At 32.4% G+C, this 72,089-nt stretch overlaps 2 protein-coding genes and 1 long non-coding RNA gene across 4 annotated transcripts; all 3 read left to right on the top strand.

Moving 5' to 3' along the window:
• Positions 1 to 9,091: 9,091 nt before the first annotated feature.
• Positions 9,092 to 11,457, top strand: LOC139502758 (uncharacterized). The gene is made up of 2 exons (XM_071292338.1): positions 9,092 to 9,845; positions 10,999 to 11,457. The coding sequence occupies exons 1-2, from the start codon at positions 9,158 to 9,160 to the stop codon at positions 11,358 to 11,360; spliced, it is 1,050 nt and encodes a 349-aa protein (XP_071148439.1). The 5' UTR covers positions 9,092 to 9,157; the 3' UTR covers positions 11,361 to 11,457.
• A 9,942-nt stretch (positions 11,458 to 21,399) lies between these two features.
• Positions 21,400 to 23,460, top strand: LOC139503810 (uncharacterized). Its single transcript, XM_071293738.1, has 2 exons — positions 21,400 to 21,518; positions 22,999 to 23,460. Exons 1-2 carry the CDS (start codon positions 21,422 to 21,424, stop codon positions 23,355 to 23,357), a joined length of 456 nt encoding a protein of 151 aa, XP_071149839.1. The 5' UTR covers positions 21,400 to 21,421; the 3' UTR covers positions 23,358 to 23,460.
• Positions 23,461 to 33,017: 9,557 nt separating this feature from the next.
• Positions 33,018 to 39,276, top strand: LOC139504506 (uncharacterized). 2 transcript variants are annotated; one of them, XR_011659242.1, is made up of 3 exons: positions 33,018 to 33,508; positions 36,856 to 37,013; positions 38,547 to 39,276. It is a non-coding gene; the product is annotated as an uncharacterized lncRNA (long non-coding RNA). The 2 variants fall into 2 exon arrangements; XR_011659243.1 differs by having other exon boundaries at positions 33,412 to 33,523; positions 38,547 to 39,272.
• Positions 39,277 to 72,089: the final 32,813 nt, after the last annotated feature.

Genomic DNA, 72,089 nt, shown 5'->3' on the forward strand with positions numbered 1-72,089 from the left:
GCAAATGCGTACGGCATGCCTAACGGTTTAGTTTGCTATTTAGTTTGTGTTATCTTTTAAATATGTTAGAGTTTATCATGTGGATGTTAGTGGATTTTTATAGTAAATTTATTTATGTACGTTAACATACTGGTTGAGATAAAAGAAAAATAAGGTACAGGATTGACATTGCAGCAAAAATGGTTTAACCTCGCCAAATTTTCATGTGGCTAACCTAAGTAAGTTAAATTGTTAATAGTAAATATATGCCATTTCTTTAAAAAAATCATAATTTTCATAATTTGCATTGGTGTTAATTGCAGAATGTGGACTTTCACTATGTTGACGATCTATGGGTTTAGAATCCGGTTATCCGTTCAATATTGCAAACTGTCGTGTCTATTGTTGCAGGGTTGGTTATTCTTGTCTTTAAGCTTTCATTTTTCACCCGAATGTATGTTGTTGCTGCAACGGTGTTTTTGGCCTCTGGAGTAGTATGTCAGCTTGTAAAGCCGTTTCGGATGTTAAGTTCAAAGTCGAGCTGTGTGGTGGTGTAGCATCCACGATGTCAAACCTCTCACCAAAATCCATCCTACTACGTTTGCGTCTTACTGTAGTCAAAACATAGTAAATAAGACGATGGCAAACTATTTAAGGGTGGCAGTGTTCGGTTTGAAGATAACTCCTACTGTTAAATCTGTATGTATACAAAAGAAGATGTGATATGATTGCTACTGTAATCGTCTTCAACAAGAGACCAAATGACACAGAAATACGTAGCGTAAGCGTAAGGCCTTTAACAATGAGCAAAGCCCATACCGCATAGTCTGCTAAAAAAATATTTATAATCCCCAAAATAAATGACAAATGTGAAACAATTGAAACGGGAAATCTAATAGTCTAACTCAGGTTAAAAATAAAAACAATATGTAGCATAGCAACAACGGACAACAGGCTGTAGACTAGGAACAAACACATACAGAATGTTTTTGAGTTGAACATTATAGCACCACCCAACCCCCTGGGAAAGTGGTGTAACAGTACAACATACGACCGGACCATACAAATCAATTAAAAAGGCTTAGTACTATTCAGATGGACTAAAATAGAAATACGTATAACAAGCTGTTGCGTCTCATAATTGATCAATGCAGATGGTGACTTGTTTTTCTTTTGCAGAAACGGCTTACATTTGTCACCTTGAATTTAAGAGCTTGACATATTGTACGGACACCTGTTTGCTAATGAAAACTATCTTTATCAATATAGAGAACTATCTATTTATATCTTTAAGTAGAATTCTCGTAGACGTATATTTCCCTTCACACATTAATCATTTTGAAGTTTAGTTATTATCTATGCATTTCGTGTGTCTGATTTGAAAACATTTTTTGCTAGAACCGGTTTATTTAGTTTCTAAGAAGTTTATTCTTAGAAGAAAAAAGTCAGGGGTTCCAAATAACTAAATTGGTATATTTGCTTATATAAGATTTTTTTCAGAATTATGCTTAAATATGACTGCTAATATGGGTGTTATTGTAAACGATAAATTGATAAAAAAAATTCGTGAAACAAAGAAAACAAATTGTTTTTATACATATTGTCAAATAAATCTATACTATTAAACGAGAAGACCTCATTTTGTGTGTCGCTTCTCTTCCTTCCACGATTTATTAATCACCATGCCTCTGTGTTCTATAGGTAACATGCAAAGTCGCATTTGTCATCCATTCTTATGATTATTCAGATTGAGTTATTTTTTGGAAAAAAACGACAAAAAAAGGAGTCCGGATATTGATTCTGTCATCAGACTGACTTTTAGTCATAGATAAGACTTCCTCCGGTTTAAAACAACCAATCGTATGATAGATAACAAAAATCGAAAAATAAATAAGCTAATCAGAGCGTTCTCTATATCATGGTGTTTAGATTGCAAGAACCACAACTATTATACCTCCTTAGAGAGAACAATTATTTTACGCGTTTTATCTACATGTAAACTACGATTATGCTACTTTAATATATAGATCCTCTCTGTATTCTGTCTACTTTTTTTCTGAAATGTTTACTATTTAAGGGGTCATACCAGTTGCATATATATTAAAATAAGTAAAACATGTGGAAACAAGAATGTGTCCATAGTACAATGATGCCACCTCGGCACGATATTTACTAAGTTTCGATTTGATTGGACTTCAACTTCATCAAAAACTACCTCGACCAAAAACTTAAACATGAAGCGGGTCAGACGGACGGACGGACGTCACGAACGAACGAACGAACGCACGGATGTACAGACTAGAAAACATAATGCACATAAATGAGCATTAAATTTTATTGTTGAAAGTGAAAGTAGTGATTTGGCGAAAATGAAAGTAGGATAGAGACTAGAGGGAGGCAAGACCTTTTTCGGTTGTTTTTAAGCTCGGGATCTGTGGATTGATCATTACGGGATCCGGGAATATATTTTTCGATTTCGGTATTTCGGGATATGAATTTCTTTTAATTCTGCATATCGGGATTTCATGTTTTTAAGACCCGGATTTCGGGATCAGGACCCCTCCGAATATCCCATAAATTAGTTTTAGTCGGCCTTAGTCATTTATACAAGATTCGTATCCTACCATTGGCATGTTAATATGGCTCTCAAAAGAAAAAGCACTGATAGAACTGATTGTCCTAGAAGCATATTTTATTAGACTAATAATGGTCTATATATAAGTAGTTACATTTATTTCATGTTTGAAGCGGTGCAAATTTTTAATTTGATTTGACTTTTACCAAAAGATGCATTGTAGCAAAGGAGAAAAATAATTGTGGTCTGAGGCCAGAAACACGAAAATAGTTGAATTTAAGGGAATACGATACAGTAGCAGGGGCAGATAATAACGTTTTCAAAACTGTCCGTGTTGTTTTCGCGACGTTGGTAACCAGAATGTTGTAATTTCGCGATGTTTCTAATAAGAACGTTAACATTTCGCGACGTCGCTTTAGAATAAGTCATATTTCGCGGAATATTCTCTGACGTCATTAATTTCGGTTGCGCGAATTTCAAAAAAGTACCTGCTAAAATAGTGGCCATGCCGTTTCTAAAAAAACAAGAAACCCACCGAAGAGCAGTTAGATTAAAGGAAATACTTGAGATGTACAAAAATAAATCAAATACAATTTTGCATGACGAAATTGATGAAATGGTGTTAGACACGGAAGAGAGTACTGACATGGAAAGACGGAAGAAGAATTGTGGAGCTTTTTAGTCTGGCACTGAATAACTGCCAAAACTGCACGGCCCAATAACACAATTCGGAACATAACGACCTGCAATAGCTAATTATGAGTATTGGTAGCTACTTAACGTCCAGCGGCAAATATTTAATTACACATTTATGACATCCAAATGTCATTTTAATGAAACTTATAGAAATGAGAAAACGTATGAACCCGTGATTAATGAGTAAAAATTTAACAAAATCTATTGTTATAGGGTGGCCGAATCGGTTCTGGTGTTGAAATCCATACACAAAAGTCATTACTACGGAGTGTTGTACAGCTGTGCAATATTTTTCATGACGAGAACAGTTATTTTCATTTATTGATAATGAATTCGAAGTAAATAATTCTATCTTGAACTGAAAAATATCAGAATCAAAATAGTTAAGTTTGTGTCTTTTTTTCTTTTCTTGTTTAGAATTTGGCAGCCTCCAAGTTTTACGGAACATTGTCATTGTACATTGTAAGGCCAAATTTAACAGACTATCAATGAAATAACAAAACCGACTGCATGTGTGAGACCCTCATTGGTGGACAAGGTCGTATAACATCCCTATTCGTAAATAAAATAATAAAAAAGAGATTGTCTCATCCTGCTCTGGACTTGAAATTGGTACATAAAAAAAATTGCCGATTTTAATTGATATTTTAAAAACATATTATATTGTATGTGTATGTAGAAAAACTGTCAATAAAAGTCCGTTAAAAAGATTTCAAAAAAAAAATATTGGTGCCGTTTTTGGTTTGAATTTAAGCAAAATATTACCAATAGATGCAGAATTGTCACACGTTAGTTTGTTTAATTGGATGTATTATTTTTGTATATGAAACTGGATGTAATAGACCAAAACAAGAAAACGCACGTTCACATGCTGTTAAAAGGGTTTGTAATTAAATGGTGTCTTTTGGTATTGGTCATCATATTTGTATTTTGTTCATTGTTTTGTACTTAAATCAGGCCGTAAGTTTCCCGTTTGAGTTGATTTGCATTTGTCATGTATAGGGGCCTTTTATAGCTTACTATGCGGTATGGGTTTTACTCATTGTTGAAGGCCGTCCGATGTCCTATAGTTGTTAAGCAATTTGGTCTCTGATTGAGATTTGCCTCATTTGTAATAATACCACGTCTTCTTATTTGCATGTATAAGCACGTCCCTATTATACTTCAATGTATTGAGAGATAAAAATTGAAGTATCGGCAAATTTACACTAATTGCAGACAGACAGATCAGAAAGTGTACACACGTTAAAACTCGTCGTATAATTAGACGATCAGACAGACGAACAAATTGTTTTCAATATAGCTCTACTTCTAGACAAACAAGTACGCCAATATTCATACGTATACGCCGTAAAAAAAAGGTTATGTAACTTATCTATTGATAAAGACATCTTTCAATATTATTCTCTTATACCGGCTGCTGCACTTCCTATGAAATATTATATTACAACTTCATTTTCGGTCGATTGAGGCAATTATGGCATGAGTTAAATTGCACAAAACAGCTCTTATTATAAAACAAGAAGTACTGCTTATAATTTAAATTTGAAAGATGATTATCTTTTGAATGTAAAAATAAAATAAAAATCAAAGTACGTCGAGACCTAAAGTTGACGATACGGTATCGGTTTTGTCATTGTTGAAGGTTATACTGTTGTCAATTTAAGGTATCGCCTCACTTAATTTATAGTTGGTTCACATTTTGTGATGTCAATAAAGTTGTCTATCCTCTTACAGTTCATGAAGCAATTTAGAACTAATCTCGGACGGAGATGCACCTTTATTTCAATCAGATTCTCTTTTTTGCCGTACATCTGCTAGAATTCTTTTTTATAGTCTTTTTTTTTATGAAAAGGTTCCTGTCCAAATTTCGTTTCGTAAATGTTTAGCACAAATGTTTTTTTCTTCATTTTATGATTTACCATCTTATAAATTTTTATGATAAGTATCAACGCTTTGAAAAACACCTGCAAACTCGTGTACGGCGGGAATGCTTACACGACGTTGTTGCGATTAAAACTAAATTTAACGTAATTGAGCGCCATACTGAAAGACGTCGTAAAAAATTAAGGTTTATGGCTTTTATTGAAAAAATAAGCACATGGACCCCAATTTTTTTCTTTTGCAATCAATCAAGTACTATTTCAAGAACACTCCGCCAAAATTTCAGGAAAAAATCAACGATCAAATTTTTTTCTGCACTGCCGAAAAGACGCAAAAATATGTTCAATTTCTTTATTTCGGATATAGCAATCTAAATCCGGAACATGATGATTTGATTTGACCTTAAACTTGTTTCAGCATGTTGATGCCATGGATCAAGGGAATATTTTACAAAAAACCCGGCTAAGTTATGACTTTTCATTCAAAAGTATTGTTACTTTCTTTAAAAGTCATAATTTATGAAATTTCAGGGATTTTCTTCCAAACATGCAAATTTCGAACCAAATTATCTCAAAAAGTAAGTCATGAAGGTACTGTTTTCTTTGCATTTTTGAAAAGTACACATTGAAATTGACCTTCTATCAAAATTTTAAGAAAAAATCAACGAGGGATCTCTACTGTATCGTATGCCCTTAACAGAAAGGAAACAAATATCGAACTTTGGAAAAAGGGAGAGGGCTTTTGATACCGGCTGTTCTGAAATTCTTCAGGATACATAATTATCTTTTACAAACATAATCTAACAACCGTTCACAAGCTGAATATGCCCGCGATTTCGCGGGTGTGTTCTAGTATTAAATTAAACGTAAAGCCCTTCACGTGAAACATATTGAAGATTTCTTTGAAAAACTTAACTGCGGATGAACCAATTTACAAAAATAAACCAAGACAAAGTTAGCTGTTATATTTTATACTTTAGATAAGTAGCCGATGATTGTATTATAAACAGAAAGTTGTGTAGGGTTGTATTGCAGCTTAAAATAAGTACATTTAACTTATTCAGAATATTAAATAAATATTGTTTCGACTTTCCAGGTGATGTTATGCCATGTCATTGATATATCATATATCCCAAACTAAGGATCAATATAAGCACAGGAAGACATTTAACAAGAATCTACGAGAAACATGATCCAATTTCCACCATCCCATGTATTAGCAGTAGCATTATCTCCATTGTATATTGCGTTTAAGTTTCTCATTTGATAAATTCTATATGTGCGTCTTCAAACGATACCATTTCAAGATCATTAACAAGAGTGTGCTTCATAAAACGAAATTTGCCCCATCTGAGGTATGACGTAGAACGACACTGATTTCAACACTATCAGATGTTTTTACAGTTCCCATCACGTCTTCCTCATTATTTATCAATGTACTGTTTTTACTGATCATGTCCTATTCCCGATTTTGACATTGAGTGGTGTGTGATGCACAATAAGCTAGTGACATTTACCCTTTTGATGTTCGTTTCTAATTTCTACCTAATTGCTTTACGATATTTAAACTTTGGTAGCTGCTGTTGCCTTAATTACACGTTGGTTCCAGTGAAATGATGACAGCAAATGTCCTATAAAATATAATATTGTTTTATCAATTCTGCACGTAAATGAAAACATACAAAATTAATACGCGAACAAACAGGGCCGGTCCTTATATTAATTGACCATTTATAACGCTAGAAGGATGTTTATTGATGTGTAAACATAAGCGATTAACTTGCAAACTGAACAAAATTACTTTTTGTGGAAAGTTTGTGATCCAGCGACCCAGTTTAAACATGAATAATCTCTAGAAAAATGTGTTTCATCCTTATAAATTTTAACCCAAACATTTGTTTTTTTTCAATTGAATTTGTTTTTATTCATTTTAACTATTTACCCCTCAAATAGAAAATTAACATGTCGTTTTTAACCATGAGTAAGCCACCATATTGACTTTCTGAAATCCAAAAATGTTCTACAGAAGCTTTACAATTTATATTCAGGTAACAACTACCTACAAAATCACTTTATATAAGATAGTATCCAAATTTTAACTAAATGAGTAACTTTGTTTTATCATACATGTTAAAATATACTGGCAAAATGATTCACGAATTTCGCGGAATTTTATCTCGTTTTGATTTGATACATATTCAAGCTTGAATGTATTATTCCTTTTCGTGATACCTTAGATAAGAAATAACATGTTATGTATTTGTTTTTTTTTCTATCTCAATTTGCTTGGTCTATCTGAATCAACAAAAGCAAACATTATCAACCATCGGCACAAGTAAAAGTACTTTAAATTTATATTCCCGTCTTGGAGTAGGCATTTTACAAAGAATGTTGTTTTTAAAAGCACACTAAACAGCATGTCAGATGTTAATGATTCTGTTATATTGACAAAATACATAAGCATTCCAAACATATTTTCTGTTCAGTTTGAGCCAAGGCTCCGTGTTGGAGACAGCAGTTTGACCTATTATGTCGTAATTTTACAAATTATGACTTGGATGGAGAGTTGTTTAATTGACGCTCATACCACATCTTCTAATATCTATATTAAAGGTAATTGTGGCAAAGATTGGGGTCCAGCAACCACAACTTTGTAAATATAAATCCCCGACATACAACACAACTGACTAAAACACTAAAACACAAACCAGATTAATTCTCCAAAAACACCAACAACAAAGAGTCTTTAGTTAGTACAAATTGTAAACTATTGTATACAATTTACCGGTTTGTAAATATTTAGTAACATATGAAAACTAGGGAAAAAAAGGGAAACTAACATTGTAATAACTTTCTGAATTGCAATTCAGGACACATTAGCATCAGAAACGCCAAAAGTGCAAAACCTGATAGCAGGATGCATAAACAGGTAATATCTCATTGGCACTCATACCAGATCTTTCTATTAAATGCAGAGTCAATGTAAAACATCATATGGTCAAAAGGAACATAAAAGCATACTAAGACAAATAAAAGGAACACTTAACAGTAAATAGTACACACAACTATAGAATATATGTTACTCAAGACAATCTTGCATCATGAGTGAAGTAGACAGTTAATATGTTTATATTAGTCATAAATCAATCAACCACTTCAAAGTTTCATACGTTGAAAGTTTTTTGGGAAAACAAGTTTTACTCCATCTTTCTCTTTAGTAGATAGGTTTTGTAGGATATTGAATTTGTTTTTGAAGTTTATGTAAAAGGGGGTATGGTTAATAGATGCCAAACAAATAGAATCTCAGCATTCAAAGACAACAAAACAATTGAAAAAGCATTGCTTGCTTTTTTTTAAATATATTTTTCTAATGAAAAATTAAAGAATGTGAATTTATAAAATACGTCAGTTGTCAGTATTGCACCTTAAACATGTTGAATACAGCAATTAGTTACCTTCCCCCATAGTTCTGTTTTTAAATAGTGAAAAATTGCATGCGCCACTCGTTATAAGTTATCAAATTTATTAGTGTTAAATGAATAACGGAACATATTCTGGAATTTGAAGTTAAAGAGCTTTAGATTAATTGTATTTTTTTTACATTTTGAAAGAAACAATTTAACTATCCTTCCTCACGTTTTTTGTTTGAAAGCAGTTTAGTTTTACTTATAACAAATACGCATTAAAAACGTTGTTCTGTTAACTTGTTTTGCAGTTAAGTGAATCGATAGTCAATGATTCTTGCCAATTCTTGTTTTCAAAGATTTTCTCTCATTAATCACGACGAATATCTTTGTATATTTTTATTGAAAGATATCAATTTAACAGCCATACGTTTCCCTTAATTTGTTGCATCATTACAGAAACTTTAAATAATGAATGTTTTTTTTTACTAATGTTTTACTCATATAAAAGTTACAATCTCAAAACTTTTCCACATTCAACCGTCTAACGACTCGTCACAATTATCTTTATCTATTGGAATACAAATAACGCATGTGCCTGTTGTATACAGTGAAACAGTATGTATTTCATACTAGTCCATATATTGTCAATTTTGTTTGCCATACAACACATAATAGTTGCTAGACCACCATGCACATCGAAAGACTGTTTGGAAGTTCGAATGCCGCTTTTGTCCAACAACTTAAAGGCTCCGTTGATTGCTGATTTAGACGTGTCATTCATAAACCAGCAATTGAAGGAATATATCGATGAAACCATTAACTATACATTCAGTAACAAAATCGAAGACATTGTCGATTCAAAGCAAGACCTGTTGAAGACGTCGATGTTGAGTCAATATGAACAAAATCTGAATGAGACAAAGAATATATATAGCGAACAATTGCATGACATTATCACAAGTATAGATCAAAAACAGGATGGATTGCAAATACAAATTAAAAATTACTCATTACAATTGAACAACAGTGAATATATTTTTAAAAAGGAAGTTAAACGTTCATTCGATAATGTAGACCAACAGCTAGCAAACTTGAAGTTAGCCATGTTTTCGGAATATGTTAGAGATCTTCAGATTACAAAAGCTGTTTATGAAAAGAAATATTCAGAGTTTGTAAGTGACTTGAAATCCCAATTCGCAGACTTTTCGAAAGGCCTTCGAGAAGAATTTGCAATGATAAAAACTAAAAGTGAAAACCAGTACCATGACATGATCGCATGGAAGGATAATATGACTGAACATAGGGGTAAAATTTTTGATAATGTAATAATAGAAAATATATATGATATTCTACACAATCAACCCCCTTGTTGGTCTCGGGAGAGCGTGGTCTCGTCGTGTGCGAGAGGTTGTAGATTTGAAACCCGGTAGGGTAAAAAATGAAGACGTTCAAATGGTATTTGTTGTTTCAACGCTAAGCACGCGGCATTTATTAGTAATTGTAAGGACTGGTCGGCTCGGAATGAGAATAATGTGTCTGGGTAAAGCGACTTTTCGTCTTGTTAATTATTACCTTGTGAACCAACACGTACATCAATTACGCCTCCTTGTGTCGGTCTAGTACAATGAAGTGTCGATATTCTCATCAAATTTAGATGTTCAAGTTCATAATATGCATTTATTGAACAAAAAAACCCAACAGTTATACAATATCTTCAAATGGACGAAACGGCCAAAATAAGTTGAATATTGAAACGGTTTGCTCTTAATAAGTAAACTCATCATAGATACTAGGATTACATTTACTATTAACACCAGATGCGCGTTTCGTCTACAAAAAATTCATCAGTGACGCTCGAATCCAAAACAGTAAAAAAGGCCAAATAAAGTACAAAGTTAAAGAGCATTGAGGGCTAAAACTCCGAAAAGCTTTGCAAAATACAGCTAAGGTAATCTATTCATGAGGTAGAAACGCCTTAGTATTTCAAAAATTCAAAAGTTTGTAAACAGTAAATTTATTAATATGATCCCATCAATGATACTGTTAAAACACCTTCTTATTCAGTTTAACCTTTATGGAAACTTTGCATACGAGTGGCGAAAGAGCAAACAAAGTAAGGAAATCTATTTGTCTCGATATGGTTTTAAATATATCTTTACTCTATCTGCACAATAATAGCAGCTTAATATCACGAAAACGACTTTTGTACTACTAGAAATGTTGTGTATATAATGTTATTATTTTGTTTAGAGTCACTTTCTTTAAACTGTTAAAGGAGTTATTCTTTTGGTTACAACCATGCTTTCTAGATTTTAAAACTAATATTGTGATTCTGTCATGCTTATTAGTTATTTTTGAATGCATATTACAATCCTTGTCATATAATTTCAATTAAAAAACCATCATCCTAATTATGCTGTATTTTTATAAGGTGAATATGTTTTTTTTTTATTTACAGTTGGTTTTACTGCTTGTAATGCATACTACACATCTGAAAACAAAATCAAGTTTACTGCAGTAAAAACAGCATATGGTCTTTCTCGATCCCCTCCGTATGGCGACGGAAATTTTATTGTTGAAAAGGCAGGATTTTATCTAGTCAGTGTTAATATACTATCAAAGGTTTCAAGCACATTTTATATTAGATTGAATGGACGTGATATATCAAGAATGTATTCCCGTGGATCCGCTGATGATAATGGACAATTCACAGGATCAACATCTTCTTTCATCAAAGCAAAAGTAAACGATATTATAGCTATTGCAGGATCTGGAGGTAATATATCAACTGGAAGTTGTCTTACAATAGTGAAGTTATAACCTGAACACTGGTGCTTTTAGAACACAATTGAATAATGTTTTATTTTTCAAAATCAAGAAGACATTATCTTCAGAATAAATGTATAGAAAAATATCATTTCCACTTTTATTAATCATTGTCCATTTGATTATACAAATTTGAACTTTAAACAAATTTAAAAAGTTTAAAGAGAAACGAGAGATACCAGAGGGACAGTCAAACTCATAGATTGAAAATAAACTGACAATGCCATGGTTAAAAATAAAAAGACAAAGAGACAAATGATAGTTCACAAGACACAACATAGACAACCAAAGACTATAAGCAACACGAATCCCAACAAAAGTTGCGAGTTCTCAAAACGTACTTCCTTGTTCATTTGACCTGTTTATACTATTTTTAATACCTTTTTGTTATTTAATGTTTACTTATTCGTGGTTATATCTGGTTATATACCAGTTTTGATAAGTGTTTGATATAACTATAAATTTTCACTTCTTCGTACTATGAACATCAAAACTTTTTTTATATAAATATTTCCTTTAACGAACTGTATACCTAAAAACAAAATTATTTTCATTTACCTGCGAATAAATGGCGGATTTTTGTTCAAGCTTATAATTGTTTTTTTTTTAATTGATGAACATATCACAGCGGTAAAATACTGTTACTTTAATTAGTCATCCCTTATCATGCGTTCTATTGTTCGTCTGTTTGTCTTTTCATTTTTAGCCAGGCATTGTCAGTTTATTTTCGATTTATTAGCTTGACTGTCCCTCTGGTATCTTTCGTTCCTCTTTTGAGGTATTCAATTGATATTTTATAGTGTATCTTTCTATGTTGTGATGTTACAATATTGTTTCTGATAAGGGTGAATGTTTGGTACTATCAAAACGTTAAAACTCGCTGCAATTGTTTGCACCTGTCCTAAGTCAGGAATCTGATGTTCAGTAGTTGTCGTTCGTTGATGTGCTTCATACGTGTTTTATCATTTCTCGTTTTTTTTTGTGTAGAATAGATCGTTGGTTTTCCCGTTTGAATGGGTTTACACTAGTATTCTTTTACTCTTTATAGCTTGCTGTTCGTTCTGAGCCAATGCTCCGTGTTGAAGACCATACTGTTATAAATTGTGACTTGGATGGAGAGTTGTCTTTTAGGCGCTCATACCACAACTACTTATATCTATCTGTAGATATGAAAACGAATTAGTATTTATCAATGCAAAGTGTGTGTGTGTGTGGGTTTTTTTTTGGGGGGGGGGGTGTCACAATAAATATTTTCCTAGCGTTTTCCTTAAAAACTATAAAATGTTTGTAAGACACACGTTTCAGATTCTCAGAGCCTTTAGTTATTCCAATCTTTATAATAGTAAAATCACAAAAAAAAACCGAGCACAGAACGCCAAGCAGAAATCCTGACTCTTTTCTAAAGAATACTTAGCAAGGGAGGAATGTAATGGAAGATGGAGCTTACCGTAGAAAAAAGTAAAATCACCAAATATACTGAGCTTCGAGGAAAATTTAAAACAGAGAGTCCCTAATCAAATGGCAAAATCGAAAGCTCAAACACATCAAACGAATAGATAAAAACTGTCATATCCTGACTTGGTACACGCATTTTCCTATGCAGAAAGTTGTGAATTTAACTTGGTTTTATATCTATCTGAACCTCTCACGTGTGTGACAGTTGCATAAAACGTCATTATATTGACAGCAATGTTTGAACAAAACAGGTAAATTTTTCAGAATTGAAGTACAGCAGTCAACATTGTGTTATAATCCTTATCACTATAAAAATAAAGAAATATGTAACAAAGAAGCACAAAAAAGCATATAGACGAAGTTCATAAGTAACATTGAAAGACAAGCATAATTTATCATAGGACATTTAAACAATGATTGAAAGGAAAAGTACAGAGCCTCGTCATGTAACATTGAAACTGAAAAAGACATACACACAAAAAAGGAAAAACAAGAATATAAATAAAGGCAACAAAAGTTAGCTCGTAAATGAACAGAACAAAAACAAATCCGGGTTACAAACTAAAACTGAGGGAAATGCATTAAATATAAGAGGAGAACAACGACACAACAATAAAATGTAGCACACACAGAAACGAACTAAGCATTAGACAAAATCCGATGAGAATAACAAATATAACAACAAAACTAAATACATGAATAAAGGATAGAAAAGTACCGTGACACGTCTTATAGTAATGTGAATTCACACTCAAATATAAGAGGAATCAAACGATACAACAAAAACACAACGTTTTAAAAAAATACCATAGCACAATAAAACAATAACGGGACGTATATATAAGTACAGAGCCACGTCGGATTTATAATTAAAACAGACTGAAAAGTAGATGTAATATACAGAAAGACAAATAAAAGAATAATATAACAAGTTATTAAGATGATAACAACATCAATACCCGGAACTTATAAATAAAGACTAATGTGTATTATTTTGTGAAGATGAGACGGAATATTTAAAAACAAGGTCTGGTTACCTTCCGATGAACTTTATTTTATAAAAAAGGACGAGACGTTCTTTGACATATCCCTAGCTCATTAACTTTTAACTCACAGACTGGTGACGTTTTACAAGGTCTAAGTTGGAAAATATTGAATAGCGAAGAAGTCGGGAAATATATATTACATATGCAGGCGAAGTTTTCATGTTGCTGCTAAGGTGCAGGGAAATTGATGATTGAAAAAAAAAATCTACTCTTTTGTCATAGATTCCGGAAGTCAAGTGAGATGACCGCATTTTTCAAATTCAATATATAAATCTAAAAATGAGATGGAGGAAGCCGTGTCTGTTGTTTGTTTGATTTCTAGTTCTGAAGGATTTATTAATGGAACTTAATAAGAAAAGTTTGGATTGTTAATGGAAGGGAAATCATCAATATATCTGAATGTGAAATTAAACGACGGAAGATAATGCCAATACTGGAATATCTATATAAAACAGTTGGATAATACAATAGAAACAAAACCCCAACCACTCGACTTAGAAAAAAATAGACATACAAAATATGACAGCAACTCATTTTCCAGATAGACGGATATGGTACAGGGACAACATGTTATTATTGAATTTCATTCTGTATCTGTAAATCATATGTTTTTTTAATAGAGCACATAGTACAAAACCTATGAGTTGCAGTTTTAATTGATTACAGTTTTAACAATTCTTTAACATCTACAATCAAAGTTATTCTATTTGACCTATGTTATATGGCGGAATTCGTTATCATTTTTGAAAAGTCGTGAACAGAAATACACGAGATCTTCTTTTGATTTATTTATGTTTTCAGAAGATTTCTGTTTTATGTATACAACAACGTAATGGTCTTGTTGTCACAGAGTTTTGTCGTAGTGTCCCTTTTTTAAATCAGCAGATGTGTAGCTAGGGTAAAATTAACAAATGACATAACAAACAAACACGTCAAAATCAACACACTCTTCTGCAGAAGACAGTTCGGTATTCTGTATGTAATATATAGTCCGGCTGATTGGTGCAGATAAAGAGCAGAATTGCTAACTTGATGAGGAAAGCATGAAACTTAACACAGTAGTTCTTGGTTGCATACCCTTTGATTTCAGCTATGGCCCCACTCAGAAAAAACGTTATAAATATCAAGATTGTCCTCATGGCAATCTATTATAATTTCGGACATTAAAGTTATGATTCTTTAAAAATGGTCTTCGTGTTCTTGAATGTGTTATCAATTAATTTTAAGATATAAATAAAATAGTTTTTTTTCTAGAATGCATAGATTTGCAAATATGGCTGCATATACATGCCGAGGGCACCTTGTCTCATGTCTCTTCAAAGCCACGTCTTACGTCACTTATCGGGTTTTCATCTGCTGTACCCACTATATTTTCAAATTATTCTATGTAACCAATAGGTGCACCTTTCTTCAGGCGGATGTGACAATTGCCATCATTTAAAATGATTAAGAGACAGCTATTTTATTTACCAACTACGTGCAAAACCAATGCGCAACTAGTCAGCGGGCATGATTCCAAAATGAACTCCTGGTCAGCACTTTTACTAGCTGTAATGGTAACAGTCATTCCAGAGTTTTGTCATGAGGTGATGTTTCATGGCCAATAGATAAGGGAGTCGATCATTGGCCTACTGGCCCGCCCGTTGCTGTTTAAAGACTCCGTTTTTGGGGTTGAGCTTTGGTTTCTTTTGTATTCTATTGAAGATGATCGTTGCCTGAAATAGCCGGGATTTCTGGGGTTTGTCTGTGGAGATGCTGATCGTTGTCCTTCGTGACTATAGGATCTCTGTCTTGGTAGGGGTGTCGCTGGTCGATAGGCATTACACTTGAATGTATTTGTATCTGGCGATCTACCGCGATTATATTGATCAGGGGATCTTCCATGTGTATATTGATCAGGTGATATTCCATTGATCTGGTGATCTTCCAGGATTTTATTGATCAGAAGGTCCATAGTTATATTGATCGGCTTATCCACGGTTACACTGATTAGTTGAAATAATATCATCAGCTTTTTTTGTGACAAATAGAGTGAGGTTACGCGCCTAATTTACCAAAGGACTGCTCATATTCCCTTTATCGGTCGGTGATACTACGCCATCAGCATATATAGAAGACGATGGCCATAATTGGTACTTTTTGATCCACATATCGCCATCGGGTTGGCTACAGAGATTTATAATTATTTTAACGCCTTGATCGTTTCTGGATTCCTCTCCGTTAATGTCTTGATGGATTATTGTCTTTACATCCTCGGAGGAATGCTTCGGCTCAATCTGGTCTGAGCGTCTTTCTTGCTGATGCACTTCTTCAATGTTTTTCTTAAGGCCTTGGAATCATCATCTGTGTTTACCGTGCGAGCGTACTCCAATACAACATCGGCCAGGCAATTAAGGAGCCTAGACACTTTTTCCCTGTTTTCCAATTGTCTTTTACTGGCAGTCTGTTCACATTGGTAATTGAACGCCTCCCAAGTCATCGATCCTCTTCCATTGATTGTTGCATTTTTGAGAGCTGTGGGCTTCGGCACCCGAATTTTCTTGCCATCGGATATATTCTCTCTCCAGAGAGATGTTGCCACACTCTTTTGGTTTCCTTTGCCCTTTCCTGGATCGGTCAGTGGAGTCAGCTTGCTGTTGTTGCAAGCCTGTTAGAACTCCAGGAACTGACGAGGTTGTCATAATTGAAGTATTAAATGTGGGAGGAGGATTTGCCATTGACTGGACAGGGATGGTACTGTTAGTAGGCACTGTAGTCAGCATGGGAGAAACTTGATAGGATCCACTTGCAGCCAATTGTTTCTGTAATGGTGTGCTGCTTTGAACCAAATAAGCTGACAACAACCGAGGAAGGAGACACAGTTCAATTTTAAAGTGCGTCTGAACACCGTCGGTGCGTCTACCGTTATGAGACAAACACATTTTTTATCAATTCGCGCTTCGCTCTGTTTTATATTGCGGTCAATCTGAGTTGTTCTTTGAGCATAAGATTTCCTATCTGCAAAAAATTCTTGGTACAATTGTTGAATAGTCATTTATGAGTTGTCCTCTGTTAAAATATCTTCAGCTGTAGGTTTCTCCATATTCCCAAGTGATTCAGTTTCTGCCATTTCAATGCTCTTGTCCTTGTTGTCCTCAATTCCTGCCGTTTCACTGATATGTGTTTATACAATTCTCAAATCACAGTATTATATCTCAAATTGAAAAATATTGCAACCCAAGAAATAAGATAGGCACTGAATAATATCTTAAGGCAGATAAATCTAAAATCACAACTTTTATGTGTGACCCAAGACAAAAAATATTGCAGCTTTTAAAATTAATTGATAAAACATTCAAGAACACGAAGACCATTTGTAAAGAATCATACTCTACTTGCCGACTTGTTTCTTTATTATTATAAGGCTGACGTCATGCAGGAACTTCTTAGGAAGAAAGACAAGAAGTTAGCAATATCCGTTAACCCTACTTTCCGCTATATAGATGATGTTCTTTCACTAAATAATTCAAAATTTGGTGACTATGTGGAACACATCTATCCCATCGAACTAGAGATAAAGGATACTACAGATAAAGTTAAGTAGGCCTCATATCTTGACTTACATCTAGAAATTGCCAATGAGGGTCGGTTGAAAACAAAACTTTACGACAAAAGAGATGATTTCAGCTTTCCAATTGTGAACTTTCCATTTCTAAGTAGCAACATTCAAGCAGCACCTGCATACGGGTTATATATCTCACAATTGATACGATATTCCTGTGCTTGCATTTTCTTGATAGAGGGTTGCTGCTCAGAAGGAAGCTATTAAACCAAGAGTTCCAAATGGTGAAGTTGAAATCATCCCTTCGTAAATTTTACGGACGCCATCATGAGTTGGTTGACCGTTATGGATAACCGTTTCAAAAATAATATCGGATATGTCCCTTACGTCGTAACTACAATCCCATTCCCTTTCATGGATGTGACCTACCGAATTAGACTATTTACCGGATTTGTTATCATATAAGCAACATGACGGGTGCAACATGTGGAGCAGGATCTTCTCACCCGTCCGGGCACCTGAGATCACCCCTAGTTTTTGGTGGGGTTCGTGTTGTTTATTCTTTAGTTTTCTATGTTGTGTCATGTGTACTTTTGTTTGTCTGTTTGTCTTTTTCATTTTTAGCCATGGCGTTGTCAGTTTATTTTATATTTATGAGTTTGACTGTCCCTTTGGTATCTTTCGTCCCTCTTTTAATGAAAGCTACAACTGCAGCTTTTTATGATAGCTACTACTTTTTATATATGAAATGACAAGCCAGGCAAAAGCAAAAGGACATAAACTTGAACAGTGGCTAAATGACATATAATAAAATGCTTAAATTCAGGTCAATTCTCAATGATGAATATTTGCTTATTTTCAAGGCAGCCATTTTGAAAATAGCCGATATTTTCAATTTCAAGTACACCAAGTCATTCAAATGTGTTGAATTCTGTGCTTCCAGCATCAAATCCACTGTGATTTGTGCAATTCTGGAAAATATTAAAGAATGAATGGCGACTATCTTGAAAAAAGCCGCCATATTTAATGTTGAGGGTGGGTCCCTAGCTAGTATTGCTCAGTTCAAAACAATGTGCCATCATGCAAAATTTGGTGCTTTCCTCATTATTTGAGCAATTTTTACACCGATCGGCCGGACTTAAGGTTAGATATACTAGTAATAGGGTTTTAAGGGGCATCTGTCTTAAATGTTTGATGTCTTTTATACTTTAACTGAACCTTTTTCGTTTGTTTTTCTATTGACTATAGTCAATTGTGCTTTTTCGCTCAACATTTTCTTACAACTCAGGAGATATCAGGCTCGAATCACAACAGTCGGAGGGAAAATCAAATATGAAGATGAAAGGATTTATGTTTTAGAAATTTGCTCGTTGGATTGTTTGATTATGGATATACAGATAACAAATCTATTTATTCAGATATATTAAATAATGATATAAATACTTATCCGTGATGCATGAATTGACTATGACAGGTAATTGGGGGGATTTTTATCAAATAATTATTCCGAGAATGATATATCATTATAGAAAAAAACCTTTATTAAAACTCGGATCTAAAATTAAGAGCGTCTAAGACAATGAAAAATAATTGCAATTGAAACTTAACTCTTCGAAGAAGTTTTCAGGAATAGTAAACCAATTTTATAACAACTTTTGAGCTAGAAAAATACACGATAAAAGATAATTTAAGTATTAAACAATACTGGTTAGTATGCTGATTTAAATATATATGTTTGTTTAAAAACACTTGGCTTTTTAACTTCATGTCTTGTTTTCAACGTGTAATTAATACAAGTTGATAACAGCGCTAGTAGAACATGAAGTTTGATTTAAAATCTTTGAGGGCAGCTCTCTGTTGATCAAAGCTATATTTAAAATATTTATAATTGTTCAAAGCCAGCTTAGTGTTCTCCTTAAATTACTTTACTTGATCTTATTATTGACGTTGTTATTTCAAAATATGATTAAGTATAATGAGTCTGCATGTGATATTAACCATATTGTTAAAGATTAAGTAAAAAAGTAGGTGCAATCAAAAGTCACACTTCGTTATTCATTCAAAAATAAAATTGTTACAGTTTTGATACACATGTATTACATTATATATTTATTCAGGATATCCAAAATCTATTTAAATGTTATTATTATGTGTACATTGTATTAGCTTTAAATCAAGTTATCTTATCACTGCACATAGACACAGATAACTAAACAAGGAAAATATCTAGTCATTAATGAGGACTGAAATTATTATTTAATAATTCGAGAAACCTATATAAAATGTTAATCTCTTGGGTGACCAAAATATTAGCCGTATCGTTCATTCTTCATGGCGGATGTTCATTCCTGATTGATAGTAGTACCCTCAGACCTAGTGATGGAGGTCAGTTCCTCACTACAAGGCATTATATGCAATTAATGGATTTACTGTTTGAAGAAAAGCAGTCACGACGTCGACTAGAGCAGATTGTCACAACGCTTCAGACAAAAGTAGATGCCATGAGTAAAAATGAAGGACAACACGAGGTAAACATAACAACGTATCTTCAACCATACGTTACCCGCATAGCAAATCAAGAGAAAGAGCTAACGACCTTACGACATACATATGATAGTATTCTTCAGACCAAGGAATCCGAGATAGACAAACTATGCACTGCAGTAACGGTTTTAGAACAGAATCACACAAGCTTGCTGCGGGATTATACAGTAACTCAGGCAAACTACCGCACACTTAGGCTAGAACTGGAAGGTTTAAAACAAATTAAAAATTTAAATGTGGCTTATGGTTTGCAACAAACTAACAACGACATAAACAAGTTAAAAGCAAGTAATCAAGCTAGAAGTCAGGATTTTCTTGCTCTTTACAATTTAACAATATCATTTAAAAAGGACATTAGTATCGCAAAAAAGGAACTAGATAACGTTTATAATGGTAAGTAAAATAAGTAGTTCAAAATTAGACAAAACAGAAATCAAATGTAAATCTATTTAGAATCCCCATAATTGAAGAAAAAAAAACAACGTAGTGAGCAATAGTTGTGTCTTCATAAATTGTACTCTGCAGTTAAGAACAAATCAAACTTTATAAAATCTGCTCTTCTTTGTATAAATATTAAAATATCATTCTAACTTGTATTTCCTAAAAAGGAGTTCCAGTTTTTAAGTCAACATAGAAAGCGGGCATACTAGTTATTGCGATTTCGATGACAATTTTGTGACTTGTATATTTACATTTTAGGGACATGTTTTTCTTTGTCGATTTAAAAAAAAACCTATCCGCAATGGTACGTATTTTTTTTGTTGGGTGCTAAATGGAGATTGATCAAGTAACTGCATGTAGGAAATAAAAAGCTACCATTCTCATTATACATAATAGTTTAGTTGTATTTTAGTTTATTGCATTTACTCCACTTTTCATTAAATTACACATTAGTGCCAGATTGCTCTTAACATGAATGCATATTCTTTAATTCACAAATAGATCAATATCATTTTTTTTATGTACCTTTTTGAACAAAAGCAAAAGAACAGAGCTTTTATTGATGTTCTGAATTTCAAAGTCACAGTGAGGCCTACAACAGGGTACAAAGCACGATCACATTTTTGATTGACTTTGTTAGATGTAACACCACCTAATCGGGCCCGGTCAAAAAAGAACATCATTGCTTTTCAAAAAAAATAATGATGAGAGAAAAACACTTTTGTAACTGAAATATCTTTAATTTTGAAATTTTGAATTTTGAGATAAGTGAACTTCGAAATTTGAGATGCAGCAGCAAACATAATTACAAAATATATTAATATATAAAATACAGGCAACAGCAAACTCTTGGATAGAGAGTTGTCTCGTTTGCACCATTAACACATCACCTTATTTATAATAAATGATAAACAAAATGGAAATGCACCACAATAGTCCGTATGATTACAACAAAAAAATCTGTGCAGCAGTCTTTTGCTATTTCAATATGCAATTTGAATTATATAGGATCACTTATTGACACAAAGATGAAAGAATTGAAGGACAAGATGTCTCGTTTAGAAATGTTACAGAATTTGACCTCTATGCAAGTTAATGCGACCATTCAAGCTTTTTCTGAAAAGGGTAAGTGATTCGCCTTTCCGATGAATTCAAAACGGAAAGTCCCTAATCAAATGACAAAAGCCCAAACACATCAAACGAATGATAACACAACTGTTATATTCCTGACTTGGTACAGGAATTTTCTTATGTAGAAAATGGTGGATTGAACATGGTTTTATAGATAGCTTAACCTCTTACTTGTATGACAGTCTCATCCAATTCCATTATATTGACAACGATGCGTGAACAAAACAAACAGACATAATAGGTAAAAAAGTCAAATATACAGTAGTCAACATTGTTTTATAATCTTAATCACTAAAAAAAACCTAGACAAATATGTAACAAAGAAGCACGAAATGGCATACATTCGCCATAGTACAATAACACAATGACGGAATGTTTAAGTACAGAGCTACGTCATATATGTAACGAAGAGACATTAAAAGGCATATAGACAAAGAACAAAGCAACAACAAAAAAGACAAGCAACAAACAAGTTTTACAAAATGTATGTAAAGACCGGGTTTGAGTACTCATCTTTTCGAAACACTTGGCAGACCAATATATTGCCATATATTTTTGTCATCTCTATTAACCGACTCCTAGCAACAATCTAAATTGAAATTGGATATTCACATCGAGATGTGCAACGGGAAGATTAAACTGTAAAATTTATATCAATTTGTTTTTCCTATCATATGCCCGTTAATACAAAGATTAAATTCTAGAAATAAAGAGTAGAAAATGCAACAACATTTAACTGTTATGTCTTTATTATATAGAAATAGTAAAATAATCAAAGATAGATTTTTGCTTATCATTTGTAAGTTTTCACAAACATTTTTATCGTATTTATTTTAGTGACTAATTCAATGGCATTTAGACTTTGTGTTTCAACCCTAAACATGCGAACACCAAACAGTAATATCTAAATAAGTATATCACGAAGGTTATTCTTCTGGGCATATTTCAAAAGTGCATTGCTGAAATGTTCTGTATTGTATACACATGAAACATGTACTTTTGTCTAAACAAATATCAAACATATAAGACAACGAAGGTCTTATATGACCCTAGAAGTTTGATACATCAAATTGTGAGCAAACAAATCTAATTATGATTATAATCATACATGTTAAGATATATATTTAAATATTCATTTTTCTCCATGCTGTTTATTTGAAACATTTGGACAACAATTGAATTTTAACACTATTTTAGTCAGACATGTTTTTATGCATATGTATGGAATATTCCCGTAAAAACAGCATTGGTCAAAATTAATTAGCAAACAATTTTAGTCAAAGTTATGATTTTCTTAAAAAGAGTGCACATTTTAATTGTTTATTACGCCATCAAAACATTTTAACTGTCTGATTTTGATAGTTATAAATTAGTCAGATTATTCAACACATTATAGCATAGTTGTTTCCTTTTATGATTAAATTTAAATATTGCAGTAACTGCATAACTGATGATACCTTTATTTCTATTTTAGTTGGTTTTACAGTATGTGAAGGATATATGGTATCAGCTGGTAGAATAAAGTTTACATCTGTTAAATCATCTAATGGTATTTATATGGCTTCTTCGTATCGTGATGGAAAGTTTATTGCTCCAAAAGCAGGATTTTATCTAGTGTTATCGAATATACTTTCAAATAGCCAAACTGGTTTTTACATTCGAAAGAATGGCAAAGAAATAGCAAGGGCGTGGTCCCTGTATAAAGATTCAAACATAGATTCATTTTATTCAGCTCCGTTATCAGCCTTTTTGGAATTATCTGTAAATGATGTGATTACTATTGAAGGCGAAAGTTTAAATCCTGCAAGCTGTCTCTCAATTGTTCAACTTTAACATTACGTACATGAGTGCCTTTAGTTCAGTTATTATATCCCATAACATTATTTGAAAACATATTTTTATTCAGAAAACGGGGTTTAGAAAAGGAGTTCGGAAACGCTTATTAATCATAGATCAGTAGTTGATGTATGCTATTTTTTTTTACGTTTTTGTAATTTGCGTAAATGGGTGTTAACGGCCTACTGTTGCTGTTCACACTTTAAAAGGATTTTCGCTCTTCATGTTTGTGATTTCTTGAAAGAAAACGGTGTCAATGAAAAGTCTAGATAGAAGTATATCCCGCCAAATTTTCCATTGCTTATATCTTAAAAACAAGCACACGGACACTTAATTTGTTTTTGCTTGTTAAGTTTCTTTATTTATTTACTATCAATGTATAATAGTTTATTTAAAAGCTTGTTATTTTGAAACGAAATAGCGCACATCCTTAAGGTTTTTTTTATATTTTACTATTATAGACTCGAAACGATTAAGAGCTTGACATAATGTAAAGGCACCTGTCTGTTATTAAAGACTGTTTGTCGTCATGGTATAGTCTTCTGATTTTTTTGCACATCCTATTTGGTTTAGTCATTTGCGCATTTCATATGTCCGTTAAGCATAGGTTTATATGGCTTTTGAACCTTTTTTTTCCCTAAAATTAGAAATGTAAATATGTTATGAATGAATATCAACTGTTATATTCCAGATTTGGTACAGGAATTTTCTAATTAAACCTGGTTAAAAAAAACAAGAGCTAAACCTCTCACCTGTATCACAGTCGCATCAAATTTCATTATATGCTAAAAATCAATGATCATTATTAGCATAGCAAGACGACTTCAAACAAGAATGAACGAGAAACGTGATCCAATTTCAAACATTCCATTTATTAGCACTACTATCATATCCATCTCTTGGCGTTTAAATGTCTTTTTTGATTACACTTGTGCGTGTTCACACTTTACCAAACTCATTAACATAGATGTGTTTCGTACACTACCAATAATTTACCCACACTTTTTTGGTACATTTCTACCCTCGTACATATCAGTACTGTTAGGAAAGACTGAAAACTTATAATGTTATACTTTCAATGAAATCAGTACTGATTTTGTCAGTACTATTTCAGTACTGATTTTTTCAGTACTGTTTCAGTACTGATTTTGTCAGTACTGTGTCAGTACTGATTTTTTCAGTACTGTTTCAGTACTGATTTTGTCAGTACTGTTTCAGTACTGATTTTAACAGTACTGTTTCAGTACTGATTTTGTCAGTACTATTTCAGTACTGATTTTTTCAGTACTGTTTCAGTACTGATTTTTTCAGTACTATTTCAGTACTGATTTTGTCAGTACTGTTTCAGTACTGATTTTGTCAGTACTGTTTCAGTACTGATTTTGTCAGTACTATTTCGGTATTGTTATTTTCAGTACTGTTTCAGTAGATTTGGTGTTGTTAATCTTTTTAACTTGAAGGTGTATTGTTTCAAAAAATATTTGGAACTGAAAACTTTTAAACTAGGTAAGTATAGTATGCTATATAATAACTGTGGCATATTTTGTATCTTTTGTAGATATCTCTGATTAAGTGTTTATCATTAGAGAAGTTTTTACAATGTGCATCTCAGTACAATTGGTATCCAAATATAGGTTAGATAATTCTGTGACAATATTATTATTATCCTTTTTTAGCTGGTTACGTTTTTCTCTTTGACTATATCACCCCGCTGCGCAGATTTTTTTTAGCGACGTGAACATGACCAAGGAAAATTATCAAGCTTACTCTCGTCTATCGAAAAACTATTGAAGCGAAGGAGAAAACTACAGAAATGAAGCCAGATAAGCAGTTTATCGGATTTTACCCATTAGGAGCACCTGAATTCACTCCCGGTTTTTAATGGAGTTCGTGTTGTTTTTATATATGTATTTTTCAAAGTGTTGTTGTAAAAGCCCTTTCGTTTTGTGATTCTTTGCTTACTTCTTGATTTTGATTGTGACTGTCTTTCAGTGTTTATAAAAATAATACGCACTCGACATCAGGGAGATTCACACTGTGGTTCGAGGCTGATATTTTACAGTATCAATGTGTATAATAGCGCATAATTTATTATAGGATTAAACACATTTTTTCTAGAGGTTATTGATGTGTAAACCGGGGCGATTAGCTCACAAACTGAATAAAAGTCCGAAGGACTTTTATGTTAAGTTTGTGAGTAAGAGACCCGGTTTACACATCAATAACCTCTAGAAAAAATGTGTTTAATCCTTATAATTCTTCAGCGAAACATACGCGATTATTAATTTACATTATTTGTTTGATGGCTGTTATATTTGCCATCAAAAGTACAATGGCATGTCGTAACTAAAGAGTACGCCGCCATCTTTTTAAAAACCATAAATGTCCGATAAATGCATCAGAATCTAAAATGAAATATAGCACCTTCCTCAAAAACTTCATTTTAATTAAATATTATCCGAATTTGAAGGGTACATGTAACAAATAATCTTTCCCTTGAAAAATTCCACCCGTATGACGTCGTGTTATGCCAAGACGTAAATTCGGCAAATCCTTCATGAAATTTCGCGGAATTTTATTTAAATTTTATTTTTATACACTTTCGAAGCTTTAGTGCATTTGTTTTATTTCTTTTTGTTTGTTTGTTATATATGCATTAGAATAGAAACAACTGTTATGCAATTGTTTTATAATCGCAATTTTCTGAAAATCTTAGTATCCCCGCAAGAATGTGTATCGCGCATGAATAGATTACGAAAGTAGTTTCGGAAACATGGTTTATCGAAGTGTAAACCAAGAGAAAAATTCGAATTGACCAATCCAATTCAAGTATTTATAGATATGCAAATGATATAAGAATTATATTTATATCAAACAAGATTAGAATCTTCAATACTGTTCATTTTTTGGTATTTTGCTATTGCTTAAAATATGTTGTAATTAATGCAGTCATATTTTACTATGTTAGGCAATGCATTATAATCAACACAAAACAATGTCTCGATTACCTTATTATTAATCATAACTGGAATTTCTTTTATTTATCATAACCATTTTTTAATATATAATAAAACATTCAACGTCATACCAACATGTGAAGTTTGTGGCAAAAATCTCTGTCATTTTCATGCCCCTTGGTTATTTTATGACCCTTTAAAGCTCATAAATAAAACAATCAAAGAAACAATTAATTTTGCATGTATCATGTTTCATTGCTCTACCCCTATGCCATCTTTTCTTTGGAATGCTTTGTTGAATGTCAGTTTCCTGGCTCTTTTCCTCAATTCAGTCCCGGATATGATGTGTCTTTTTACATGTACAGTGGTAATTCAAGAGGACACTTTAGTTCTAATATGAGCTCATTTTAAGCATCCACCTTTAATGTTTTGGTACTTGTACGAAACTCAGGATTCAATGGTTCATGATTAAATGTTGGGTTTTTTTTTCTGATGAGTGCCATATTGATACATCATTGTGTTTATAGGTCTTCAATTTTCACATTGAACATTCCCATGTCTGCTCCTGTGTCCATTGCTGTTTATCATTCTGAGGAAAGAAAATGTAATGAATTTATGAAGGCTACTATAAATTTTCTTATGTTAAAACTTTCCTCATTTCTGTGTTATGTAAAAATAAAAAGAATGCACAATTATGGAAGGGAATGGTCTGACATCAAAATTTACTTATTACTTTATATACTACCAGAAGTCCAGTAATGGACTGGACTTCTGATACTACATGTATATATTATAATCAATCAAAGTTGAAATTTGTTTCTAAATAAAAAAATAGGAAAATATGATAATTTAATTCATCATCATCAAAGTATTGGTGTTTGCCAGTGGCAAGTATTTCATACACGTGTAGCTTTAACCATCGGTCTATTTATGTGCTCTTTATAATAAGATCCGTGAAACAACGACAAAAGACATTTAAATATATACTAACTACTTTAGTTTATACAAAAGTACATTAATGTTTAATAGATTGAAGTGGGAATTCAATTTAATTGAAAATTTATCGTACACAGTCATATATGTAGCACCAGAGATGTTATACATCTATCTATGGTACAGTTGGAAAGCAGGTCACGGTTTGACCCCAAGTTTATCAGCAACAATAGAGTCACGTGACCGTGAAAATTCAGTAAAAAAACGGATAAGACAAACCTTATTTTAACTCACTAAATACTATTGTCGTAATAAAAACTTATTGACCTAACTAATCTTGAGTATCCATAGTTTATTCTCGTCAAGGCTCACACATCAAATCAAAGTCCTTTATTCTTTATTTTATCTGCAAACTTGGAGTTTGGGTGAAAATTGTCAAGTCTCCTGAACGAAAAATCTAAATATTTACGAGGAAACTAAAAATGATGGGCTGAATTTAAATTTAATAAAGCATCTCATTAAGACAAACACTCGATATGAATATCTCGGCAATAGAATGTTGGATACGCAAACGTCAAATTGATTTCAAACCGAAGCGGTGGTTTTTATGCCGATTTGTGCAAGTGGTTATCTCCCCTTAATATCACCAGTCAAAAAATAAAAACCCAGCAAAATGCATATAAAAATTAAAAAAGGAGTTTACCTTACAAAAATTAGAAAGAAAATAAACGAAACTCGATTTATAACTATGTTATGATAATATAAAGAAGAGATACTTCCCCCTATTTTTCAGAGAAGGACTAAATGTAAATATTAAAAGACAAAATATTACTGCAGTAAAAAAAAAAAACAATTCAGAAATGTGGATAATGACACCTACATGTAAAATTAATAACCTAGCTATATTGAAAGAAATTAGATCTGGCGGATGAAATATACTACATGCAGAATTATTTTAAACACTTCTGATTATATTTAATGCAATAAAACATAGTTTATACAATTTCAATAATCTTTCTGAAATTGATATAATTATTAAATAAATAGTACTGATCATATATATTTTATATTCTATAAAGTGTGACCAAGAGTCTCAACAAATTTCTTCAAATTAAGAGAGTCTTTAAACTCAAGCCTGTTTCTTAGTTGAACAGTAAAATACAAAAAAGGGATTTATAAGTTTTATACCAAAAATATTGACAGAAACTTTGTAAAAAAAATATATGCTTTAAATTATAAGTGAAAGTGACACAATTTTGAATTTCAGAATCATTATTTTTGTAAAAATAAACTATTAGATTAGCTTGCACAGTAGCCCTTTGTCTTATTTCTCAGGGTATTTTATAGATTATGAAAGTAAACTTTTTGGAAAAAATGGGGCTTCTTCTCTTGAACAGGTTGCTGTATCAGCTTCTTTAAATAATTACATATTTATAAACAAAGTATTGTATATATACTTTATCTGAATACTAGTAATAGGAAATGAAATGAAACTGGTGGGACAAATTTTGTGCATTTTACTTCAATAATGATCAAAGATGCTTAAATTTGACAAGAATTTGCCATTTGAATAAATTCAATTTTGTAAGAACACATAGATCTCTGAATAAACTTCTTGTTTGGCTGACTTGGCTTGATAAGATCTGATAAGCTAGTTTTTGCTCTTATTACTATAAAATTGAGAATGGAAATATAGCTTACTAAGTAAAGAGATAATAATATAAGCAAGATTTTATTAACTGACCTTCATTTTCTTTTTTCATATGTTTTTTTTCCTACAGAATTTTCTTTGCAATGCATTTTCTATTGCTATGTTTGTGCTTTTGTCCATCCATACAGTAGGCTATCAATAGTTTGTCAGATCTGTCAGAATTTTCCCAGACGTTTAGCTATAAACGCAATAAAGAAGATCTTTGTTTGTTGTTTCACTTTTCCAATGTGTAATTTTTTTACTATGCACATGACCCGGACACATATTTTGTTATAAACGTTACATGACGTATGTTGAAAAAAGAAAACAATGTCACCGTCAATTTGTGTAGGGGATCAAAAGGGGTTTTAGTTACTTTAAAATACAAGTATCGTATGGAATTGTGAAAATCCACAATTTTTAATCAAAATTTCATTCATGTCTTTAATAAAATCAGTATGTTAGAGCACTTTGAAACAGGTACAATGAAAAGAAGCTAAACTTCACTGTTTTGAAGTTGAAACGTAGCTAAAACCAGATACAAATTGACATTGCTGGTGGTCACTAAAATTGATGTATAAAAGTAAAAAATGATGGCTGCAAAAAAGTGTATAAATTTGAAATAGGTTTCCCGGTTTCATTTAAGATTATAACCGTTCTTTTCTGTATTTGGATACGCAAACGTCAAATTAGGAAAAATCGATTTTTTTTGGCGAACAAAAAAGATGGCTATTTTTTTTAGAACGGACAGGAAAAAGGAATAGCAATAACAAGCTATTTTTTGTAACGTTTGTATGTCGTAAATAAATTATATTGGTCACAAAACCTACAAATTTTAAATTTTAATATAATAAAAGCATGACAAGTTGCAAAAAATACTTTAAACGTCAATCTTTTAGCCGATAGATTTGGCGGACTTTTTGACGTTACGGACGACTGTAGCGCCACCTAATTAATTCCCCCTGCTATTGTTGCTGATAGAGCTTGACGACAACGGCCGTATCGAAGGACTTGCTTTCCAACTGGGTAGCACACAGAATCGTGTCCGATTCCTCCAAAACGCGTCAATGTGACGTCAATGATTTGATAAACATGTCAAATTGCATTGGCGAAACCACTTCTGCGGGAAGCCGGTCGAGCAGTACCCTCATAGACATACATTTTGTAAAAAGACATTTAGGCATCACCGGATAATATTAAAACAATAGAATTTACTTACTATTAAACGATGATTTAAACTTTACAAAACGTATTAAATGAAATGTTAATGGGTTTTTTTCTAAATACGCATGACATATTTGCCACTGGACATTAAGTAATCAATAGTTAATTATGTGTTGTAAACTTAGCCTGCAGTTATGCTTGTTATGAATTACCTATGCTGAACAAACTAATGCTTATCAATGACATACAGTAAACTTGGTCAAGCACCGGGAAAAAAATACAATATAAAATGTACATGATGTATTAGTTTTCTAAATTGTGAAGTACCTCTGTCTGAACTTTATTATAATAATAATCATATTGATAAAGAAAATCATAAATTAAAGCGCTTCAAATAAAAATAACTTTTTATCGTGCAATTTTTTTTTAAACCAGACCTATAGTCTGTGTCTGCAAGCAGAAGAAAGAGTGCACAGTGTAGCATACCTTGGACATTTGTCTGTACGGATTACTAAACCTTTCCTCCAGATTTTTTTTGGCACCTGCTTCGACTTTTTTTTCTAATCATTTATAATCCAACCGAACAATACGGGTTCTATCGTATCCCACACCATTAATATTGAATTGCGTTTTTACTTTACAGAGTATCATTGGGGGTATATGAGTTTTGAAATATTCTGGCGTTGTTAACCGGACACATTCTTAAATTATCGGACACGTTTTTGAGATTGTAACAATACAAAAAAAGTTATTGTCTTTAGTCAGGAGTTTGGTATTCAGTAGTTGGTTTTCCCGCTTGAATGGTTTTACACTAGTAAATTTTATTGAGAACCTTCAATGGTTGTCGTCTGTTTATGTGGTTTATAAGTGTTTCTCGTTTCTCGTTTTTGTAAAGATTAGACCGTTGGTTTTGCCGTTTGAATAGTTTACCGTGGCACTAATAATTTTTGGAGCCCTTTACAGCTTGCTGTTAGGTGTGAGCCAAGGCTCCGTGTTGAATTGCCGTACCTTGACCATAACTGTTTACTTTTATAAATTGTCACTTGGATGGAGAGTTGTCTCATTGGCACTCATATCACATTTTCCTATATCTATAGACCATTGGTTTTCCAGTTTGAATGGTTTTACACTAGTCACTTTTGGGGCCCTTTATAGCTTGCTGTTCGGTGAGAGCCCATGCAGGCACGGTGTTGAAGACCGTACTTTGACCTATAATGGTTTACTTCTACAAATTACGACTTATATGAACAGGAGACTTTTCTCATTGGCAGTTATACCACATCTTCCTATATATTAATACAACACTGAGCCACCCAACCCATCCACCCCAATTACTCGTTTGTGAGGGCTGCCTAGAGTCAGAGGTGGATTTAGGGGAGGCAGGGAACCCGCTCCCCCCTTTTTGGGAAAAAATTTGGATGCTTATATAGGGGAATCATTGAAGCGTGACTGGAGCCGGCCCCCTCTTAGGTCAGTCAGTGGGCCCCCACTTATGGAAATTTCTGGATCCGCCACTGAGAGTGGTTACACCGGGCCAAAAATGCATCAGACTGAAACAACATACTGGTTGTGTGTACACTGACAATCCAATTAAAATTAAAAAAAATGTATAAAATATGGTAAAAAATAATTTTTCATTTGAGTGCATTTACGTAACAATAACACAATGTAACCGTAGACATAAATATCATTGTTACACTCGTAAGTATTCATGCAGTTCCTTAGTCAACCCTAGGCCTGCATTCCGGCGATATAGCCTAAACTTCATTGTAACAATAACTTTTTTATGACTGTTACATTTTAATGTAACCATAGCCAGTACCAAAATAAAATAGAAATTTAAATATTTCACAGACATCTTTCTTTACAATATAAAAATAGGAAGACTGTTGGATGATTTTTACCACATCAAATGCCCAATGAGCAAACCCATATATCGCATTGCCCAGATCGCATAGCATGCTAAAAAAAATATTTAAAAAAACCCGAAGTAACAGAAATGTTGTTGTAAAACCATTTCAAACGAGATCACTTATATATAAATATATATATATATGCAGCAACAACTGAACAGCTAGTCCAAATAATTATGACGTCTTGAAAGGCTATTATAATTTTTTTCTTTGACGGCTGATAATTATGACGTCTTGAAAGGCTATTATAATTTTTTTCTTTGACGCCTGCGTCAAAGAAAAAAATTATAATAGCCTTTCAAGACGTCATAATTATTTGGACTACTGAACAGCAACAAACACAGCAGTCAATGTGGCGAGATAGAATAATTTTGTAGGCACCTAGGACTTATGTATTAAAATGTTTCCCAAATTAAATGAAGCATTGGTATAAAAAAAATCCAGTCAAAATAGGAAACATATTTTTAAAAGGGGGTTCCAAATCTGGAGATAGGGTTTCCAAATAGATTTCCCTTTTCAAATTTATGCATTTATCGTTAAAAAGGGGGTCCAACCTTCGGACCCCTCCCCCTTCTTACGCCGAGGGGTGTACCGCACCTCCCTTTATCCAATCATATGTTTAGAAAGTCAGGCTGGTCATTTCTCAAATATGAATTTGACAAATATTAATACTATAATCTATTTAATAAGGTTTGGCAAAGAAGTAATAATATGTATATCCAAAACAACCCGCGATTTTATACCTATTTTGACATTTACAGAAAGTTCTGTAACCAGAGGCGGATCCACTCATTGTTTTAAAAGAGGGTTCCAAACACTCGGGATAAAAGGAAAAAGGGGGGTTCCAACTATATGTCCCAACACAGTCGCCTACAGATTTCATAATTATAGAGAAAAAATGGGGGAAATAAAATATTTTAAGTAGTATTATATAGAATATTCAATAATGTATTGAACGTCCAAAATAATTTGGTGTTCCAACCCCCGGAACCCCCGGGGTCCGCCACTGTGTAACGCGTATTCTCCTTCTTTAACTAACGTAATATGTTTTGAATTAGCTATGCTACACTTTTCTCAGTTTTAAATTATTCAATGTACTACTATACCTTGATCTACCTTCAATCCCATTGTGGTATTCAATCCAGAAGAAGTTTGAACTGTTGAACTGTTGAAATGTCAGTGCGAGTGCAAAAATAACGTTTGTAAACAATGAATGACGTCATGTGTAAATCCAATCACATAAACGTTTTACAATAGGCAATTGTATGTTCCATATTGACGCGCTTTTGTGATTACGATAATAACATCAACGGCAAAATTTGAGACAACAGCAGATCAGCCGGGAAGGATAGGATACAGAAATACAGCAGAGAAAATATCGGTTTACCAGCCACTTGCAGAAAGTCTTAAAGTTACAGAAAGAGACGATTGTTACGACAAGTCAGAGATGGCGGATCCTTTTCGAATCATCTACGGATTGCTATTGTTCATGTATGTTTTACAAATGTATGTCTTCTTCCATAACAAGTTTTATTCCGTGAGCATCCTGTCAGATCATATTTTTTGCCGGAATCAACATTCTGTATACTGTGTCAACAGAATACAGAATGTTGATTCTGTATTTTGTTGACACAACATTCTGTATTCTGTTGACATTTATGCAAAAACAATGTCTTTCCCTTCAAGAATTTAGTTCAAATGTGGTTCATAAGGGAAAACAGAACATTCGATTTACGTTTATAAAAAAAGATGCCGTATTATTGCCAACGACACAACAACAACAGCAACAACATATATTTTATTTGCCAATCATGGCACCCAAAATGAGTGGAATAATCACAACTCTCCACAACAGATCAGATGACCAGAAATTAACAAATATAGGTCACCATACGGCCATCAATAATGAGCAAAGCCATATCGCATAGTCAGCTAAAAAAGGCACCAAAATGACAAATGTCAACGAATTTAAACAAGAAAACTAACGTTCTTATTTACGTACAAAAATGAACGAACAATGAATATGTAACACACCAACAAACAACAACCACTGAATTACAGGCTCCTGACTTCGGACAGGAACATATATACAGAATGTGGTGAGGTTAAACATGCTAGGGTCTTCCCCCCTAAACCTGGAACAGAGTTGTAACAGTTCTACATAACAACAAACTATAAAATTCAGTTGAAAAAGGCTTATTTAACTTTAAGTAACATGAATGCAAATAGAAATACATCTCAGTAACAAAAACATAATGAACGTTACCGTTACCCAACAAAAAAAGTCACTAAATACAGATCTGAGAGTACTTGCAGTTACTGACAGCTAGTTCAAAGCCACTAACAACTAATAACAACAAGAGTGCACACACTGAAATGTCTCGCCCTCTTTACTAATCCTTGATACTATCTTGATAGACCTAAATATAAAGCTTTATTACAACTGTCACATAAACTCAACATTAACCAAGAAAATTAAAACATTGATCAATGAACCATGGAAATGAGGTCAAGGTCAGATAAACCATGCCAGGCAGACATGTACAGCTAACAATTCTTCAATATTACAAATATAGTTGACTTATTGCTTATAAATAAAGAAAAACAGACCAAAACACAAACACTTAAAACTTAGCAATGGACCTTGAAAATGAGGTCAAGGTCAAATAAAACCTGCGTAACCGACATATAGATCATAAAATATTTCCATACACCAAATATAGTTGACCTAATGCATAAAGTATTAGAAAAATAGACCATTACTAAAAAACTTAACTTTGACCACTGAACCATGAAAATGAGGTCAAGGTCAGATGACACCTGTCAGCTAGACATGTACACATTACAATCATTCCATACACCAATTATAGTAGACATATTGCATATAGAATAAGAAAAACAGACCAAAACACAAAAAACTTAACTATAACCACTGAACCATGAAAATGAGGTCAAGGTCAGATGACACCTGCCAGTTGGACATGTACACCGTACAGTCCTTCCATACATCGAATATACTAGACCTATTGCTTATAGTATCTGAGATATGGACGACCACGAAAACTTAACCTTGTTCACTGATCCATGAAATGAGGTCGAGGTCAAGTGAAAACTGTCTGACAGGCATGAGGACCTTGCAAGGTACGCACATACCGAATATAGTTATCCAATTACTTATAATAAGAGAGAATTTAACATTACAAAAAATCTTAACTTTTTTTTCAAGTAGTCACTGAACCATGAAAATGAGGTCAAGGACATTGGACATGTGACTGACAGAAAGTTCGTAACATGAGGCATCTATATACAAAGTATGAAGCATCCAGGTCTTCTACCTTCCAAAATATAATGCTTTTAAGAAGTGAGCTAACACCGCCGCCGCCGGATAACTATCCCTATGTCGAGCTTTCTGCAACAAAAGTTGCAGGCTCGACAAAAATCATGCATCTAACTTCAAAGACTTAGTTCATAGTTTTTTTCATACTTCTGTTGATTATATTTAATCTTAGTTTTTTCCTTCTGTTAAAAAGAGATTAAATAACAGACGCAATGTTCAACATATTTGTTTTAAGATGGCAAATTTGTGTTACATTCGTTTAATTTATAATAATACACACAAACTAAAGAGACAGAAAGACAAAAGTTTGCCTCCAAAGACAAGCAAGAATAAACCAAGAAACAGAAAACAGACAATTTTCCAATGTCCTATTTTGCTGGCTTTCATATTATTCCCATTGTTGTTATAAAGTAGACAAAAGCAATGAAGAATCGATAATAATGTCGTGCTTGAATATGAAGAAAAGAGAATAACAGGCAAAATTAATAATAAAAAGTGACAAATGGTATAGAATATTACAGAATACAGAAATGAAGAAACCACTTCCAGACCAGACCCTTTTATAAGTTGCACATTTTTTTTATTTTTTTTGGCCTTTTAAATCTTTCTGTTCGGACACCATATTGGTCCGACACCCCAATAACCTGACGCCCTATTAGTCCGACGACCCATTGGACCGACACACGAATATTAGTAATCCGACACATAATTATTGAGCAATACTTTGTATGAATAATATTTATATTTCAAGAAGATAATCCTAATAGTTTAAAATGATCCTACTGAGATTCCTCAAAATAATAACATATTGGAGTACATGTGTTAAAAATTTGCTTAATGTCCAGTGGCAAATATTACATGCATTTTCAAAACAATTGTTAAATAAGTACAATAGGTAAGTCCTGTAAAAGATGTCGTCTGGGGTGAAAGAAGGTCAATGAAACTTGGACTGCCACTGGACAACGAAAGCATATTGAAGGTGGACAGGAATTTGCCCTCCTGCATATTCAGACAAAAGGCCACCCATGGCCTCTAAAAGAGTTGTTGCAATAGTTATTAACCTGCAGAGATCATGGCACTCTCTTTCTATACATGCTATATGAGGCATCCGATTAAAGGTGACCAATCCTACATTTGTTGAAAATTAAACATCCCGCACTATTTTACTACCAATGTTTTTACTGTTTTTACTGTATCACATAAACATTATCCGTTGTGATGACAGACTTGCACTTCTGGTGACATTTTCTTAGTGAGAATGTGTTCACATATGGAACAAATCTTGTCCTTATGTCCCACGTAAGTGTCATCAATTACTCCTGAACCACTTTACAGAATTTTGTAAATCATCGATACAATCTTTATCTCATGATGTATTTTTTCAAAGGACAATTTACAAAGTATTACGTCCATAATTAATACCATAACATGCATGTTGGGAAAAACAACTTTTTTATAAATGCATGCAAAGTATTTGATGCAGTATGATCTATTGTTATAGGTATCTAAAAATGGATCCCACCAGAACACAAAGACTTAGTCTATGAGGAAAATAAAGTTTTAGATCAACGACTAAAAATTGTCATGAACAGATAAAATATGAGATAGAGATAGAACTGGTATGAAAGGTGACAGTAGAACATTGACATAATTTGAAAGGTAGGTATATATATATATAGTTTTACACTCAATTATGATTTTTTTAAAGTAAGTATTTGCAATTATTCCTATAATTTTATTTCAATATCATGAAATGTTGTAGTGTGTTCATATGACAACAAACCAACAACGAGCAAATTCAAAAGAATAAAGAGTAGAAATACAATTCTTCAACAATTGAAAGATATCATTAAAGTTAACAAAAAAGTCTACGGGAAGTACATATTCGTACACACAACTTCTCATTTAACTGTTTCACAGATTGCATTGATATTGTGCTCGAATAATCAGATTATATTAATACATATGTGTTTTGGTGCCGATCCAAAGATGTCAGAGTGTTACAGCAGGACATAGTTGAACTTAGAAACCTAAAGGAAATATAAACAAACATCTCCTTCTCTGTAACCGAATAACAGATTTAAAAAATAGTAATATATTATAATCATTAATGAGAATTTCCACTGGTACTAATAATGAAAAAATTCACAAAAAGAATACTTTTATTATTTTTTTAAACGATTGCATAGTGTATAAAATAATAAAAAGTTGTAGGATTGTCACTGAGACAACTATCCACCAAATTTGAGACGATGTGAATGTGAACAATAATATACAACTGTGCAGACTTCAACAATGAGAAAACCCATACCGTATTGTCGGCTACAAAAGACCATGACATAAACAATATATGAAACAATTTAATTTAGAAAAATTAACGACCTAATTTATAACAAAACAAATTAAAAATGTTAAAAGTGCAGCCCGTATTGAAAACATGGAGATTTGCCATGAACCCAGACTTGGGACGCTAAAATTCTTCTCCAAATCGTATAAGATCAGGCCCTGAAGTCATAAAAATTTTTCTCAGTGCCCGGAGAAAAAAAATCGTGGTCGAAAATTGAAATCCAGCATTTTGATTGGTTGATTTGTTGATTTTGGAGTTTGAGTAAATAACTGACTCGAAAGTTTAATGACTTCAAGGCCAGTTTTCAAGTAGGTAAATCAAACATTGTTCCATTTTTATGCCCCACCTACGATAGTAGAGGGGCATTATGTTTTCTGGTCTGTGCGTCCGTTCGTTCGTTCGTCCGTCCGTTCGTTCGTTCGTCCGTTCGTTCGTTCGTCCGTCCGTTCGTTCGTTCGTCCGTCTGTCCCGCTTCAGGTTAAAGTTTTTGGTCGAGGTAGTTTTTGATGAAGTTGAAGTCCAATCGACTTCAAACTTGGTACACATGTTCCCTATGATATGATCTTTCTAATTTTAATGCCAAATTAGAGATTTTACCCCAATTTCACGGTCCACTGAACATAGAAAATGATAGTGCGAGTGGGGCATTCGTGTACTGAGGACACATTCTTGTTTTTCTTTCATTTTTCTCCCTGTATAATATAAACCTTGTATAAGTTAACGTTATACCACCTTTAGCAATGCATGTACACTGATCCACATTATGTCATGGTTGACCTATGATTAATCTTATTATTGGACTTTAACAAAATGATAAATGTTATAATCCACTTTTTCCTTTCCAGAAACAAGTTGGCAAAAATATATATCACATGCATAGGAAGAGCAGTGGAAAATAACATTGAAGCAGAATTATGAAACAGTTATTTTAAAAAACATTAAATTGAGAGAGAGAAAAACACATTTTTTAGTTTTTAATGCTGTTCATTCTTAAGATTACTGTTTATTGTATTTGCAATGGAAGTTATTGCAGTTGATAAGAAGATAGAACTAAAAATTTGAGTTCTTCAGCTTGTTTTTATTCCGTCAATAAAAATCAATTTTGAAAAGCAAACCATATATGTTCAAAAATCAAAAAGGTTAATTATGTACCAAATGACCTCCGTCAGACATTAATCAGTCTGTTGGAAATCTTTCTTTAAATTTTTATACTTATTTTACAAAATGTACCTCTGTTTGTATGTCTGTAAGATTCAAATCCATCAGAGATTTCTGAGGAACTACAAACCAAGAGTTTCTGAAAGTCATCAGTCCTCATGTGAACATGCTATACTGAGTAACGTAGTTCTCACCCTTTCAACTCCCTGTTAACGGGATGCCTAAATATTGTAACACCAAATTTCATATATTCTTTTCGTAAAATACGCTCTGTAGTTTTATAGGAAAGAGTACAAGAGTTATGCATACATGTATTTAAGTTACTATTCACAATACACTCATTACAAGTGAATGAAATTGCAGCATGATTAATGTATACAAAAAAAAAGAAACGGTCAATAAATGTATTTAACCATTAAAAATCTTACAATAAGCATATGATTGGAAATTTATTTATGAGAAATTAGACTATTAAAGTGGTCGTATTCTGAATATTCGCTCAGCTCACAGTAAAAGGAGAAAAACATACACTGTTCAGCCTGAAGGTACCTGTTCATGTAGGGGGACATGTCTTATAGCAGATTCTCTCCTTGTGGTGAACTAGCATGTTAAAAAGGAGCTCAGTGCGTTATTGGTCTAGTTCTGTACAAAGTATGTTAATTACATTGTATTTATATCTGAGTATCATGTCCTCTTCCTGCACTTAACTTGCCACTGGATCACATAACATCAATCCATCCACCCATCTTCTCAAAAGTAATATACCGAGTTCCAATGTTCAATATGTTCTGATTTGACTCAAGCAAGATATAAATACATGTAATATGGTATTGTCAAATAGAAGTATTAATAAGTATTAAAAACATAAACCTTATAGACCACACAAGATGCAATTCAGACAATAAATATGACATAAAGCCAGAATATTTAAAAAAAAGAAGGCTAAAGTAACTGTCGAAGAGCTGGATCTAAAGCAAAACCACTTCAGGACAACAAAAATCAGAGAAATAAAAAAAAACATAACGAAAACATTAACATGTCACGATATAGAAAATGAATGGAAATGGGGTTAGTGTCAAAGAGATCAATTAACCCACCCCAAATATACAAAACAACTAGGCATCACTATACAGATACAGTCTGATTTAAAAAGTGTTATAATGAAACAGTACTGAAGAAATCTGTAACGAAACACTACTTACGAAATCAGTACTGAATCATTACTGACGAAATCAGTACTGAAACAGTACTGTCCACATCAGTACTGAAACAGTACTGACAAAATCAGTACTGAAACAGTACTGTCAAAATCAGTACTAAAACAGTACTGTCAAAATCAGTACTGAAACAGTACTGACAAAATCAGTACTGAAACAGTACTGTCAAAATCAGTACTAAAACAGTACTATCAAAATCAGTACTGAAACAGTACTATCAAAATCAGTACTAAAACAGTGCTGTCAAAATCAGTACTGAAACAGTACTGACAAAATCAGTACTGATTTCATTGAAAGTATAACATTATAAGTTTTCAGTCTTTCCTTACAGTACTGATATGCACGAGGGTAGAAATGTACCAAAAAAGTGTGGGTAAATTATTGGTAGTGTAGACGAAATTTGCTCCCTCTGATGTATGAAGTAGAACGACTGATTTCAACAATATAGAATTGTTTACAGTCACCGTCACGTACTTTTAAATTGACCAATACGAACCGTTGTTGCTTCAGTTCACACACAAAAAAAATGGTTCATTAGCGACATGTTTCCGCGATCCTACTCATTGGATACCAATATGATCGTCTGATCTGTGAATATGGATTATGTTCGTTTCTCTATTTTTATATTTTTACTGAATGAGACATTGAATGGTGATTGATGTACGCAAAGCTGGCGACACTTACCCTATCGATGCTCGTTTTCGTGAGATTCCATAAGTTTCTGATTTCTACCTTGATCACGGTAGGTAAAGTGTCCGGCTATGATTGTGGTTTTTCGAGTGATTTGATCGGGCTTTCTATCAGTAAATTGATTTCTACCTTGATTGTCTAATTGGTTAACGATATTTAAACATTTGTAGCTATTGTTGCCTTGTTTAAAAGATGGTTCCTGTGAAATGATGAGCGTAACATATAATAAGAAAAATGACCAGTGTTTTTACATGTATTTAAACCGTTTAACATATTTGACGACGCAATATATCCTCTTTCATTTTACCTTTTTCTTCAAAAGCCTTAACCATTATCTCTCCACTTTATGCAGTGTATAACAATACCTTTTAACATTTCGATTTTTTTTAATCAGTAAATGAACTGTTTGGATTGTTACCAAATTTTTTATACCAAAGTTATAAAAACCGGTTATCTCTTTCTTAAATTAAATAAGAAGTGACATGTAGTAAAATTTAAAGTGAAAATATTTTTTTAATTGGCAACACAATTATTGCATAATAAATCACGATACTAGGAGGAGAATAATATGGTACTAGCTCATCATATATTAAAGTGCAGATTTAACTCTTTCCACATTTAACTATTAAATGTATTTTCTTTGCAATTAATGTAATGGAAAGTTTAAGACATTGCCAAGTAAATGTCTAAGTTGTCAACGTTTTCAACAGATTTTAAAATTAGAAAAATCTGCGTTGAATATTTTAAATTAAGAAATCAGTTATAGAATATGTTCTTACTATAAATCATAACTACAAAAGCTATAAATAGTTATTTATTGTAGAGAGTTAAGTGTTACGTTCACTTGATATAAAAGTAACAAACCTAAATATTCTCCACATTTAATCGGCTAACAAACAGTCAAAGTGAACGAAAGTTACAGAAAGCAACAGAAAATTTGTATTTGCAATATGTGGTGAAACATGTTTTCACAGTTTGGGTATACAGTTTCGCTGTTGTTAACAATACAACATATGATAGTTGGTCCTTGTAACACTTATCGATTCAAAGTTTTGAAAAGTTTTGAAATTTTAGATTTTTGGAAATTTGATCAAAGTTTTAAAATATCAAAATTACAAATTGTGTAAAAGTTTTGAAATTTTCAAAGGAGTAGGTCCGGTAAGGACCGATTTTGGCCTCAAATTTCAAGTTTATCTTACGAAAGATTTTGACCACTTTTTAAACACTTAAGTGTCTATTTCATTTGAATCCATTAATTTATGTGAAAGATTTTAACTGATATAGTCATTAAAAACAACCCGATTCAAGCTCAAATATAAAAAATATACCAAATATGCCGAAAAATGACACTTTTCAGATGATTTTTGTCAAAAATGAAAGTGGCCGCATCCATGTTCATCCTCAACCTTTATATATGTTATGTATTATCATAAAATACAACTTACATTTCAATATTAAGGATGAACACGAATGCACACGAAAACTGTCTAAAATTTAACTAAAATGCTAGAATTGTGAAGATTTCAGTAATTTAGCATGACTTAATGGTGCTAGTACCCGATATAATGATATATGTGCATTGTATTGTCAAAAACAGCCCATATTTATGCAGCAGAAGCATTCTACTGTCCAATAAATAACTAAAAGTTTACATTTTAACAATTTTGTAAAACTGCTATATTTTGGGTCCAAAAAGGGGTCTTACTGAATCTACTCCTTTGAACGAAAACATTGAAATATTAAGATTCTAGATATCGTTTTTAAATTTGATAGTTTAGAAATTTGATCAAACTTTAAACATATTAAACCTAACTTGCATTTTTGATTATTTCACTTTTTGAAAGTGTGATCTTTTAAATTTTTGATAAAATTATTAAAAATAGAAAAGGTGCGAAAAGAGGGATACCTGTAAACACGGCGCTGATTATAATCATTCTTAGTTGGGAATAAATAGCAAGAAATATATCAAATCATTTTTATTTATACAAAATAAATAATTAAAAGAAGTCGTTTTTTTTTTATAAAAAAACATATTAGACACCACATGGGATGAAAGTGTCCAGAAATTTTAAGGTTGTACATCTATTAAAAAAATATTTAAACCTATCTAAACTGGCATCAAATAAGTTGATTTAAATATAAAAATAAATATAAGGTTATAGTTTGAGATAAATAATTCAGAGCTATTTGGTGTCCCCTGTGCCAAACATTTAGAATTAAGCTAATTGAAAGATTACGTTTTCATCATATGAATAACAAGCACAATCCTTTCCTGAACATTCCTGAAATATTTGTCACTGGCAACTACAAACCGATAATTTAAAATAGGTTGTTTACATACAAAGAAACTTAGGATTCAACTTCCTCGGGCAAAGTAGCCCTTATAGATGGATTTTGATATGGCCAAACACCTCTTCAATTGTTTCGGTTCCAATATTTACCTGACTTTTAAATATCCAGTTTTAGCGTTCCATAGGTGAATGATTTACTTAAAATTGCGGGAAAATCTGGATTCAGAATATTTTTTCTGTCCTCTGCTTGCACAGAATATTTTCTCTCGTCAAATTGGGGATCACAATTTTTATGTACCATAATTGAAGCCCAAGTGGAAGTATCCAAGTAAAAAAAGTGTCACCTTAGTGACAATATTTATATATCAGATTAGCAAAAAGATTACTATTTATCGCTTATATAAACTTTTGAGAATAATATTAAAAATGCCGACACCTACAAATGGATAGATGGGCGCTTAATGAACTGCGGCAACTATTATTTAGGTCTTTTGTAGACAAAACGCGAGTCTAGCGCAAATACAAAATTAAAATCCTGTTACCTATCTATGATGAGTTTATGTACCTTATAACAATATCCTGGCTCCACGCTACTAATATTTGATGTTACTCTTAATTTCAGCGTGAAAAAGATAACAAAAGCCTCCCACATTCCAAACTAGCACAACGTGCATTGCGACATCATGAATTTAGTAATCCTACCGTACCAATACTTAGTACTAAAATCATTGAAACAAGGCAATATATGATCGTCATACAATCGATAAAAAATGAAAACAAAACGTTTAAAAATACGACCGAAGCACTGTTCTGCATGGATCTACCTTTTTCAGGAACGATCAAAGCTGAATATTCAGGGATAACAATATACAATGAACAGAAATAGTTGATTAAAACGTTGAAGATGAGATCCTTCAAAATGTACATGGAAGGATATATTCATCTGCCGACATGATAGCAGAAAGTAATCAAAGTACTGAACATCGGATGACCGCAAGTTCTAGTGGATGGTCAAAAGCACTTGTCTCAGAAAAAAATCACATCTCTATACCTGAAACTGAGGTTCATTTACAGAGATATATATTTTTCTGAGACAAGTTCGTGCACGGATGATGAATAAATGACAGGAAATTCAACTTCACCGTAATAATTATTATATTGTAGTGATACAAATCAGTACACACTGATTTGTTGTTTTATTATTTATATAATTTATATTAAAATAACAGTTACATGTATATATGATTTCCATCCATTTGTATATCATTCGATTCTACTATTCTTATAATAGTGCATTTGCAAGTGCATGGTGGACACTTTTCTGTTAAAAAGAGATTTTTCGAAAAGATTGGATACGAGTAGGCCTTCATATTTTCCCGCAAAAACAATTACAGAGTTACCGTTCCTTGTCGGTATTGTCGCAAACGTTCTTTTAGATATTCTTCCGCATGCTTTAACACAATCTTTCGGTACGTGTGAATTAATATCATTAATGATTTTCTACTTATAAATATATAACTAACTACAAAACATTTACATAATTTCAATTTATGTTGTAAACAAAATATTTTTATCATTATTCATTGAAGCGATGTATTTATATCAAACGATAAGGGATGTTATTTTGCCATCGTTTATGTGCGCGTATCATGTTTATAGATCGGTTACAAACTCAAAGCTGATTTACATAATGGAAGTCTAGGCGATAGCAATACATCGGAATGACCTCAAGGTCATCGCGAAGTAAAAAGTCGTAGAGAAAAACAGAAAAAAATGAAATAAAATAAAATAATGAAACGTATATTGAGCCATTTTATTGCTTAAAGTTCAGTAGAAAATACATAAACACATACTCAACCTGACCATGCTATTTGATCTACAGCGAGTTGATCAGTTTTTTTTTTTACTGTTACTCCTAAAATATTGTAGCTGGGAAAACCAGCAAGTAAAATGGTCATTATCAGAGCCGTTGTCTTGTTTTAAAATGAAATCTCTTTTTTTTTTTGAGAAATATTTATTTTGCCATCCAATTTTTCTTTGTGTACAACTGTCTGCCTGTGATTTTATCTTAAACATTAACTTTCAAGTATCAGTATGTTTTCATTTCATTTTGTTTCATTTCGTTCCGTTTTTATTTCGTTTTGCAGTTTACAGGTACCCCTCCTTACACCCCTTTTCAATTTTTGATATCTTAATCAAAAATTTAGAAAATCAAAATTTCAAAAAGTTAAATTTTCAAAATTGCACGTTAGGTTTAGTATTTTTAAAGTTTGATAAAATTTCTTAACTTTCTAATTTAAAAGCGATATTTAGAAATTTAATATATTAAATATTTGTTTTATATTTCAAAATGTCAAAACTTTTACACAATTTGGAAAGGAGTAGGTCCGGTAAGGGCCGATTTTGGCCTCAAATGTCAGGTTCATTTAACGAAAGATTTTTGACACTTTTTAAACACTTGAGTGTCTATTTCAATTGATTCAATACGTTTATGTGAAAGGTTTTAACTGATTTAGTCCTTATAAACGCTCCGATTCAAGCTTAAAGATGAAAAATCTATCAAATATGCAAAAAAAGTTCTTTTTTCAGATGGGTTTTTGTCAAAAATGAAAGTGGCCGCATGCGTGTTCATCTTCAACCCTTATATGTATTATCAGCAAATACAACTTTCATTTCAATATTATGAATGAACACGAATGCGGCCACTTTCGTTTAAGACGAAACCCGTCTAAAATTTCACTAAAATACTAAAATTGTGAAGATTTCAGTAACTTAGCATGATTATTGATTTTAGTACCCGATATATGTGCATTGTATTGTAAAAAAACAGCGCATATTTGTGTAGCAGAAGCATTCTACTTTCCAATAAATAGCTAAATGGTTACATTTTAAAATTTTTGTAAAACTGCTATATTTTGGGGCCAAAAAAGGGGTCTTACCTAATCTACTCCTTTGATATTTTAAAAATTTGATCAAAATTCCAAAAATCTAAAAATTCAAAACTTTTTAAAACTTTGAATTGATAAGTGTTACACGGACCATAGTTGCTAAACCTTGTTCTTCTAAAGGCTGTTTAGAAGTCCAAATGCCGTTATTGTCTGAAAACTTGAAGGCCCCATTGACAGCCGAGCTAGACGTTTTATCGTTTAACCAGCAACTGAAGGAATATATCGATGACAACATTAACTATACGTTCAATCATAACATCGATGACGTTTCAAATTTAAGAACGGTAATGTTGAATCAATATGAAAAAAGTATCAATGAAACGAAAAGTATTTATGATGAACAAATGAATCATTTAATAAGTGGCATTGTACAAAAACAAGACTGAGTGAGTCTAGATATACAAAGTTACTCGTTAAGATTAAACAACACCAAGGTTCTGCTTGAAAAGGAAATTCAGAGTCTATTCGACAATGTAGATCTGAAATTAGAAAACTTGAAAATAGCAATGCTTTCGGATTATTTCAAAAATGTTCAGAACTCTATCATGTCTAGCGCGCGACCTATAACATCATCAGACAAAAATTCTCAAACTTTGAAAGTGAACTGCAATGACAGTTCTCTGATTTTTCCAAAAAGGTGTTCGGGAGGACATGATCAAAGTGGAAACAACAAATGAAAACCAAATGGAGGGGATGCTCAATTTGAAGGATAATATTACCACATACATGGGTCTCATATGATTGTATGTTTACCATGTTTACGCAGCGAATACTGTAAACCAACTTATTTTCGCGAGCGATTTATTTTCGCGACTTTCGCGAATAGAAAAATAACGCGAATATAAATCGTCGCAAATATGTAAACCTTGGATTTTTCCTTATTAAACTTCATCAAGTAAATCAGAAAATCGCGAAATTAAACAGCCGCGAAGTGGTCAAAAAAGGGTAAAACGCGAAATAAAGAGTCCGCGAAAATAAGTTGGTTTACAGTAATGTATTTAATTAAAACCAGTTTAGTTCGACTTGACACATATTAAGCAGCTATCTAATGTTTTTTTTCTTTTAGATTGACATTTTGAATTTAAGTCATAAAAAACTGTAAATTAAAGAATTTGACGTTTTGCTTTTAATTTTGGAAATGAAAGCCAGTGATCATTACATTTTGAACATCTGCATGGTACGCTTGACTTTAGCTATCTAAATATAAAAAGTTCATTTTTCTTGAATTATTTTTATTTAGCCATTGTAAATAAACTCATCATAGAAAATCTGCTTGAAATTCAGACGCACGTTTCGTCTTTAAAAGACTCATCAGTGGCTCTTGAATAAAAAGAAGTTCAAAGGGCGAAATAAAGTACGAAGAAACGGATTGCATTTCTGTAGTTCTGTATTTATATCAACACGATTGTTTCCCTGTCTTAAACATAAAAAAAACGTTAGAAATTAGTGTTATATAGCTAAACAGTTGCAAATAAAAATATATTTCTTTTCTTTGTTGGCAATTTCAACCCTTCCTGGTCCAATTGTTCACAAACATTTCATTATATAGCACGTTCGTTCTATTTTATATCACAATGATGACTGCTGTTCCCTTGTTTTTGTTTACAGTTTTACCTATTATGTATGTTTGTTTTTTTTGTAAAAATCGTTGTCTGTATAATGGAATTATATGCAACTGTCATACAAGTGAGATAATTGGCTAGCTATAAAACCAGGTTAAATCCACCATTTTCGACATAATAGAATGCGTGTCCTAATTCAGGAAAATAACAGTTGTTTGGTTTGTTGGAGATTTTGATTTTATCATTTGCTAATGGACTTTCCGTTTAGAATTTTCGGTATTTCTGTTATTTCAATCTTTAATCTTTAAACGTTTGGGTTTTGATGATCTCTTTACAGGATTGGCTAAGTTACATTAACATTACTTGAATAAGATATCTGAATGAATCGAAATGTACTTTTTTAATTACATATGCATATTTATTTCATTAAATCCAGTGTTGTTGATTTAAATGGTCTTTAATTTACAAATGTGTGCTTCAATAAACTGACTGACTCCTGAGAGCGAAATGATATTCAATATTTGTTATTGTATATGTTTGAAATAATAATATCATTCTTTGCAACTTAAAATATTGTACTCATGACTTATATCCCTTTGAAATCAAAGTAAATGATACATTCATTTGTTATTTCAGATTCAGTGGTTGAAGTGAAATTGACAAACATGGACAAAGAATAAGTGAGCTTCAAAATCATTGATGTTAATATCTGAAAATTAGAAGACGGTAGTTGTTGAACAGTCACAGAGAGGTAAATTGTTGAATTAATGCAATTGCAAAAGGCTTAGACATCTAAATGTAACAATTTGTGAAATAACAAAAGAACTGAACTCCCAGAAAAAAATATCTGATTCGTTGGTTTACATGGGGTAACAGTCCTTTAGATTCTTGCTTTGCATTCTCAATCTGGTGAGACATTTTTGTTAAGTTATCATGTAAAATCGACAGAAATCTTAAAAACAATGTATGCATAGTTTTGGTCCGTCAAATATAGCCGTATATTTCAAATGTTTAGTTTAACATGTTCACATGTCGGTCTGGAATGTCTAATACAAACTGTACGTCTTGAATGTCTCATATTGCATGTATTGTATGTCGCAATTTTTTGATTTTCCTAACAGTTGATAGCGAATATTACTTCATAAACGTTGTGATACAACAGTACCGTGATGGACGCAATTGATCCCTCATCATTCCGAATTCCTATGATTTTAAAGTTGAATGCTTCTTTTTGTAAACTTATATGGGTGTAAAAACGTTGACCGAATTACATTTTGGATGAAGTGCGATCAACGCTTTGACAACTCATAAAATTACTAAAAGAAGCATTCAATGCTTATAGTTACGTTTCTTTACTAGGGTCATGTAAATAATGTTTTCTAACAAGTTTTTCTTTTATTTACTTATGCTTTGTTGTAAAATCTAGTGTCATTATGAAAGTTATATTTCATTGTTATATAGTAAGCACCTGATTTCTCAATTCGTCTGTTATCTTAACCCCAAGTATTGTCCTTATCATATTAACTCCTATTCTAATCCTGCGTCAAGGTGTTTTTCGTCGTTGTTGTTTTATTGTTTTTATCCTTTCTTCATGTTCTTATTTTAAGTATTTTATTTTTGAAAAAAAAAGACAATAGAAATGATACAAATGTTCGTTATTTTTTGTAATTGAAATTATTATTTTTATCTTACCTAAGATTCATGTTTTCCTGAAGGAACATACGGTATTGGTTTTGTTAATTGTTGAAGTTAAAATTGTGACCTCAATTGCCTATATCTGCTTCATTTGAACTCTGTTGAGTCGTAGTCTGAACAATCATAACACATCTCATAATTTAATGAAAGAGAAATATTGAAGTAAATTGTATGATAAAATATCTAGAAAGCACATGAAAATAATGCAGAATTTGGACAGACTTTTGCATTGCAACAGGTCTCTTAATGAACATCGAAGGCTCGTGATCGATTGCACAAATTATTCATCTTGCAAAAATTTCAACACTTGAATTTAATAAAACATTGGATTTAATGTCCCGATTCTGACAGAAGGTTGTGTATTTTAACGTCCGACAAAGCAAACCAGATGTCATCTATTGCACAGTTTTATTTTACGCAGAGTTAAAAATTTGTCCCTGCTTGAGTGTGAACAACAAATTCAAAATGAAATATCGGAACACCGTTGCATTATATCCCATTAAAGTATTCACATAAACGTGTTTTATACACATGTAATAAATGTACCTCTGTACCTTTTGCTGCATTACTAATGCAATGAAATTGAAATATGATTTTTTATATTATAGCTGGATTTACGGCTTGTACTGTATCGTATACATCTGATAATCGGAATCGAGTGTACACAAAGTAGTATCAGCTCACGGTCTGTCTAATCCTCCTCCTTATAATAGCGGCGTTTTTAGTATTGAAAAAGCTTGATTTTATCTCGTTCTCGTTAAAAAAAGAGGGACGAAAGATACCAAAGGGACAGTCAAACTCATAAATCGAAAATAAACTGACAACGCCATGGCTAAAAATGAAAAAGACAAACAGACCAACAATAGTACTCATGACACAAGATAGAAAACTAAAGAATAAACAACACGAACCACACCAAAACCTAGGGGTGATCTCAGGTGCTCTGGAAGGGTAAGCAGATCTTGCTCCACATGTGGCTCCCGTCGTGTTGCTTATATGATAACAAATTCGGTAAATAGTCTAATTCGGTAGGTCACATTCATGAAAGGGAAGGAGATTGTAGTTTCGACGTAAAGAACATATCCGATATCATTTGTGAAACGGTTATTCCATAACGGTCAACCAACTCGTGACGGCGTCCGTAAAATTTACGAAGGGAAGATTTCAACTTCACCATTTGGAACCCTTGGTTTAATAGATTCCTTGTGAGCCTCTATCAAGAAAACCATTATAGGACATGCAAGCACGGGAATATCGTATAAATTGGGAGATATATACCCCGTTTGTAGGTGCTGCTTGAATGTTGCTACTTAGAAATGGAAATTTCACAATTGGAAAGCTGAATCATCTCTTTTGTCGTAAATATAAAAAAGAAGATGTGGTATGATTGCAAATGAGACAACTATCCACAAAAAACCAAAATGACCAAGACATTAACAATATGTCACAGTACGGCCTTCAACAATGAGCAAAGCCCATACCGCATAGTCAGCTATAAAAGGCCCGGATAAGACAATGTAAAACAATTCAAACGAGAAAACTATCGGCCTTATTTATGTTGAAAAAAATGAACGAAAAACAAATATGTAAAGTTCTGTTTTCAACCGTACTCCATTGTCAATTTCTAGATGAAGGTCAAGATATGAGGCCGGCTAATCTGCATCTGTAGTAACCTTTATATCTAGTTCGATGGGATAAATGCGTTCCACATAGTCACCAAATTTAGAATTATTTAGTGGAAGAAGATCATCTATATAGCGGAAAGTAGAGTTAAAGGATATCGCTAACTTCTTATCTTTCTGTCTAAGACGTTCCTGCATGAAGTCTAGCCTCATAATAATAAAGAAACAAGTCGGCAAGTAGAGGTGCACAATTTGTTCCCATTTGAATGCCGACAGTCTGTAGTAAAACACGTCCTCCGAACGTAACAAAAAATGTTGTCAATCAAGAAAATATACTATCGAAAGATATGAAAACATTTAATATTAAATTAAATGGACGTCATTTGTCACGAACTTACTCTCACTGGAGCTATATAATGATAATGACGGGAAATTCACAGGCTCTACATCAGTATTCATCAAAGCTGCATTAAAAGATGTTATAACAGTTGAAGGATCCAGTGGAAATTTACAATAGGGAAGCTGTTTTACAGTATTAAAACTTTAATCATCGAAATACCAAACGATTCAAAGCCAGATTTTTGATGGGGTTGTTGTTTTTGAAATGCCAAATGGAAACTGTTTATTGTTTTACATAAAACATTGTATACATTATTTGCAAAAGCATAAAATCACAGACATTTGTTTTTGTATAGAGTTGACAGAGGATCACAGATTAATAAGAGCACAATCTTTTTTGACAGCTGATCAATACTCCGATTTATGTGTGAAACATACTCTTATAGATATAGGAAGATGTTGTGTGAGTGCCAATGAGACAACTCTCCATCCAAATAACAGTTTATATCTGTTTTAGCCGTATTTGGTACAACGTTTTGAATTTTGGGTCCTCAATGCTCTTCAACTTCATGCTTGTTTGACTTTTTAACTACTTTGATCTGGGCGTCACTGATGAGTCGTATGTAGACGAAACGCTCAACTGGCGTATCAAATTATTTACTACATTAACAGACACTAATAAATAATGACAAAATGTAAAAAAAATTATGCTCCGTTGACATTGATGAGATATCTGTGTTTTAGAAGAAAAAAAACCCGAATATGTTCAACTTGTTGTAACCGTACTGTACCGTAAATTTACCGTTTAAAGATTGTTTCACTAGTCGAAAGGTAAATGTCTCTCTAAAACCTGGTATAAATTTGCTTCACACGTTTTATTGTCACAAATTATCTGTTTTTTTATGATCTTCAACTTATTTTGTTTGTTCTGCGAAGCGTTTGAATACGAAAGCAACTGACGAGACTCACGAAGATGTCATGTTCGTCTGTCGTTTCAAACCATTATACTGGTTTGTTTTGCAACAATATAACTTATACCAATGTTACTGCATTAGATGCGTATTTCGAAATGATGGTTGAAAAGCATTGTGGATTTCCCCTCATTTTTTAAAGATTTTTTAGAATCCTCACGTTTTTCATACCTATACGCGATTCTCTTTCACTACGGATATATTTTTTGCTTATTAAAAAACTTTAGCATACTACAAAGGCAAGATGAGTCCTCTAATTTGCTGTTCAATGTGAAGTTCATTGTAACCATGAAGTTCTTATGATTTGCAAACATTTTATTTCTGTTGCTTGTAATTTTTCTTATTCTTTTTACAAGATATACATTTCATGCATCTGAAGCACTTTGCAGTAGTGACATTCATTAGGAACTGAATGTGCTTACGTAACATTCAAAACCTAATATCGTATTGTATTTATACAACTCGAACCATTAAGAGGACATCAATATTTAGCATGGGTTTTATTGAATGACAGAAACAGAAGGATAACTTTATTTATATATAACCTTTATTTCCTACATACTTTTGAAAAAAATAAGTACATCAAAACAACGTGTAATATGGTCAATTGACAAGTAAGCATTTATCGGGTATTTCTATGCCATGTTTGCTTTTAACGTCTTACTATACAATAAAACAAATAACATGTTCCCTATTACTCATGTTTCTCATTTATAGAGTACAATTGAAATCGATCATTATTGATATGGGCGTTAGTAGATCTGATTATCATTGAATGATAAAGATCCAGGTCTGACGGAAATGATGACAATACGTAAATTTTGGAGTCGCCCGCCGTTAAAGACGGTCGATCCGAAATTGCTTTTTTCCCGATTTCAACACCCAAATACCCCCCAAAAGATCGTGAAATAAACAAATAATAAACTACGCTGGTCATTAGCCCTATGTGGTATAAAATAGTATTCGTGGATTTTATGTGAAAGAAGAAAACGCGACACCCAATTCAAACTCTATTCATTTAGTAATATATGTACTTTGCAATTTACGTATGAAATCATCGTCTTCTCAGTTCCATTGAAATATACAGAATTTCGAATGCAAATTTGGAATGTTTCAAAGAGACAACAACCCAACGTAAGAGAAAAATCAGTCAAAGGCCATCATTTGATCTTCACCACAGCGTGAAAATCCAGTATACGGAGGAATGTTCAGCTGTACCTTATACATAAAAGTGTACTATTTTGGTGAAAATGGACGTCAAACTAGACTCAAAAACATATAAATGAACTAAAATTAAAAAAAAACAAGTCTAACTAAGAGCAAAAATGTGGCGGGGTTTAACAAGTTTTTATGAGATCTCAACCATTCCCATATACCTCTAGCTAATGTAGTTCAAACAAAAACCCATCACTAGCACAGTAAAACTCTATTTAAACAACTCCGAGTCTGAGTTTAGAATAAGTACAAAAGAAACTTAGCAAAATGCCAATTATACATAAATTAACAATAGCCTACCAGCAGTTACTGACATGCTGCATACATCATTTATATAATTAAACTAAATCAGCAACGTTGCCATCGAAATTATATAAAACAAATTATTAATTTTCATCAAATGATTCTTTTTCTGATTTACAAATTATCATTTTCTAAATTTGAAATAGTAATCGCGTACACATGTATTCTTTCTATTGCTCAAGTTAAAGCTGTTCTAGTGTAAGACAGCTTGCAAAATCTGTACTTGCGCCGTGAATTGTAATTACATCGTAAATAGATAGTTGCATAAAAGCAGATATGGGTGCTGATAATCTTGCTGTGTGATCCGATTCGCTATAATGAGACCAAGACCTTGCCATTTCTTGACCATTATTCCGAATGAAATACCCTCCCTGGTTACCTGACAGTATGTTTGCTACTAACAAATAAAACAGGGCCGTAACTACCTATGAGACAGGGGAGGCAACTGCCTCTCCTGAATGTTCTACACCATTTTTTATGATGTAATAAAATGAAATATTGACAATATGTCCACGAAGAATTTGAATTTATAGTATAAATAACACAAGTTAACAGTTTTAACAGTGTTATCATGATACATGATATATGTCATTTTCAGGATTTTTGATCGATAGTGAAACGTTTCAGTATTTGTTTGTTTTTATTTGTTCCTGTGGCCGTCCGTCTGTTATTCAGTATTCGTACGAGAACACATATTAAACTTTGCTTTTCGATGATTTTGAATGAAACATAACTGTTCACGTTTATTTAGGGACTCAATTAAGCATATGAAGTTCTCTTTGTATTGTGAATCTTTAATAATATCGGAAATTCGTTACCAGCTGAGACAGCAGTTGGATAATTTTTTTAACGTTTCCCGATTGTACGAGAACATTATGGTCAATGCCTTAGTAGTTAAACACTCCCATTCGTTGTAGTAAGGACTTTCTATACTAGTGTATACTAGTATAGAAAGTCCCTGGTTGTAGTTATGTACATGTTTGTTCAGCTTGCAAAAATATTGAAATTCCAGGTCCTCGATAAAATAAAATATATCTTGCGTTCTATGATCTTGCTTTATATGTTTTTTTTTTAACTTACCGGTTTATTGTTTGCATAAAAATTGCTTCCAGGATCCAGCAATACTGATGTTTCTGAAAGAAAGGAAATCGAAGGAAAACGGGTCATTTTAGCTAGATTTTATTGAGAAAAACGAAGGAAAACGGGTCATTTTAGCTAGATTTTATTGAGAAAACATCCGCGGTCACAATGTATTTAATGTTAATAATTAAAGGTGAAAGTACGGCCTTCAAGACGGAGCATTGGCTCACCCGAACAGCAATCTCAGCTTGTTTTTGCATAAAAATTCTTTCAGGTTCAAGCAATACTGATGTATCTTAAAGTAAGGAAATCGAATGAAAAAGGGTCCTGATGAAGGTAAATCCAGAAAAGCGCTTCGGACGCAATAACTTATTAAATGTGTTGTTTTCCATTTTTTTAGCCATTTTAATGAGAGGGAAAAATCGGCGGGGCTGCGCCCAATCACCTCTTTGAGGAACCTTATTCGGCGGGCGGCCCCAAAACCCCTGCCTCCCCTGAATTCGAACCCTAGTTACAGTCCTGTAAAATCCTGCTTTGCTAGGTGAAAACTTTCCGTCACGGTAATACGATGGCACATAAATACCATGAGATGATTTAACTAATGGAAAGTTAAGTCTGCCACCAGATAGAATACTTCCACCACAAGTTGTAAAACCAACTACAAAAAAAGCACTATATTTATTCTTTATGATGTAAAACATCCAGTTTCGGTTTTGATAAAAAAGACATTGGGTGATCAATCGGTAATAAAAAGAAATCAACCTGACATAGAAGGTACTATGTATTTTCTTATGTTGACAACAATTTCACGATGTTTTAATAGTTAAGCATGAAGTTCAACATTACAACTGGTATATCTGTATGACATTAAAGGATGTTAAAACATAGAAACGAAACAGTATACATATGCATTCATTTTTGTCTACAACAGGAATTGTCAGATCGAACATAACAATTTAACAACTTATAAAAACTGAATTTTTTTATCATGAATGGACACAAAAGACTAGTATATTGTAACAAATTTTGTCTATAATCTAACATCATAAAATTATTATCTGCATTTAAAAAAAGATATTCCTCTAATATGTATGTTAGGAAATACAAACAAGAGAATCCAGGAAATAAAATATCCGAATATGTGTGACAATAACCATGGCGTGTGTTATGGCGAAACTGTTACTAACCTCTCTGTGAATGCTCACTCACTATCGCATTGAGGTTGTTTGAAATTGATCCCTGAGATGAGGATAGAGAGTTTATTCTTCTGCCTAGATTTGCTATGTTTTTTTCAATCAATGAATCTGAAATAAAGACTACGAGTTTTCACATTCTTTGATTTTTTTCTGTTTAGTGTAAAAGAGGGACGAAAGATACCAAAGGGACAGTCAAACTCATAAATCTAAAACAAACTGACAACGCCATGGCTAAAAATGAAAAAGACAAACAGAAAAACAATAGTACACATGACACAACATAGAAAACTAAAGAAATAAACAACACGAACCCCACCAAAAACTAGGGGTGATCTCAGGTGCTCCGGAAGGGTAAGCAGATCCTGCTCCACATGCGGCACCCGTCGTGTTGCTTATGTGATTACAAATCCGGTAAATAGTCTAATTCGGTAGGTCAAATTCATGAAAGGGAAGGGGATTGTAGTTACGACGTGAGGAACATATCCGATATCATTTGTGAAATGGTTATTCCATAACGGTCAACCAACTCGTGATGGCGTCCGTAAAATTTACGAAGGGATGATTTCAACTTCACCATTTGGAACTCTTGATTTAATAGCTTCCTTGTGAGCAGTAAACCTCTATCAAGAAAATCATGATAGGAAATGCAAGCACGGGAATATCGTATCAATTGAGAGATATATACCCCGTATGCAGGTGCTGCTGGAATGTTGCTACTTAGAAATGGAAAGTTCACAATTGGAAAGCTGAAATCATCTCTTTTGTCGTAAAGTTTTGTCTTCAACCGACCCTCATTGTCAATTTCTAGATGTAAGTCAAGATATGAAGCTGACTTAACTGTATCTGTAGTATCCTTTATCTCCAATTCGATGGGATAGATGCGTTCCACATAGTCACCAAATTTTGAATTGTTTAGTGAAAGAACGTCATCTATATAGCGGAAAGTAGAGTTAAAGGATATTGCTAACTTCTTATCTTTCTTCCTAAGAAGTTCCTGCATGAAGTCAGCCTCATAATAATAAAGAAACAAGTCAGCAAGTAGAGGGGCACAGTTTGTTCCCATTGGTATGCCGACAGTCTGTTGAAAAACACGTCCTCCGAACGTAACAAATATGTTGTCAATCAAGAAATCAAGCATCTTGATAATATCGGTTTCAGAGAATTTTTTTTTTTTTTTTTTGAATCAGAGTGATTCTTTACAAAGTAGGATTTATCCCTCCCTAATTTGTAATTGGTTATTGAAATCAATGAGTTCCCGTGTCTAACGTAGCTAATTATGTATATCCGCCATCTCGAAGCTTTATTCTCAACGAAAATGAATGAAATTGAATATTTCTTTTTCATTTCTGATAGTAGTTTACATTATATTTACTGCTTAATAAAAGAGTTTTTGGTAAATATTAAAAGGAAAGCTCAACATAAACTTCCTCGATATTTAGAAAACAGGAAATCATGGACAATCCTACGTTGCTAATATCTCCATTTGTTCTGTTTTATGTGCATTGTCTATATGCCTTTTGGTGTTACTTCGATACACATTGCGTGGTTTTGTATTTATTGTGTTATTGTACAATGGTAAATTTGTGTATTCTTGTCTTTAATATTTGCTAATATGCTTGGTCTATATGCCATTTGTTTTACATATTTGTTTGTTTTTTGTGATTAGATTTTTGATATTTTAAATTTTATGTCTGTTTGAATTGTTCACGCATCGTTGTCAATATAATAGAATTTGGTTAACTCATCATAGATACCAGGATTGAAATTTCGTATATACACCAGACGTGCGTTTCGTCTACAAAGACTCATTAGTGACGCTCGAATAAAAAAATGTTTAAAAGGCATTACAATTCTGTTGACAGTTATGATTTTTCTACTCTGTACACTACACGTCCACACAATCTTATAAAGAAAAAGTTTTTGAATTTGATAAAATGGTCTTTCGAAAAATCTCATTGCAATTTTATTTGTTGTAACTCGTTTAAGGCCTTTTTCTGTAACGAAAAAGGAAAGTATGCTAGATACACTTACTGGAAATGTGAGGATATGATTGAAGCTTTAAACTTTCTGCTTGATAACATTTATGTACGTTTCGGCGATAAAGTGTATCGTCAGGTAGTAGGTATTCCTATGGGCACCAACTGTGCCCCTTTAATAGCAGATTTATTTCTATATTGCTATGAATCTCAGTTTATGACCAAACTCAGTAAAGACCCATCATTGTTACATTTGGTTGATACATTCAAAAATACCTACCGTTATCTGGATGATATTTTTTCGTTGAATAATCCAGAGTTCTCTAAATATACTTCAGAAATTTACCCAAACGAATTTACTTTAACTAAATCTAACAAAAACAGCAGCAGTTGTCCTTTTCTAGATTTAGACATTTCAATTTCAAACGGGAAACTTCACACTAAAATTTACGACAAAAGAGACGATTTTTCATTTCCTATTGTTAATTTTCCTTTTTTAGACGGCGATGTGCCTTTGGCTCCATCATACGGTGTTTATATATCGCAACTCGTTCGGTTTGCCCGTGTGTGTTCTGATGTCATAGATTTTAACGAACGTAATCAATGCATCACTGGTAAATTGTTGTGTCAGGGATTTCGATACCATAAATTACTTAAAACTTTTACTAAATTCTTTCATAGATACAAAGATTTGATAAGTAAATTTGGCTATACCTGTAGAAAGCTTATTAAAAATGGTATTTTACATCCTAAATTTTATGATAATATTGTACTTAAAGCGAGGAAATCACTATGTGATCCTTGTAAACTCATCGAACCTTTAAACAAACTTATAAGTAAGGGTTATCGTACCAATATTGTAATTAGATCTCTGAATATAGTTCACATTGGCACTAATATTGATTTTGTCATTAGCAAATTAAAACATAACTAAATTTCATTATCTTTTGAGGCGAGATGTATAGAGACACAGACACGTTAACTTTTGTTTCTATAGAAGTCGCTCTTCACTATACTACTACCTGTCGATACATTTATTTTTGGCATTGCACAAGTCATGTCTTCTTTGACTATTAATGACGTTAAAATACTAAATCCCTGTGATGTGTTTTAGTCGATTTTAGTATCTGATGCATGATTTTTTACTATTAATTGGTTTTGGCTTTTAACTAGCTGTCAGTAACTGCGAGTACTCTCAAATCGTATTTTCTTGTTTATTCGACCTGTTGATACTGTTTATAATGCTTTTTTTGTTATTTTTTATTTATATGGATCTTGTCTGTACACCAGCTTTGATTATTTGTAATATCCTCAATTTTTCACTTATTCTTACAACATTTGTATAAACTTCAAGATTATAAAAAACCGGTTTTTTTCTATAGTGAACATTGATTGGTTAAATATTTCTCAGTGTGTTTGAATTTGTTTGTCAGCTTTTTGGTCATGAATGTTTGTCTCTAATATTTATTTAACTGTGCATTTGTATTCAGATTTCGTTCATTGTGTAATCATACGTTTTTTGATTGAGTTAAGTCTGCCAATTGATATTTTATCGTATGTTTTTCTATGTTGTGATGTTATGCTATTGTTTCGGAAAAAGGGAGAAGGTTTGGATCCATTAAAACGTTTAATCCCGCTGCAAATGTTTGCACCTGTCCTAAGTCAGGAATCTGATGTACAGTAGTTGTCGTTTGTTTATGTAATATATACGTGTTTCTCGTTTCTCGTTTTGTTTATATAGATTAGACCGTTGGTTTTCCCGTTTGAATGGTTTTATACTAGTAATTTTGGGGCCCTTTATAGCTTGTTGTTCGGTGTGAGCCAAGGCTCCGTGTTGAAGGCCGTACTTTAACCTATAATGGTTTACTTTTTTAAATTGTTATTTGGATGGAGAGTTGTCTCATTGGCACTCACACCACATCTGCCTTTATCTACCAAATAAAGTACGAAGATGCGACTGTCATACAAGTGGGAGGTTTATCCAGCTACTTAACTAGGTTCAATTCACCATTGTCTGCATAAGAAAATAAATGCCTGTACCAAGTCAGGAATATGACAGTTGTTATACATTCGTTTGATGTGTTTGAACTTTTGATTTTGCCATTTGGTTAAGGGTTTTTCGTTTTGAGTTTTCCTCGGAATTCAGTACTTTTGTTATTTTACTTTTTTCTTTCCACATTATACAACTATCCTAACAAACAACCTTATATATTGCTCTCCCAAACCCTAACCAGAAGCCAGCAATGTTGATTTGTGGTCATAACAATAAATAAGCAGATTTGGAATATTAAAATTGTTTGAAAAATTATCTATGTTATCTATAGTTAGCGATATCTTTGAATGTATTCATTGAAATCTTTTTATACTTATCCTAAAATAATATAAATGGTATGTACGATACATTGAATGTTATCGTCTGAGAGAGATAAAAACATGAAGAACTTACCCTTTGTTGTTAAAGTTTGATAATTTGTGTTAACGAGCTGAGAGGTTAAATTATGTGAATTATCAAGTCGACTCGTCTTATCAATCAAATCTGTTATCTTCGAGTCTGTTATGAAACCTGTAATGGGAATAATGTTTTTTTTTTTTTTTTAAATTTAAATCATCAATACATGTATCATAAAACTGCAATTGTTGTGCTATAAATCCGCAACCGCATGATGCATAATTATTGGCTATACTACGACTAAATTGTGTTATAAGAATGAGACAACGGGTGTCATCAATAGAACAAGAACTACTGACCCTTCCGAAGTACCCGGGTTCATCGCGATTTTGTGTATGGCTCGTTTTACTCACCCTCTATTTCACTATTCCGTTTTATTGTCATTTGTCCTTTAGTAGTTAACATGTCTTTTCGTAGTGTTGTCTTTTTTTTATTGTTCCATTGATAACCACTTTGGCTTCGGGTGAAAATTAATATAGGTCTTTTTAACTTATGTTTGAATAAATTTTACAGTTACTGGTAACATTTGTCTTTCATCGACGATATAAGAATATATGTTGTTGCCAATAGTTGTTACTATGAATTGTTACTGTTGAAAACAGTTCTTTTTATTACTGTTTTATTAAATGGAATATATGTCTCTTGATATTATAATGTAATGTTTTGAAAAACATAGTGCTTAACTGTCTACAATGGAAGTCGAAATGATATACTAGTATACATAAAGAAAAAAAAGATTCACTCAATGATAATTGATTTGTTCTTCTAACCATTCAAAATTTTACTGAGAAAAGTAACAACAACAGCGTTTCATATAAATTTCCATATACAGCATGTGCACAAAAAAGACACAAAAAACCAAGGGATCATATTTGATTGCTGTTCTTTATCTCAAACAACATGGAGCAAACATTTTCTTATATCATATCAAGTTTTAGAGGTCACTATCACTGGTTTTGGGTGGATTAAGTTTGGAATTATTGTTTTCCTGTTAAATGCACTACAGATTGATAGTAAAAAACTTTCAAATGTACAAGAGGCTTAAACATTGTTAAACAAGTATACATAAGAAAATACCTGCATTAAGTTAGGAAAATGACAGTTGTTATCATTTCCTCTGATGTGTTTTAGCTTATGATTTGGTCATATGTTAACGTTTTTTAAAATTGTCCTGGGAGTTCTGTATTTTTTTTTTATTTTACTTTGTACAATTTTGTGTGTATAATTGATGTACCAATACATGGTAGGGATCTTCCTAATGACTCTCAAAAAAATTTACTCTTGTAGTCAAACCAAGAACGGTTGTGTTTACATGTGTCATGTTATCATTCAAACGTTTTATCTTTGTGTCTATTGTTGATCCTGTAAAATACAAAAACAATTATTCAGTTGTATGTGAAATATGTCAACATACTGTTGACTCTCGTTATCTTGGTACCTTAAAATATCTGTTATCTCAATGTATAATATAAATGATAAATGTCTATTGTATATATTCACTTTTCAGAGTTTATTTTATCCTGATATTATTCTATTTCTACTAATTCATATTGTAACTGCTAGCTATTACTAAAAATGGTTGCTACCGTGGCTATATCATGTATATATAAATTATTAAATGTAAAATCTCAGATTTAGGACTGATTGTTTTTGTCAGTACGAATATATTATCTTCATTGAAGTAATTAAAACTTATCTTTTTATAATCTTACAAGTGCAGAAAGTATTTATGATAACGATATATCTACATATATCCATAAAGGTTATGCGGTACTTTTTTTTATGACATAACAATGGCAACTCATAGTATTCGAGAATGTTTTTCTTATTAAGTGCCATACTTTACAAAATCACATCTTACCGTTATATATGTCGGTAAGTTGCTGTTTGGCAAGAGCTATGTCCTTGTTATTCAGTATGGTCAAGTTGTAAAGAGCACGAAAGTCCTCACTCCTGGCTTGGCTAGTTGCTTTTAACATATTTATTGCATTATTTGTTTCCTGCAGACCGTTTGCAACATCCAAATTCTTTACTTGCTTTAGACTTTCTACTTCTTGATTTAGTTTATGACTGTCAATTTTAATTGCGATATTTTCGTTCAGCAATATACTGTAATTCTGTCCAAAATGGCCACTTTAGTATATAGTCGTGTAATCTCATCTTCCTTGGTCTGCAGACGACTATCAAATATATTTTGCATTGAAGTGAGATTTTCCAGACGGGAAGTATATGGTTGAAGGTAAATTGACATGTTTTTAGGTTGTTGTCCACCATTATCATTCGACGCATCTATTTTTGTCTGAAGTGTTACAACAATTTGCTCCAACTGATGTCGTTCCTGCTTTTCCTCGGTCAACGAATTCATCAGTTGCACATACTGACTTGTGGTTATGTAGTGACTTTTACCATTTGGACCGACAGTACTACTATCCAGCAGAAATGTAAAGCAGCCATGGTAAAGCAATGATAAAGCTCATACTTTAGATGCCCAAAAGGTCAGCATTGTCTCATCCTCCTCAGAATGTCAAATAAATAATAAAATTTTGTATAAATTACCAACCAGATAATGTTAAGGGTGCAGTTATTTGCGCATAGATACGTTAACTTGTCAGATAACTTGGTTTAAAGTAAATTCTGCATTCTATTTTAAGCTATTTTAGATAACACAAACATGATAAAGATGACCTTTTATCAATAGCGTTTCGTTTTATTAAAATGAATCTTAAAATCAGATAAAAAGTAATCCGGATTGTCATAAAACGGGCATATTAGTGTAAGCAAAATAGCTGGAAGAAGACAGTTTCTAGATGGGTACAGCTGAGGACTATGCCATACAATGAATAAATAATGCGGGAATCTAATGAACCATTACTGGACAATACATGTAAAGAAGTGCGTAAAAGGGGGGTATCTGCACGGAAGAACGCGAAATAAAATTTATCTTTAACGCTGAACGATCACTTACAAAATACTTGCATGTTGATCTTTGTATCGATTTCATGAAACACGGTGAATAACGAACCTTGTTCACGGCTGTATGTTTAATAAAAATGGCAAAACACGTTGCATGAAAATAACCGTTAAATATTCTCTGTGAATGTACAATAATTTCTTATTTACTCATCCTCGTGACAAATTTTGTTTTCAACCGGCAAACAAAGCCTTCTTTGAATTGTTTTGTTGATATACGCAAAATCATTCCCTTGAAGGAATTTCTACATCATTTACGAACAAGGAAATAAAATTAATCCTTCCTTCACGCTTGAAATGAGATAGGTAGTGTCTATCAATAAAACGCTACTTTCAGATACACTACTCACTATTTTCAGCGATTAACTTATGATATATGGTTTACGTGGATTTCATCATTGACTCTTTTTGAAGTGCTAAGCACCTATACTTAGTTATCGTTATTAAGGGAAATATTATACATAATTAAGTCCTAACTGTCTAAAAAACGTAAGAAAAACTAATAAAGAAGTGATACACATCCGATATATACACGGATTACTTATGTTGAGAACTCGAGGAAAATATCGTATATCAGTGATCTGGATTTTCTATAAATGAGTTGATGAGTCTTGCCAGTTTGATACCGAAAACCAATATAAATCGGTTATAAATTGCATTGAGAAATTATGTCCCAAAGCTATGTTCTTGAAGATAAGATTTGAAGTACTTAAAAAAAACCAACCTTATCCAATAATTTATTAGGACTAGCTCACAAAGAGTATGATTACATTGTAAAATTATTTTATTGTATATATTACAGAAATTTTGAACATCGTATTATTATAAGTCACTCATGGAGAAACCAAGCGCAGAGGTTATATTTAATATTTGCACAATTAACAAATCATTCCCTACATTATCAATTTCAAACACGTGATATAAAAGGTAAATAATAAAACCGTTAATTTGTTCGTTTGAATTGTTTTACTTTTGTCATTTCGGGGCCTATCATAGCGGTATGGGATTTGTTCATTGCTAAAGGCTGACGCTTAACATATAGTTGTTTGTTTTAGCAATCATACCACATATTTTTTTTTATATTTAAAATCTGTCTTGTACATGTAGTTACAATGGAGTTCAAATTACCGCCTTCTATACTTACTAGATTTTATTTGAGCAGAGAGTATTTAGACGTCAGAAAATGTTAGTTGCCAATTATTAAAAAAAAACATTGAGCTAGACGTACCAACAATTAACTACGCACTGGAGAAACATATGGATGACAGCTTTGCTTATACCTTTCCCTTCAATTTAAAGGATGGCCTTGAATGGATAGATACTATTACTGACTATGAGTGTGTTTAATATTATGTGTGCATGTATGTGTCAATAGTCAATATTGAAGATGCAAAATATTGGTTCAGATGTTCGGAAAACATAAATAAAACACAGTTGAGTCAATATATGTCTTTTTATTAGTAAACCATCATGAATTTATATATAACATCTGCAAAAGTGAGTCTTATTTAAAGTTTTAAATAAACATTAAAACACGACTGTCATTTGGTATATCTAGAAAAATGATTGTTAAAGAATGCTTAACCATGCTAACGATGGTCGAGCATTGCAATCAGATCGGTAAAGATCTGGTATCTGATCGTGTATAATCAAACAATGTGCAGAAAATCTGCTGTATTTTAAAAATGCTGAACAAATCCGAAAAAAATGCTTCTCACGATTATATCACTTTCTCAATAATACTATGAAACAGGTTGGAAAAACAATGCAGGACATAATGTGAAAACACAAAAAAAGCAACACAAGTAAATGAGATTCATTAAAAAACCCATTTTGTACCTATAATGGTTACATTCCAATATAATTTTATATTTAAAACATAATATTTAATGTGTCAGAAAATTAACCAAGATTATATTCTTTGATAGTTCTTCCGAACAAACGGTAAACCAGTGATATTGTAAAAAATGTTTCTTGGTACACGATAGAGAAAATGAAACTTTGTCAGGAGAATTTGGCCTTTGTTAGTATTGTATCATTTCTAATTTTAGTTGCTCCGATGTATTTCGGAGTTTAGTATGACGTTCATCTTCACTGAATAGTATACAATTTTGTTAAGGGTCCAGCTGAAGATCGCTGAATTGAAGACCAATAAGGGGCCTTGGATGCTGTCGGCTCTTTGGTCGGGTTGTTGTCCCTTTGACACATTCCCCATTTACATTCTCTATATTGTATTTATGATTTTTAACACTTAATTCTAATTACAACACTTTTCCTTGGACGTAATTACAAAAAAAACTAAAAATGTAAATGTATGAACAGGAAGGTATTCTTTCACTATAATTGTTATCTATATAACGAATGAAAGCCGTGTAAAAACAACATTAACAATACTGGTTTGGTTAGAAAACAAATGATAATAATGACAATATACAGTTATATGAAGAGCAATGGGCAGCTTCAAACACAAAAAAAAACCATTATTGTTAAAACTCAATATGTATTACTCAAATTATAAAGGATGTTACTTTAACCTTATAAAGGGGTGGGGTAGGGGTTTGGGGAGCTTTGTTCTTTGAAGTGAAATTTCTCCTGTCAAAATTTAAGAAAGATATTCCTAAATGATCTGAACATTCACCACTAGTCAAGACATTTATGCATATTTCTTAGATTGTCTCATGAAGATGTTCAAGGTTAAATGCATTGTTGAAATGAGTGCAGAACCAAGTTGTCTACGTCTTATGGTCTTTGAAATTTATTGGATAGCCAAAATCGGTTGATTTCTTAAAAGTACATTGTCCTTCGCAGAATATTTTAAATAAATTGGTAAACAAGGTTAATGGCCTGAAAAAACTTCACCTTTTTAGTTTTGCCTGCATATTGCAGATCGGTGTTCATTTGATTCAAAGAATTGTTTTTGATTTGTCAGATAGCTCTCCGTACCGTCAAAAATGTATAATTAAATTGGCATATATGACACGAAAACAAAATGGGCGAAATACAAATGATAACAACCTGGAAAATAAACAAATTAGTCTCCCAATCTTGAATATAATGAGTATAATGATATAACATAATACAAAAATAACTATAAATATACTATTATAGCGAAAAAAATATGGAAAAAAATAAAACTGTATTTACAGAAATCATATGTTATTTATAAAAGCAAGTCATTTAGCTTTGGATATCTTCATCTTCTATGTGAATAAAATCATTGCATTATGAAGGAGGTGCTCAGCAAAATCATGATTTTATCACTAGAATTCAAACACATTTAAATGCAATAAATCTTATACTCGCTTCTTCAAATACTTACAATAACCAACAGTTCATGAGGCACTCTTATGAATTTAAAGCAATTCAAATGTGGGACATATAGATACAATAGTCAATACATAAATAAAAATCATGAAACTCCAATATATAATACGATTCTATACAGTGTAACTATTTATCAGTTTAAGTCTGACATGGGCGATTTTGTACTTAATCCTTTTAACATGTTTGAATTGGTATGCATTCACATCGACATTCCTAGAATTTAGTTTAAACTATATTTAACAGTCTAAACTTGCACACGACATGTATTTCACCAGGTGTTAATAATTTTGAAAAACGATTATCCGAGTAACCGGTTAGGCAAAAGTGTACGATTTGACAACACTAGTATATAGCGTGTCTTAAATAAATGTATAATCGAAGTATTATATTACAAGAACTGAAAAAAATGACTTCTAACGTATTTAATGCACTGCCAAAAAATGTTTGCAGTTTGACATATGTTATCAATCAATGTACTTATAATCCCGTCGAAGATTGAAATTACAGAATATACAAAAAAATCGATTAAATAATAGAAGCAAGATTTAATGGCCAAACCACAATACAGAAACTATCAGTTTTGATTGGATTTCCTGCTTGAAACAAATGGAAATGAAGACAAACAACCTTAAATGTGAAAACTGATCATTGACAATATCCATTTTTATCTGTGATCAATTTTAATCGTAATGATTTTTCCTGAATGAACTGCTGTACATGCCAACGTACAGTTGGTGGTACATATTCCGAAAAACACATCTAAAACACACGATAACCTCGTATGTTCACTGGATTCCCCTTTTATCCTGTAAACGTGTGTTAACGGCATATACTAAAGACATTTTGTCTCTTTTGTTTTATTGTCGACACACAATTAAGTCACTATTTATGTTCACAGCTCCCATTATTACGCTTGCAGAAGAAAATGTTTATGTTGTCAAAGAAAATTTAAATATAACTTTGGAAATAATGAAAGTTTATATACATAGACACATCCTATTTTCTAACTTTACGCATACATCAATTTCAAGTCATGTCATACAATTGTTTCAAATATCAACCTAGAACAATAAAACCGTAGACATAAGCATTATTTATGTAAGTACTTTTTGTTAAGTCTGATTAGATCATGATTATTTTCTATCATTTTAGCACTTTTCATTTTCCCTCCCTGTATACATACGTTTAACAAGCCAAGGCTCCGTGTTGAAGGCCGTACTTTAACCTATAATGGTTTAATTTTTAAATTGTTATTTGGATGGAGAGTTGTCTCATTGGCACTCACACCACATCTTCCTATATCTATTGTAGATTTATATTGCTCCCTATTTGTACAGATACATCCAAGAATAATAGATACGTAAACTTGTCAGATACTTGGTTTAAAGTAAATACTGCATTCTATTTAAAGTTATTGTAGATAAAACAAACATGCTAAAGATGACCTTTTATCAATAGTGTTTTGTTTTGTTGAAATGAACTTTAAAGTCAGATAAAAAGTAATCCCGTCTGTCATAAAATGTTAACTAAATAGCTGGAAGAAGTTTATAGATGGGTACAGCTGAGGACTATGCCATCTAATGAATAAATAAAACTGGAATCTAATGTACAACTACTGGCAGTACATATAAAAAGGTGCGTAAAGGGGGGGTATCTGCACGGAAGAATGCGAAATAAAATTTATCTTTAACGCTGAAAGAACAATTACAAAATACTTGCATGTTGTTCTTTGTATCGATTTCATGAAACACGGTCACAAACGAACTTTGTTCACGGCTGTGTGTTTAATAAAAATGGCAAAACACGTTGCACGAAAATAACCCTTTACCATTCTCTGTGAATGTCCACTAATTTCTTATTTACTCATCCTCGTGACAAATTTTGTTTTCAACCGGCAAACAAAGCCTTCTTTGAATTGTTTTGTTGATATACGCAAAATCATTACCTTGAAGGAATTTCTACATCATTTACGAACAAGGAAACAAAATAAATCCTTCCTCCACGCTTGAAATAAGATAGGTAGTGTCGATCAATAAATGGTTCTTTCAGATACACTACTCACTATTTTCAGCGATTAACTTATGATATATGGTTTACGTGGATTGCATCATTGACTCTTGTTGAAGTGCTAAGCACCTATACTCAGTTATCGACATTAAGGGAATATTATACATAAGTCCTAACTGTCTAAAGAACGCAAGAAAAACTAACAAAGAAGTGATACACATGCGATATATACACGGATTACATATGTTGAGAACTCGAGGAAAATATCGTATATCAGATTTCTATGAAGGAGTTGATGAGTCTTGCCAGTTTGATACCGAAAACCAATACAAATCGGTTATAAAATGCATTGAGAAATTTCGTCTCAAAGCTATGTTCTTGAAGATAAGATTTGAAGTACTTAAAAAAAAAAACTTATCCCCAAATTTATTAGAACTAGCTCACAAAAAGTATGATTAAAGTGTAAACTTCTTTTATTGTATATATTACAGAATTTTGAACATCGTATTATTAAGTCACTCATCATGCTCATTGAGAAACCAAACGCAGAGGTTATATTTAATATTTGCACAATTAAGAAATCATTCCCTACATTTTCAATTTTAAACACGTGATTTAGAAGGTAAAGAATAAAACTTTTCTATAAGTAATTGTCTATCGCTTTGTGTATCTTACCGTTGAATATTCGAATGCAACGTTCTGAGGTCTGTGAAAAAAGACATAGATAAATATCCCAGGTTTCTGGGAAGGTTGGTATCCCGCTAACATGTTAAACCCCACCCCATTCTGTTTATATGTGTCTGTCCCAAGTCAGGAGCCTGTAATTCAGTAGTTGTCTTTGTTGATGAGTTACATATGTGTTTTTCGTTTCTTTTTTGTACATGAATTAGGCCGTTAATTTGTTTGTTTGAAATGTTTTACTTTTATCATTTCGGGGCCTATCATAGCGGTATAGGATTTGTTCATTGCTAAAGGCTGAAGCGTAACATATAGTTGTTTGTTTTAGGTTTCATACCGTACCACCAATTACTCCTTCAAATTGAGAACGTATGTGAAAGTAGGCCTACTCGGACAAAAAATAGTGCATTTGATGTCCTTTTTTACTTAAACTAACCGGTAAATTGGCAGAAATGAAACTTTTGGTGAAAGAGAAATATATTAAAACCATTTTGAGCTAAAATTTACTTGTTTATGAGTTTGCATTCAAAATTGAGGATTAATGCACTCCATAGTATACTAATTTAAGATTTCCAGAAAACCAGGGGTTATTTTCAGTGGTACCTCTATTCGGAACACCTTTTCTTTTTTATATGATTTTAAACACCTATTGAAAATTGGCATGTAGAAAGCTGATACATGTAGGATTCAGGATATACCTGGTTTCTATGAAGTTAAACTTACGGTAAAATATTTAGAAAGCTGTGAAAATTGTAAAATTTTGTTGAACAGATAGGGACTTTTAATTGGTGGTATGACACCTTTAGCAATCATACCACATCTTTTTTTTTATATTTAAAATCTGTCTTGTACATGTAGTTAACATGGAGTTCACATTACCGCCTTCTATACTTACTAGATTTTATTTAAGCAGAGAGTATTTAGACGTCAGACAATGTTAGTTGCCGATTATTAAAAAAAACATTGAGTTAGACGTACCAACAATTAACTACGCACTGAAGAAACATGTGGATGACAGCTTTGCTTATACCTTTCCCTTCAATTTAAAGGATGGCTTTGAATGGATAGATACTATTACTGAATATGAGTGTGTTAAATATTATGTGTGCATGTATTTGTCAATAGTCAAGATTGAAGATACAAAATATTGGTTCAGATTTTTGGAAAACACAAATAAAACACAGCTAAGTCAATATATATATGTTTTTTTTTATTAGTACACCATCATGAATTTATATATAAAATCTGCAAAAGTGAGTCTTATTTAAAGTTTTAATAAAACAATAAAACACGACTGTCATTCGGTATATCTAGAAAAATGATTGTTAAAGAATGCTCAACTATGTTAACGATGGTCGAGCATTGAAATCTGATCGGTAAAGATCTGGTATCTGATCGTGTATAATTAAACAATCTGCAGAAAATCTCCTGTATTTTAAAAATGCTGAACAAATCCGAAAAAAAATGCTTCTCACGATTATTTCAGTTTCTCAATAATCCTGTGAAACAGGTTGGAGAAAATATGATGGACATAATGTGAAAACACAAAAACAAAAGCAACACAAGTAAATGAGATTCATTAAAAAAACCATTTTGCACCTATAATTTTAGTTGCTCCGGTGTATTTCGGAGTTTAGTATGACGTTCATCTTCACTGAATATTATACGATTTTGTTAAGGGTCCAGCTGAAGATCGCTGAATTGAAGATCAATTAATGGCTTTGGCTGTTGTCGGCTCTTTGGTCGGGTTGTTGTCCCTTTGACACATTCCCCATTTACATTCTCTATTGTATTTATGATTTTTAACACTTAATTCTAATTACAACACTTTTCCTTGGACGTAATTACAAAAAACTAAAAATGTAAATGTATGAAAAGGAAGGTATTCTTTCACTATAATTGTTATCAATATAACGAATGAAAGCCGTGTAAAAACACCATTAACAATGCTGGTTTGGTTAGAAAACAAATGATAATAATGACAATATACAGTTATATGAAGAGCAATGGGAAGCTTTAAACACAACTAAAACCATTATTGTTAAAACTCAATATGTATTACTCAAATTATAAAGGATGTTACTTTAACCTTATAAAGGGGTGGGGGCGGGGGAGCTTTGTTCTTTGAAGTGTAATTTCTCCTGTCAAAATTTAAGAAAGATATTCCTAAATGATCTGAACATTTATCACTAGTCAAGACCTCTATGCATATTATGATTTCTTAGATTGTCTCATGAAGATGTTCAAGGTTAAATGCATTGTTGAAATGAGTGCAGAACCAAGTTGTCTACGTCTAATGGTCTCTGAAATTTATTGGATAGCCAAAATCGTTTAATTTGTAAAAGTACATTGTCATTCGCAGAATATTTTGAATAAATTGGTAAACAAGGTTAATGGCCTGAAGAAACTTCACCTTTTTAGTTTTGCCTACATATTGCAGATCGGTGTTCATTTGATTCAAAGAATTGTTTTTGATTTGTCAGATAGCTCTCCGTACCGTCAAAAATGTATGATTAAATTGGCATATATGACACGAAAACAAAATGGGCGAAATACAAATAATAACAACCTGGAAAATAAACAAATTAGTCTCCCAATCTTGAATATAATGAGTATAATGATATTACATAATACAAAAATAACTATAAATATACTCTTATAGCGAAAAAAATATAGAAAAAAAAAAATAAAACCGTA

The sequence above is a fragment of the Mytilus edulis genome, chromosome 14, assembly GCF_963676685.1.
Source record: "Mytilus edulis chromosome 14, xbMytEdul2.2, whole genome shotgun sequence".
Taxonomy (NCBI): Eukaryota; Metazoa; Mollusca; class Bivalvia; order Mytilida; family Mytilidae; genus Mytilus; species Mytilus edulis.

What these genes read in the sequence shown, in the direction of transcription:
- LOC139503810 (XM_071293738.1), top strand. Translation starts at nt 21,422, where the DNA reads ATGAAAGAATTGAAGGACAAGATGTCTCGTTTAGAAATGTTACAGAAT. An exon ending in TCAAGCTTTTTCTGAAAAGG is followed by an intron (nt 21,519 to 22,998) that starts GTAAGTGATTCG and finishes TTTCTATTTTAG; the next exon opens with TTGGTTTTACAGTATGTGAA.
- LOC139502758 (XM_071292338.1), top strand. Translation starts at nt 9,158, where the DNA reads ATGTATTTCATACTAGTCCATATATTGTCAATTTTGTTTGCCATACAA. An exon ending in TAATATGACTGAACATAGGG is followed by an intron (nt 9,846 to 10,998) that starts GTAAAATTTTTG and finishes TTTTATTTACAG; the next exon opens with TTGGTTTTACTGCTTGTAAT.